Genomic DNA, 72089 nt, shown 5'->3' with positions numbered 1-72089 from the left:
CCACATTCTACCACAAGACCTTAGATTCCATGGAGTTTGGAATTTTATCTAATGTTTTAATTAATTCAGGCTTCCTTTCTATAAAGGGTCCTTTCTGTTGGCTGAAGATAGTTTCATTGAAATTAGGCACCATAATAATGCTTTAAGGTGCAAATTTCACGTGTTTCACTGCTGTCAATGTTCTGCAAGTCCAGATAACCATTGCCTTTACTTTTGATAGCACTGTGTAAATTCTAGAAACCAAGATGGATCCAAGTGGATTGTATTTCTAGATGACCAGATATAAATTTATTCTGCAAGTATCAGTGTCACACAGGTCACTACACTTACCATAGAATTTTCTCCTGATCACATCTCTCAGCTCCCAGTTCCTACTCATGTGAAGTGTGAGCAATTTGAAGGATTTTGCTATTGTCTCCAGTTGTCGATTAGGCCGGGTATTCTTCATACACTTCTTGTGACACTTAGGACATCGAAATCTGGACTTTGAAGTCTTCATCATAAGTGCATGGATACATCCTGCACAAAAATTGTGACCACATTCTATAGATGTGGGGCATGTGAAGAAATCTAGGCAGATGGGGCACTTCAGCTCTTCCCAAAGGTTTGAAATGAGATATGAGGCCATGACTTTCCCCCCCCCAAAAAAGGAAAAGAATCAGTCATTTCATAATATTAACTTAATACAATAATCATACTGTCTAGGGAAATCCATTCTATGAGTATAGGTGAGGATTACAAGCCCAAGATTTTTCTCAGCAAATCTGACTATAATCTTTTAGAAGGAAAATGGAAATTTAATGAAATAGAGGACTTCCATGCATTCCTGATGAAAAGACCAGAGCTGAATAAGCATAGCATCTAAATCATTGATGGAAAAGCAAGAAAGGAAAAGGAATTATAAATCATACTTCAAAACTGGGAAAACTGATGACAAATCAAAAAAGAAATCTTAGGGTTGAGGGAAAGAGAAAGTGTGGGAAAAAGTTGGCCCCAGTCTTTCTCTCTCTCTCTCTCTCTTTCTCTCTCTTTCTCTCTCTTTCTCTCTGTCTCTCTCTGTCTCTCTCTCTCTCTCTCTGTGTCTCTCTCTCTCTCTCTCTCTGTCTGTCTGTCTGTCTGTCTCTCTCTCTCTCTGTCTCTCTCTCTCTCTCTCTAACTTTGTTTCTGTTTCTGTTTCTCTCTTCCCTTCTTTCCCACAATAGATCTCATTCACTCTGTTATATTGTCTCATACATTCTCACATTTTTTGCTCTCTTATTTCTGTTTCCTTTTGCTTTAAACTAATGAGTTTATGCAATGCTTCCTATGTATGTATGTTTATTATGTCCCTGGTATTTGGTGGGAAAAGCATCAATCCTTAGATATATGGTTTGGGGCATTCTTTCCTTAAGGGATAGAATTAGAAACTTAGCTTGAATTTAAAATTTATTTTCACCAGACGAACAATATATAATGGCACAGAAGCATAATTCTGTTTTGGTTACTTTTCTTTGTAAAGAGCAGAATGTCCAGCTTTTGGCAATAACCTTCTACCTCTCCTACTGGTAGTAATCATATATCTCTAGGAAAAGATTGAGCAAAGAGAGTTTGCAATATTTATTTTCATCTTCCTCAAAACCACATTTACAGACATCCTTGTTGGCACATATCTTTGTGGGTAACACACAGTCCATACAACATCTTCTTGTTATGTAGAGGAGGATCAGGGATGCCCATTAGGGCCCTATTCAAATTTTCTTATGGAAGATACCTACAGGCAAACTCACTAATAAGAAAATCTACTCCGACATACTCATGAAGAGCTCATTGGTCCTTTTCTAGAGAAGAAAACTGTGAGCAACACTCACTATTTGGAAGAACAAAAGACCTGGACTTTGTCCTCTGGATTTCATCCACAGTAATTCAGATAACTCAGGTCAATAGAAAGGTTACCTTTGTTTTAAATTAGGTTGTGAATTGTTATTTCTTTTTTCCTCAATAGTATTTTGTCATTTCAAATATATGTAAAGACAGTCTTCATCTTTGTGAGAACCTGTGTTCCAAGTTTTTCTCCTTGACTTCCTTACCCTTCCACCAGAGACATCAGTGAGGACATATTCACAGAGTATGAACTGACTGTAGAGATTATTGATGAGATTAAAGGTTATTGAGGTTGTACTGATTCCCAGACCTCAGTACAATGTCTGATATTTATAAAGTGTTTGATAAATACTTATTAGTTAATTGGTTCACTTTGAATCCTAGTTCACTTACACAGTAAGTTCCAGGGGTTCTCAATTACCTTTAGTATCAATTACAAATTTCTCTTTTTGCTATTTAAAGCCCTTTATAACATGTTTCTTAATAGCCCTTTGTGGGTTATTTCCCACCCAGTACCACATGGTCCAAACAAAAAGATCTTCTTTTTTCAATTCATCTATCCTATAATCCATTTCTCTCTCATCTTTTAAAATGACTAATTTTTAGTCATTTATTCTGGAGAATAATTTGAAACTACATCCAAAGGGCTATAAAACTGTATATACCCTTGAACCAACAATACTACTATTAGGTCTGTATCTCAAAGGGATCAAAGAGAAGAGAAAAGGACCTATATGTACAAAAATATTTATAGCAGGGGTTGTTTTTTGGGGGTTGTTTTTTTTTTTTTTTGGTGGTGGTAAGAAATTGGAAATTGAGGGGATGCCCATCAATTAGGGAATGGCTAAATAAGTTGTGATATATGATTGTGATAGAATACTATCATGTTTTAAGAAATGACAAGGGGGATGGTTTCACAAAATCCTGGGAAGCCTTACATGAGTTGATGCAAAATGAAGTTAGCAGAACCAGAAAAGCATTGTAAAACAATACTGTAATAATGATCAACTATGAGATTTAGCTGCTGTGATAAAGAAAATGATCCCAAACCATTCTAAAGCACCTATGATAAAAATACTATTCATCTCCAGAGAGATATCTGATGAACTTTGAGTAGAGATTAAAGAATATTTTTCCTTCTTTTTTTCAAGAATAATATATTTTGGAAGACTTCATTTGTGTAATGGGTACATATTGCTTGCCTTCTTAGTAGGCGAAGAAGAAATAAGAGGGAAAGAATTGAAGCTCAGTTTAAAAAAATTGAGTGTTAAAAATAAAATATTATTACTTGTTAATCATTATGTTATTTATCACTTTGTTTTCAAAACTCTTCTAAAAGATCAGTCTCTTTATGATGGCTTTACTGATTTTCACCAACTGTCACTTTCCTATTCACCTCTAGTGGCTCCTTAATCCTGTCAAGATAAACTAGCAGTACAAAACCCTTCAGAGTATACACACACACACACACACACACACACACACACACACACACACACACACACACAGAGCCATAACCACCCATTTCCAGTTGTTCTACATGTTATAATTTATACCATCCTCCCACATGCAAGCTCTTTGATTCAATGGAACCCTCTTCCTCACACTGGAACCTCAATCTTCTGATTCCAGAAGACTATTCTTTAACTCTGTAAGGATCTCCCACCCTGTTATCTCCTAGGTTCCCTAAATTCCTTCCCATGGTAGTTAAATATCATCTTCTGTAGGAAGCCTTTTCCTATCTCATTTAATGCTAATGCCTTGCCTCAATTGGTTATCTCCCATTTATCTTACATAGACTTCCATTATATGTAGTTGTTAGATTGGGAGGTCCTTGAGAGCAGGTACCCTTTTTCCTTTTTTTGTAATGCTAGTTCTTAGCATGGTACTTAGTAGTAGCTTCTTAGTAAACACTAGGTAACTGACTACCTGTCCAGACAAAATTATCTTGTATTTTTCTTTTTCTTTTTGATTTAGACAAATACTTTAATAATGGTAATAACCATTACATGGGTTTATTTTTTATTTGTTTTCTTTTTGTCTCCTAAGGAATACTTTTAATAAGAATGTGATTCAAAGTTTTTCAAATGTTACTTTTCTTAATGTGTCTCAGCTTACATTCATAAATCTTGTGTTGTTTTCTTATTGAAATTTTTATACTTGGGGCAGCTAGGTGGCGCAGTGGATAGAGCACCAGCCTTGAATTCAGGAGGACCCAAGTTCAAATGTGATCTCAGACACTTAACACTTCCTAGCTGTGTGACCCTGGGCAAGTCACTTAACCCCAGCCTCAGGGGAAAAAAAAAAAAAAAAAAGAAATGTTTAAATGTGAAAGCATTGATTCCCCTAAAAAAGAGTAAGTTCCTTGAGAACAGGGACTATTTTATTTGTCTTTGTATTATCATTGCCTAGACTACTTTATCATATATTTGAAATTTAATGTTACTGAAAGATTGATGATTATTGGATTCACCTGCTGGAGGGGGGAAGCTAGAGAAAGGGGTAAAGCAAAGGTGGTTGTGCTTGGTGAAGAGATCCCCATGTTCAGAGACTTGATTGAAAGATAATGGGGGATGTCAAGAAGCTTTAAGATGTAAAATAAGAGAGAAAATGAAGCTCATATAAGGGCCTGTGTTTCATGAGTAAAATATGAAGTAAGGTTCTCTGAACAGGGAGAGAGTGAAGGACAGCTTGTAAACAAGAGAAGCTTAGGGACAGTCTAGGTGGAAAGTGAAAAGAAAGATTACCTTGTTGGTCCAAGGAGATAGTATTTTTAACCAAACTTTTGATTTCATCAAAATAGGGAGGTCTTGGTAAAGGACTTCTACAAATTAATCTTTTCAATAATTTAATCTGAGAGCTGGCTAAGTGTCAGGGAGGTTCAGGGTTTTGCCCAGGATCTGTCAGTGCAAGGAACAGTTAGGACAGAGAGTTCTAGACTCAAAGGAGTACCCCTCTATCCACTCATTCACATTAATTCCATGTTTTTTCATATTATCCCAATTACTTTCTTTGGATTGTCATCATCTCAGTTGGATTATAAATTCTTTGAAGCCAAGGTTAAGACAGTAAACCAGTTTGGTCTGCTACCTCGTGGATCCCTTCATGATAAGATAACAGATTTGTAGTGGGCCTGGGCAACTGGGTTGCACAACTTCCTCCAGAAACAAATATATGAATAGGATCAGAGGAAGTAGGTAGGAGAAGTGTCCTGGGGTTGGAATCTGTCAGGGCACTCTTTTAGAGTGCAAGTCCCTTTCAGGATTTAGCCTGCTAACTAAGGGTATACCCCAAACTCTGAGGGGTGCTCCCTTTCTACAGGGTAATGATGACTTCACTAAGGAACTTGTCTTTCATGTGCTCCCACAGCTCTATTCCATGTTTACCATTTCTGGTGCCTTATGTGTCCCTTTATTTTGTCTGTAACCTATTCCCCTAAATAAATCTACCTTTTGCCAAAGAGAATGGCCATTGAGAATCTTTCATCTGACTGAACCCTACTTTTTGGTGCCTACCATCATCTGGTGTCTACATCACTTACATCACAATGTTCCAAGACCCAGAAAGAAAACTATGCAAGCTGAATGCAGAGTATTTTCACCTTTTATTCTGTTTTTTTTTTTTTTTTCCCCTGTGGTTTTCACCTTTTTGGTTTTAATTTTCTTGTACAGCATGTACATATTAGGAAAGGGTATGGTAAGGGAGGGAGAGAGAAAAAACTTGCAACTCAAAATCTTACAAAAATGAATGTTGAAAACTATCTTTACATATATTTGCAAAAATAAAATACTAGTGAGAAAGAAAAGAAATGGCACTGATAACTTGTGCCATTCAGGATTGCCCCAAATCTTCATTTTTTTCAAAAACAAACAAAAAACAATCCACAATATCTAGGAAGCACAATAAAAAGAGGGCAATAAAATGAGGTTTGCCTGTATAGTATAGTGGAGAGAGTGCTGGACTTGGAGTCAGAAAAGCCACTTATCCACTCTAAGTCTCAGTTTCCTTACTTATGAAATAAGGGGGTTGAATTTGGTGACATCTAAGGTCCTTTCTAGCTATAAATCTAGGATCCAATGAACTAGCCTGATGATTGACTGGACTGGAAGTCCCAAACAGAAAGACTGAGGCTTGAATAAAAATTTTATTGTTCTTAATTAAAAGGAGTCTTTTCTCATTTTAAAAGATGACCTCATAATATTTTCTTACCCCCATATTATCACAGAATATCTCCTTGGATTCCCAAGTCCCTGCCTGACAGAAGGGACATGACAATAATAATGCTTCCATGTAGCACCTTAAGAATCACAAAATAATCTAGGTATTTTAATCCAACAAGAAGCCAGGATTTCTAGAAGTAACTCTTACCTTCTGCTCATTCTGGTTTTCTTCCTCTGGAGATTCAGGTCAATTTCTAAGAAGAGAGATTCTGCCCTGGTTTTTATCCAAGGTCTTGAGTAGCTCCACCCTACTCAGTTAAGACTGTATTAACAGTCTTAACTATGTGTTAACACTATCAAAAAAACAGATTGCCCTTTTTCATCCTTCTTGATTACATCTGTAATGTAAGTAGTGGCCCTTGACTCTGGCAAACTGGGGAAGTCCCATTAGACAGTTTCCTTGGAGACTTTGAGACAATGAAACCTATTTCTTTCTTTCTTTCTTTCTTTCTTTCTTTCTTTCTTTCTTTCTTTCTTTCTTTCTCTTTCTTTCTTTCTTTCTTTCTTTCTTTCTTTCTTTCTTTCTTTCTTTCTTTCTTTCTTTCTTTCTTTCTTTCTTTCTTTCTTTCTTTCTTTCTTTCTTTCTTTCTTTCTTTCTTTCTTTCTTTCTTTCTTTCTTTCTTTCTTTCTTTCTTTCTTTCTTTCTTTCTTTCTTTCTTTCTTTCTTTCTTTCTTTCTTTCTTTCTTTCTTTCTTCCTTTCTTCCTTTCTTTCTTCCTTCCTTCCTTTCTTCCTTCCTTCCTTCCTTCCTTCCTTCCTTCCTTCCTTCCTTCCTTCCTTCCTTCCTTCCTTCCTTCCTTCCTTCCTTCCTTCCTTCCTTCCTTCCTTCCTTCCTTCCTTCCTTCCTTCCTTTCTTTCTTTCTTTCTTTCTTTCTTTCTTTCTTTCTTTCTTTCTTTCTTTCTTTCTTTCTTTCTTTCTTTCTTTCTTTCTTTCTTTTTTAATTACCCATTGTTTATTCACCATTCACCCTTGTGTGTTTACATGTTTTTACTTTGCCCTCATACTGAAGTTTTAGTATTTCTAAGAAGTGAGTCACAGATATGGGAAATAGTTAAGGAAACTTTTTTTTTTAATAGTTTTTTATTGACAGAACATATGCATGGGTAATTTTTCAACATTGATTCTTGCAATCATTTCTGTCCTAACTTTTCTCTCCTTCCCTCCCTCTTCCCCTAGATGACAGGCAGTCTCATACATGTTAAAGTATATCTTAAATACAATATATATATGTACATATTTATACACTTCGCCTGTTGCACACGAATAATTGAATTTAGAAAGCTAAAAATAATCTGGGAAGAAAAACTAAAATGCAAGCAAACAAAAACAGAAAGAGTATAAATGCTATGTTGTGGTCCACACTCATTTCCCAGTGTTCTTTCGCTGGGTATAGATGGTTCTTTTCATCACTGATCAATTGGAACTGAATTGGATCCTTCAATAAAACCCATTCCATACACAAATGGTACTTGGTACTGAGAATATTGGAGAGAAAAACCATAGTCTCTGCCCTTGGGGAGCTTATATTTCCCAGGAGCTACATACCATGAACACCTTTATTGTTGTTGTTAACACTTCTAGCCTAAAAATTTCCAGACTTTAAAACCCTTTCCTTGCCACATCTATATGACCTAGTGTTTATTCCTCTATCTGTATAAATCTCAACTTTAATGTCTCTGAAAACACAGAGTAGTTCACATTGTTCCTCCTTGCACTTAGCATAGTGCTTACCAGTCAGTAAGCATTTAATAAATGTTTGTCAGTCATTCAAAAAAAAAGTCTCAGGTAGGAATTCACACCTGCAATGGAAGTTGAAGAAAGCTGTTGTTCCTCCTTCGTTTTTGAAGACCAATGACATGCTGGTGTAAGATCTTGACTTCCATGAGAACTGGATTTAAGTGAGACAAAGTTGCATAAAATCATCAGTCTTATTCTTTCTTCCAGAATCACTGAAGTCCAGGAGAAAGTAAAAAATCAGGACTATTGATGGTCCTTATGTAATGGACAATCTCAATGATTTCAGTGTCTGACCAAACTCTTAGCACCTGCTTCAGCTGCCTTTACAATCATTGAAACAAATTGTTTTTATCTTCCCATTCTGCCAAGATGTTTGGGGTAGATATCCCTCTAATTCACCCACAGTTTTGAGACCTATTGATTATCCTCATCCTAGTTTAATCTGTGTGATGAAATCGTTTTACCAAAGTGTAGTTACTGCATTGCTACAGCTTCTTGGGGCCAAATGTGAGCTTAAGGAAGCCAGACATTTAACAAATGGGCATTTGTTATGGACAATTTAAATGAATGGACAAATAAGGTCAAGGGAGGATTCAGTGTATGTGAGGATTAGTTGAAAGGGAGGGGGGAGATACCACTTTAACCTCCCTTAATCAGAAATGACTGAGGAAAGATCAATTATAAATATATTAAGCAATGCATACCAATTATCTCAAAAATAAGGACCAAAACTTCTTAAATATGTCTCAAAACCTTGTATGGGGTCATGTAACTGAAAATGGGGTCAAGAAAAATTTGGTAACAATAAAAGTTATTAAATATTCTGCCAAGATTAATTTTCTGCGTAAAAACAAATATACATCTTATTAATATGCAAATTTGCTTTTGTCTCTAATAAATGGTATAAGCATATACATATCAAAGAATTGTCCTAAAATAAATTTCTTTATGATTTATTATCATCCACAAGTGAACAAAAAATAGATACACATTACATTTAACTTACTTCAATGTTAATTCAGTGATGTTACATGAATATTTCTCAACATCCTCCTATCATTATTTTTAAAAATTAAGAGAATTCAGTTTTCTCACTTTTATCCTCACTGCACTGGAGAAAGTTTTTATTGTAACAAATATGCATAATAAATTACTACATGCAATGGCTGAATTTTTAAAAAGTATGTCTAATTCAATATTCTGAACTTTTCATAGATGCATAACATGTTTTACCATCAGTCATTTAGGATCCCAGATAGTCAGTTTATTGATCAGAGTTCATTTGGCTATCAAAATTACTATCTCCCCACCCCCCCACCTCCAGTGTTTTATTGTATAAATTCTTTCCCTAGTTACAGTCATTTCATTTTAAATCACTTTATAAGAAATTTCAAAATTATTTATTTATATAATGTTGATGAAAGGGAATAAACTTTTTTTTTCTGATTCTGCTTATTTTTCTCTACATTAATTTAAAAAAACTCTTTCCTTTTAAACAATAACAATTTTTATTGATTCTTTCTGTTTCTTACATGACCCTAATTTCCCATATATGGTATGCCCCCCTCCCAAATCTCCTCCAGAGTCATTTAAGAGTGATTTGTTTGGCTTTTAGAGAGGGGGGAAATCAGCATAACTGATCAATAGATTGAGAAAGTCCCAAAACATATGCAGCATAAAACATCTATGGATCTCCCACTGCCACCAAGTTGTAGATTGGAAATGTTTTCTTGTATGTTTTCACTTGAGTCTTGTTTGATCTTTATAATTTTGTTATGTTTACTTTTGATTATTTGGTGGGTCCTTTACATCTGTCTTTTGGAAATAAACTTCCTCATTCTTGAATTTTCTAAACTCACATAGTTTATGGAGTAAATTCTGTCTCTCATGTATGGACCTTCAATCTATCTTATGCTGACCTCCCTCTTGTATACAGTTCATTGCACAAATATTACAAAATAAGAAAACTTGTCCCTGCTCCCAAAATGAAGTTCAGAACAATACAGGTGGGGAAAAGTCATGTTATGTTGGTCACAGGCTGGGTTCTTCTCTGAAGGAAGTTTCCAGGCAAGTGTCATCATACTCATCCTCTAGGGTTTCTTCAGCCTCATCTGATACTGGGTCTATAGACCATATTTTCATTCAATATTTTCATTCTTGGAGCTGAGGCCAATAGAAAATATAGGAATGAGAGGCTCTAAAAAGGAGCTGGTGAATGTATAGATATGACATTTTCTGTCTACATCATAAAACACTTTATCTCCCATTTCATAGTCCAGAAAGATCCCCACTTTGCAGTTTCCCTGTTAGGGGAATTTTGGTCCTAGGTATGGTACAGACTAGATAATCACTTTGTCTCAGACTCAAAAGCCAGTATCCAGTAGAAGAACATGGTGGAACTATTCCCTTTCTTTTTACAGACTTCTCACAAAGACCAACATCCCAAGCAGAACTGTTTCCCACTGTCACCTCCCAATAATGTCTCCCAGATTTGAAGCTCTGAGTTGCTAGAACAGAACTACATTGATCAGATTGTTCCACATCACAATGCAACTTCTTCCATACATCGCTTCCTCTCATTGTTTTCCTATCTGTGGATAAGATGATTCCAGGATGTGCAGTTTTAGGATCCAGAGTGATTTCCTCTAAAGAAAGAGAAATAAACAGTGTTAAGGAGTTATTACATAACAGTCATCAAGCAGGGATCATTAAAAAGAGAATGACTCAGATCTTGATGGATACTAAGAAGGCAATTAATAGAAGAAACCCAACATCTCAGATGGCTTTAGGAACTCAGGGGCTCATTATCCATTCACAGCAATATTTAGGAGAGTCACTACAAGCCCAAGTGTCCGTGAGAAGGTGCAGAGATCCACCAAGTAGATGAAGGTAGGTCCATATTCTATCCACAAGAACTTAATTTAATTCCATGTAGTTTGGAGTTTATCTAATTTTTCAGGGCATTCAGGCTTCATCTCCATGAAGGGTTCTTTCTATTGGCTAAAGATTTCTCACTGAGATTTAGACAGCACTGAGATGCAAATTTTATGTGTTTCATTATAGTCAGTAAATGTTCTCAGAATCCAAACAGCCGCTGCTTGCACTTTTGCTAGCACTGTCTGGATTCCAAAACCAAAGAATTGGAAGGGAGTGGGGGAAGAGTCTGGGACTACACTAAAAGAGGTACCCCACTCACCCCTCACCTCACTGGAGAGAATGATAAATCAAATTTACATCTCTAAATTTCAGACTACTCATCACATGTCACTGAGCAATAGAAAACTTCAGCCACCTTCTTCTGGTATTTTGCTCAGATGCTTCTGTTCTTACATACTCCACGCACTAAAGATCCACTGGCCTATTCCAACCAACATACCTTTAATCATACTATATCTAGTCTTACCTTCACTTTTGTGGAATTGAAAATCAATATTCCACTCTGTATTATTGTCAATTTATTATATATTAATGATCAAACTGCTATGTATTAGTTGGTTCCCTCATTATGTAATCAAAGTTCCTCTTAGCCTGTAACTTCAGTTGTCTCTTGTGAAATATAAAAATGGATATTTCGTGATTAATAATAGATTGAGAATTGTTTCTAATCAGAATCAACATTTCTGAATCAAATTCAAACTTGATTGTATTGGCTCTATTAGTCAAATCCGGAAGAGTTTAATTTTCCTCTTCTTAGGAACTAAAATCCAGCCACAAAAATTCTAACCTGTGAGTCTTTGCTGACCCCAGACAGGATAGGACTCAATATGGTGGTAGGATGTTTGTCTACCACAGGACTTTTGAAAGGATGTTAGGGGTCCTTCTGACATAAGCAGCACCAGTTAATCAGATATTAAATACATCTCTATAGTCATTGGGTAAATAGTATGAAAGAGTTGTTCTGTCGGATTCCTTCTTAACTACTGAAGAGTATGGGATCCAATTTAATGGTATTTGTTAATTGTGCTAATAAATTAATCATGGTCAGAATTTTGTGCCTTAGTTTCCCTTAGTCACAATACTCTTTCTTATGATAAGCTCCACCTCAGTGTTCCCCTCCCCACCAAGGAACTCTGATTTTTTCAGTGTTAAAAAATCCCATTCCATTCTATTTCCTTCAGCAGATTTTCCCCCCTCTATCATTCTCATTCTCATGGCAATCTTCAGTTTCTCAGTCTATGGACTGATTTCTTGATTCGTACAATCATGCCTTCCTCATCCACAAAATCCCTTGGTTTTCCATCTTTGCTAGATTTCATTCTACATTTCTCTTCCCTTTTATGGCTAAACTACTTTTGCAGTCTAGCTACAATCAGCACCTTCACTTCCTTTCCTTTCATTCTCTTCTCAATTCTTTGCAGTGTAGTTTCTGACCTCATTATTCAACAGGAACTGATTTCTCCAAAGTTAACAATGATTTTTTAATTGTCAGATCAAAAGATTCTCTCTCCCCCATTTTCATCTTCCCTGACTTTCTTAGATACTGGTGTCTACCTTCTTCTGGATATTCTTTAATCTCCACGTTTCTGTAATATTTTCACTCTATTTCTACTTGCCTAGCCACTCTCTCCATCTTTCTCAGGGCCTCTTTTATCCTTCCTTACAGTTATCTGCACTATTTCACCCAACAGAAGGTGAGTTCCATGAGAGTAAGTACTGTTGTTGTTATTGTTGCCTTTATATCACCAGTGCTTCACATAGTTAGATCCATAAAAGGTGTTTTTTAGAAATGGCTTTCTACTTGACTTGACTTGCGTAGGGAAGCTCAGAACTTCAAAAAGAAGATAATGTCTCCTGCACAAGAAGCAGGAAAAAAAAGTTCTGGAAGGGATTTTGAGGCAGTTCCTGAAAATACCATTTCATTGGAATAGCTTGGGCTACCTGGGGGAAAGGGACAATTAATGGATCATATTTAATGGATCATATTTCCAAATAACAAGACAGAAAACCCATTCATTCACCAAGTTATCAGATCAGTACATTTAACCACAGAATTTTGTCTTCATAAGTTGTATCTGATTAAGGCTTCTTCTCAAAGGGGGTTGGACCAGCTTGAAGGACTGTGCTGCTTTGCACAGTTGTTGATCAGGCCAGAGAGTTTTCAACTCAGAAACTGTCCGACACTGAGGACATGGGAAACTATTCCTACTAGACATTTGAATGTGCTTGAGGATACAGTCTTGGCAGAAATTGTGACCACTGGCTATTGACATGGGATTTGTGAGCAACTCTAGGCAGATAGAGCAGTTGAGCTCTTCTGAAATACTTGAGATAAGACATGAGGCCATGATTCTTAAAAAAGAAAGAGAACAATTGGTTATTTCACAACAGTAAGTTAAGTCTTTACTGAGCAAGACAAATTCATTCCATTGATACAAGGCAGAGCAGCAAATTCAAGACTTTTCTCAGAGCAATTGAAAATTCAAGGAAAGAAGCTGCCCCTGAATTTGTATCATAGGCAGCAGCCGAACCAGAGAAAACAATTTATTTAATAGAGTATGAGACATGTAGACAAAAAGATCTGGATCAAATTCTGTCTCAGATACTTATTAGCTGTGTGTGTCTGGAAAAGTCACAATGTCTCTAAGACTAAAATTCCCTCATCTGTTTAAAAAAAAAAAAAAAAAAAAAAAAAAAAAAAAAGGGCTGTTACCACTGTATGCCCATTTCACCAGGCTGTTGTAAAGATAAAATTAGATGATATATTAATGTATTTTGCATACTTAAAAAAAATGGATGCATAACTTTCATTTTTGGCACAGAATTGGTTAAAAATATACAATAATAGTAAAAATAATACATAATGAAGCAGCTCCTATTCAATTCTACTGCTCTCCCTCAAAGACTCTCTTAGTCAGTAGATATCCCCAAGGAATACATAAATAGCTAAGTAATGCAACAGATAAGGTACTGTACCTAGGTAACCTTTTTTATTTTATTACTTTGTTTTTATTTATATATTATTCTTTTATTTTATTTTTTAGTTATTCAAATCTGGCCTCAGATATTTTATTTTCCCCCATATTTTTAATCACATGTAAACACACATTTTGACCTTCAATTAAAAAATTTTTTTTTGCATTTCCAATTCCCCCTTCCTTACCTCCCCTTTTCTTCCCATTCCAAAAGTCAGTAATTTCATATATTATATATGTAATATAATATATACAAAAGATTATATATTAAATACATATTTGATATATATTATACATGTACAATCATGATGTATATTATATATGTATAATCATGTAAAACATATACCCATTAGTCTTATTGTGAAAGAAAATACAAAAATGAGCTGGAAATAGGAAATGGCAAACCTTTTCAGTGTCTTTGTCAAGAAACCCCAAATGGGCTCATAAAGAGTGAGACTTGAATGAAATGACTCAAAAACAACACCTCCATGATATCACAGCACATGTCTTCGGAATCCCTAAATCTTTGCCTGACAAAAGTGATATGACAATGATACTACTTTCCTGTAGCACATTAAAGTTTGCAAAATACATAAAATAATCCAGTTATTTTGATTTACTGAAAAGCCAACATTTTCAGAAATAGCACTAACCTTTCTGATGCCTCTGATTTGAGTCTCCCAAAGTCTGGAGCTCCTCCTCAGTTTCCCAATTTCCAAGACTAAAGAGTCTATGATGATTCTTATTTAAGATCTTATCCATCCTATTCAATTGTCTGTCCCCCCCCCCCCCCTTAAGTAGCTGCTAAGTTATTCTCAAAGAATTTCTTGATTACATCTCTAAGCCATGGAAGGTGTCTCTTCACTGATTCTAGCAAACCTGAAGTCCACAAGACCGTTTTTCTTTGAATTTTTAATGAAACCTATTTCATACAAGGTACTTAGCACTGAGTACCTGAGGAAAAAAATCAAAGTCCTTGCCCTCAGAACTTATATTCTCCTGGAGACAAATAGGATATCTGTAAGCGAACACAAATTTATGCAGAGAGAAATATCAAGCACTACCAACTCATAATGATAAGCTTCCTCTTCAACTGGTCATTTTCCACCTCTTAGCCCAGCTCTCAGTGCACCTCTCTGATCCACAGCTTGCTGCCAGTCCACTTTCCAATCCAGTTCCAACCCAACTCTAAATACTAAGCTAAGGAGCTGAGCTCATCTGATCAAGAAGCCTCCTCTATACTCTATACCAAGTACCCTCTCCTCTCCTCTCAATTTGGTAGTTTTGTTTCATTCCCTCCCTCCAGCTCCACTACTTAACGATTCTTAGTTTTTCTTTCTTGTTGCATTCTCCCTTCAAATGTCAATTTTACTATAGATTCCAATGCCATTTAACCAATAATGTCGTAAGAGGGACAAGAAGTAAGAGCTTTTTAATTTTGGGGATAGTTCAAATGGTAGAGCGCTCGCTTAGTATGCGAGAGGTAACGGGATCGATGCCCACATCCTCCATGCTAGTTTTGTCCTCTGACTTGCAGGCTATGCGGGACTGAAGCGGGAACATCACTAACTGTGTCTGGGACAAAATAAGTCAGGTCTTCATGTCACCTTCTGTACCTGAAGTTCACAGATTGGTCCCTGGCTGTTAATGAAACCAAGGCTTCCTGATTTTCTTTACCAGCCAGTGTCAGATGAAGCTGTGCATTATTCACCTACAAGTGTCCAAGTTCGGACTTCGGGAGCCCCGGAATCTCTGATAGAGTCCAACGAGGCAGGGCCAAAGGACACTAAGACCGGACAGCTAATTCCCGGCTTGGAAACTTTTTCTAGGTGTCTAGCTCTCCCGACGCCAGATACAGTCAGAGGAATCCTCCTCTTGGACTGTGCAGTGATCCAGGAAGGCCTCGGGCGGCCCGCTACACAGCACTCCCTTCTCCACTTCTTCATTTAGAAAAACCCAAGTTCTCTCCCCAGCAACATAGCTCCAGGTTCGAAAGAGAGGAAACGCTGACCGCGACCGAATGCGAGTCTCTCCCGCTATCCAGAGTTGGGTGTTCCTTCAGTTCCTTCAGCACTTTGCTCTTGTGCCAGTGGAAGGAGATTTCACGTCGGGGACCCACACAAAAGCACCTTGTCCTCTGGCCCAGAACTGGCCTCCCTCTCAGAAGGAGGGTTCTAGAACAGGACTTCTCCTCAGTCCTCCAGTGTGAGAGCCCCAGGGGAGAGAAGGGGCATGGCGGGAATGGGGTGAAGGTGGAAACCTTTGCTGAGTGCAGTGAGGAAGGAAGTTCAGCTGTGGGAGTTTGGCTCAGAGCTGTCCTTCTGGGGAGTAAGAAGGGAAGGCTCAGGTAGAGGAGATAGAGAGGCTGAGATCATACAGACTGAAGAGTAAGATAATAGGTCTAATCTATAGGGAAAAGAGAGAGTGCAACGAGGAACACTCATTTATTATTTCCATTATTATTCTAGGCACATATTTTAGAGGCAATTCAACAAGCATTCATCGAGAATCCTCCATTGGCAAGGCTGGGGATAATATGAGTAAGGAAGACTTTGCCTTGGATGTGATGGGGAAATGAAACAGAGAACAGTACTCTCGGAGTATTTGGGGAGGAATAGGATAATCTCCCCTCCTGTTTTCGGGGAAGGAAAAAAACGGGACTACTGGAACCTGAGCTAAGCTTTTCAGAGAAAAGCTGTAGGAGCCTGAAAGCAGAGTGTATATGGACATTTGTAAGAAGGCCCTGAGGAGACTCTTTGCAGATACATGCAACAGGTATTTGGATAAAGGTGAGTGGGAAGGGAGAGGCTTCTCACCTAAACTATCTCTTTTGGAGCGGGGTGCCCCGAGACTTTGCTCTTCATCTACCCCCTGCCTTCCCATAACACTGAACAGAGAGGACTGGGAGGTAGTCTGCAAAAAACTATCAAAGATGCTGGTCTCCATGTGTAGGTTGCATCAATTGTTTGTCCTTTTAGCAGAAGATCCTAGATTCCTCATTGCAGGACCAAGTCTGCCTTTCTTCTTGTTCCATCTCTTCTACTATAGGATCCCAAGATACTAACAGTCAAATTTGAGCACCCTCTCTATTCAGTGGCTATAGACCAACCTTCCTGACTCCAGTTTTTATGTAAATTGATTGGGAGAATTGATTGGCATGGGGTAGGGGAGACCTAAAATTTTATTTTTGATGGTTCTGGGAATTAAGAATTGTAGAGAGCCCAAACTCTGGAGAAGCACACTTGAAACAAGGGTTAACTCTGAGGAATTGATAAGACAATAGTCATCTAGTTTAGCTTGTGAGTTCTCTAGTTCTGTATGAATGAGGTGTTAACTCAGTGGAATTAAAATAAGCTTTCTCTAATTTACATGTACTTAATACTATTTAGTATAGTTCTACAAGCTTGACACCTATGATGGTGTAATTATAATAGAGTATATAAGAGCTAACAAGGACTGGAAGAGAATCATTCCATCTCCCATGACTGTGATGGCTGGCCTGTCCTCTTTCACTTCTCCATTGAGACAAGAGACATTCCATCTTTGATCAAACTCCTGGTGGTTCTCCTTCATCTCTCCAGTGAAACCAAGCCCCTCTGAAGGCCCTTCAGAAAACTAGCTAGTCCCTAAGTGAAGGAGACAGACAGTGAAGGAGATAATAAAGAATTTGGACTTAATCTCTGGCTATTCTCATGGTAACTACTCAACTGAAAGGAAGGCTGGTCCAAAGACCTCCAGAAAGCTAACCAGAACACTACAAAGAATGACAGAACATCCATTAAGTAGCAGATTGGGAGCATGAGATACATTGTTCAATTAGCTTCTTTATCCTTTTAAATCAATATAATCCCATTTCCATATTGCTCCAATAATTAGGACACTGGGGACAAAGCAGGGAGGGACATTACTTAAACACATTTCTGTGATTAGATTCTGGGTTGGGCAGAAACCAGGAACTGAAATTCTATACCTAAAGAAGTACCCCTTTTGAGGGGCAGGGCTGTCTTTGATTCTAATTTGTCTTCCTATTCCTTAGCACAATATCCAACACATCAGAAACCCTTAACTAAATACTTGTTAACTTGGGGAGAAAAAGAAAGAATTATTGACCCTTCTACTTACCTCTTGTTTGATCTTGAACAAGATCCTTTCATTCTCTGAGCCTCAGATTCCTTATCCATGAAATGAAATAATCTCCCATTTTTAAAATTCATAGATTATCTATAGTCCTATTGATTACAGATTAACTATAAAATATTCTATATTACATAGTACATATTTGAAGGGAGAGGCAAAACAAAGTGCGGTGTGAAGTCTTAGCAAATTGAAGAGATCAAGGCTGGCTTACTAGAGAAGATGGCAACTTTAGAGTTGTGTTGTAAGGGTCAGAGAGAAATCCAACTAACCTATAGTGAAAAAGATATTATAAACATAGAGAAAACTATATGAGAAGCTACTAACCCCACATCTCCTACCATTCCTCTCTTCCTTTCTGCTTTATTTCTTCTGCTCTTTCCTCCTGACTGTCTTCCTTTTTTACTCCATCCCTCCTAAATAATCCTACAGCAATTTTCAAAACCTTTCTCAGAGCCATTCTATATGGAATTAAAATATTAGAGAAGTCCAGTTTTCAAAGTGTCCATTTTCCATTTTTAGGAAATGTTTTGTTGTTGCACTCTTTTCCCCATCCCACCCCATCATTGTCACTTTTCAAAGATTTCTCACACACACACATAGAACCCTCCCTTGTAATAAAATGAGCAAAACACATCAATTCTCTGGCCATGTCTGGAAACTTTTGCTTCCTTATATTCATTTTCTCTGCTGAAAGATACAATAGATGTGCCTCACCTTCAAGTCATTCATTTTCACTGCATTGGTCAGAGTTCTGAATTGTTGCATTGTTGTTTTTTATTACATTGTCACAGTGACAGATAAATTATCCCACTGAATTTCTTCCTTCTCCATTAGTCCATACAAGTTTTCCTGAAGTTTGCCTCAATTCTTCATAATTGCTTCCTGTGGATCATTAACAATCTATCATCATCATATCATAATGTGTCTCCACTCTAACCCTTAGACCCAGAATTTTCTTTCAGTTTTTCCTGTCTTATAGCACAGTAAAATTACTAGACATCAGCTTTGTTTCTGGTTCTTTACTATCATAAAAACTGTTGCTGTACATAAGTTGGGTTTATATGAAGCTTTTCTTTTTGTTGATGACCTCCTTTCTCTGTCTTTTTTTTTTTTGAAGAATTGGAGAGTTGTATATATTAGAAGATTACATATCAGACTTGATTGACATGTTAAACAGCTTCCTCCCCTTCCACCTACTCCCACCAAACATACTTTGTTTTTTATTCTTCCTTACAAAAATGGAAAGGCTAATTCTCCAGTTGATAAATGGTCAAAGGATATGAACAGACCGTTTTCAGATGAAGAAATTAAAAGTATTTCTAATCACATGAAAAGGCACTCTAAATGACTATTGATCAGAGAAATTCAAATTAAGACAACTCTATGGTACTACTATACTCCTCTCAAATTGGCTAAGATGAGAGGAAAAGACAAGGACGGATGTTGGAGGAGATGCAGGAAAAGTGGAATTGTGAATGGATCCAGCCATTCTGGGAAGCAATTTGGAACTATTCAAAAAGTTATCATACTGTATGTGCATACCCTTTGACCCAGCAGTGTTTCTCTTGGGCCTATATCCCAAAGAGATCTTAAAGAAAGAAAAAGGACCCACATGTGCAAAAATGTTTGTGGCAGCCCTTTTCCTTGTGGCAAAAAATTGGAAACTGAGTGGATGCCCATCAGTTGGAGAATGGCTGAATAAGTTATGGTATATGAATGTTATGGAATATTATTGTTCTGTAAGAAATGATCAGGAGGATGATTTTAGAGAAGCCTGGAGAGACTTACATGAACTGAGGCTGAGTGAAATGAGCAGAACCAGGAGATCGTTGTACATGGCAACATCAATATCATAGAATAGATGGTCAATTCTGATGAATGTGACTGCTTCCAATAATAAGATTAATGCCAGTTCCAATGATCATGAGAGGAAGAGCGCCCTCTAGACCCAGAGAGAGGACTGTGGCAACTGAATATGGATCACAACATAACATTCTCACTCTTTTTTGTTGTTCATTTACATTTTGTTTTCTTACTCATGTACTTTCTTTTTTAAATCTGATTTTTCTTGAGCAGTAAGAGAATTGTATAAATATGTTTATACATATTGGATTTAACCTATATTTTAACATGTTTAACATAAATTGGATTGCTTGCCATCTAGGAGAGTGGGTGGAGGAGAGGAGGATTAAATTTAAACACTAGGCTATACAAGGTCAATGTTGTCAAATTATACATGCATATGTTTTAAAAATAAAAAGATTTACAAAAAAGAAAGAAAGAAGGAAAACAGAAAGGCTATATTGGAAAAATGATGGTAATGTGAAAATAAAGCATATCAATCAAAAGTTTTTAATAGTTCTTCTATAAACATATTGGAAACAAAATTTTTATTTTATTTTATTTTATTTTTATTTGACTTCTTTGATGTATGGCTAGCACTGGTTGCAATGGTATCAATTCAATATTGACTCAATTGGCAATCACTAAAACGCAGGCTATCTTATGCTTCAACTTCTGGTTCTATGTACCCTAGTCTATAGTTGTGCAGATTTTTTTTTTTTTTTTTTTTTTTTTTACCCCTAATGTAGGAATTTAAATTTAAATTATGGAAGTTTGTCTTATTAGACCCAAAAATCAGCTGGTGGAAATATTTGGAGATCCGAATCAATTGCCAATTCAGTATCCTTGACAGAATCCTCTTGTTGTAATTTTTACAAATATATGGTAAATATATAGTTTCTTTCAATTAATTGTGGGGGGGATGTTTATCAAGACAAGGTCAAAAAGAATCCATTATTTCACACCTAAGTGATCTTGTTCAAGAAATTCATATTCTTTAGAAATGAGTATCTGAACCAGTCCCAAAATCAGCCATAGTCGGGTCCAACCTTTTGCTCCACCTCGCTGAGGTCAGAGAGAAGACATGGGATTACTCCGGCACTACAACCTTCCCAAATCGAGAAAAATGCCCTTTTCTCCCTCTTTGCAGAGGTGTGGGATTGAACCTCTTCTCCCAAGTCTTTCTTTCTTTCTTTTTTTTTTTTACTTGTTATCTGGACATGATTAGCCGTATTCGCAATTGAAACGAGTAAAAAAAAAAAAGCATAGCATTTTCCTTCCCAGAAATTGTATGCCAGATGCCTATGTTTCCTGTTCACGATAAATCGCCTTATTAAAAAAGTTATGAATTTTCCTAGATGAATAATATCGTTTGAGCCTTTACAACAAACTAAGTCCCAGAATTCCCTTAACTCAGAAAATAAACCCTCATTCAGAAATTCTTCAAATCTAGAATAGAGGACACATGCTTGAAAAAAGGCATGGAACAGGTGCCGAAATAGCTCAGTTGGGAGAGCGTTAGACTGAAGATCTAAAGGTCCCTGGTTCGATCCCGGGTTTCGGCAGGAGTTGATGTTCGGGTCCTTTTTCTGTTTTCATCTCCTTTCATCCTCCTATGCAAGCCTCTGGTATTCAAGTGTTTCGGAGAGGCTGGAGAACTCTTAGTGCCCTTGCTCCCAAAGTGGGTATGTAGACTAGATCGGGTTTGGGGGCAGACGCACTAATAGAAACCGAAGTGCCACTTTCACCTCAGACAGGTAGAACAGAAACTTAGGTTCTTATCTTTTCGATGTCACATGGTTGTATTTGAGACCAAGAGCACTTGTTTCCTGAGCTTGCCTCTCTTGAACGCCATTACACCAGCCAACACCATCTTTCTCCTTTCTCCACATATGCTCCAGAACTGCCGGAAATTTGGGAATTCATATTTGCCTCCCTCCGAACTTTGGTATAATTATACACTTATTAATGTATGTTTGTAACACCAATGTCAAGCACTGTACTAAGCGCTAAGAATACAAACAGTACAAGAGACAGTCAAAGAACTTACAGTCCTACAGGGAGATAACATGAGAATAAGTATATAACAAGCAAGCTATGTACAGGATAAATAGAAATAATGAAAAGAGGAAGTCACTGGAATTAAGAGGGGTTGGGAAAAACTTCCTGTAGGGTTTAAATTGGGATTTAAAGGTCAACAATAGGAGGAGAGGAGAGAAAAGAACGTTTGGGGATTGTAGACTGTCAGGAAGAATGCCTGCAGTAAATAGAGTGCCTTGTTCATGGAACAGCCAGGAGGCCAGTGTTACTTGATCGAAGTTCATGTTGAACAGTAAGGCATAAGAAGCCTGGAAACTTCACTCAGCAGTGCCATTACTGGGTCTGTATCCCAAGAAAATCATAAAGGAGGGGAAAGGGCCCACATGTGCAAAAATGTTTGTGGTAGTAAAGAATTGGAAAATGAGTAGATGCCCATCAATTGGGGAATGGCTGAACAAGTTGTGGAATATGAAGATAAAAGAATATTATTGTTCTATTAAAAAGGATGAACAATCTGATTTTAGAAAGGCCTGGAATGATTTACATGAACTGATATTGAGTGAAACAAGCAGGACCAGGAATACGTTGTACACAGTAACAGCAAGAATGTGCATGATCAATTATGAAAAACTTGGTTCTTCTCAGTGGTTCAGTGATCCAAGGAGAACCCAATGAACTTTAGATAGAAAACACCCTCTGCATCCAGAAAAAGAACCATGGAGATTGAATGTAAATCAACACATGCTATGTTGACTTTTTTCTCTGATTTTTTTTTTCTTTCTCTCTCTCCTGTGATTTTTCCCTTTTGTTCTGATTTTTCTCTCCCAACATGACTCATAAAGCAATGTGTATCAAAAAAAAAATTAATTTTTTTTTAAAAAGAAGAAGAAGCCTGGAAAGATAGGATAGAGCTAAGTAATGAAGGGCTTTGAATGATACAGTATTTTGTATTTGATCCAGAAGGCAACAAAAAGTTATTGTAATTTATGAGATGAGTTGTGTGTGGGGAGGAAATATGTGACAAGGAAATATTTGAGCTTCAAAAAGATCAAGTTGGAAGATGGATTGAATGAGGAGAGATATGAGGCCGGCAGACTCATTAGAAGATTACTGCTGTAATCAGAGATAAAGTAATGACAAATGCATCCATATGAAAGGAGAGAAGGGGGCAAAAACGAGAGGTTTTGTAGAGGTGAAATCCACAGACCTTGGCAGCAGACAACAGATGAGGAATCAGGGATGACTGAGAGGGGTAATGAGAGTCTGTCAGCTGTATAACAGAGAAAGGTTTACATTTGAGAGATGTCTTGAAGATTAAAGACAAGAAGACTTAACAACTGATTGAATATATGGGATGAGTGAGAAGCTGAGAAAGAAGCAAATGTTGCAAACCTGACTGACTGGAAGGATGGTGGAACCCTTTGAAGCTTTCAGCTAAGGAAAATATGAAATTCTGGGATTGATTCAGATAATTTTCCTCCCAGTTTCTCTGGAGTCCTGAAGGTTGAGATAGCAGCTTTCCTTCTTTCTCCTGGCCTCTAGCCTAATCTGAGTTTATTAAGAATTCCATAGTTCAGAAAGTCTTCATGCCCAAACCATGGATCCTTCCAAGTACTGAGGGCTATTCTGAACCATGATACCCTTATTCAGAGACTATACAGTCACTAGGAAGCCAGAGGACTAGGTCCCACAAACCCAGTGTGCCTCAGGGCAAAGCCTATATTTCCAACCTTCAGTCTGGAAGTCCAATCTCTTATTGTTGTTTCTCTGCCCAGATGGGAAAAAAATCTGAGACCTCTAAGTTAAATTGAATTTAGAGAAATGAAATGAAATGAAAGTCACTTTGAGTTTACACATCATACTCATTAGATTGATTGGTAAAGGCAATAAAACCAGAAAATGACAGTTGTTAGAGGACTTCAGGGAAACAGAAACATTAATGTACTGTTGATTGAATTGTGAATTGGTTCATCCATTCTGGAAATCAACTTGGAACCATGCACTTCAAATTATAAAACTACACATATTCATTTTCAGTCCAGATACTAGGTCTATAGTTCCAAAGAAATAAAACAATGAGGAAAATTATTAATATGTACCAAAATATTAAGAGCAACTCCTTTTTTTTGTGGTGCAAAGAACTAGAAAGTTAAAAGGTCTCTCTACTTTGGAATGATTAAGCAAATAATGATATGTAGAAAAATACTGGAGAAGGTAATCATTTCCTTTTCTGGCTCATTTTACATATAAGGAAACTGAGGCAAGCAAGGTTGAGTGACTTGCCCAGGGTCTTACAGTTTGTAAGTGTGTGAAGCCTGATTCCAGCTAAAGGCTCTATAAATGTTTACATGGAATATTAAACAATCAGTTGTCTCTCTAGGCCATTTGAGCTGACTGGCTCAAATAAAAAAACACAGGGAGAAACTTAGAAAACTTCTAAGTTGAACCAGAAAACTCTAATCAATATATTAAACCAACCACTGATTCTAGGACCAGTGAGAACTAACCACATACATCTTTGGACACAATCAATATTGGAATTAATTTGGCTTGATTATACATATTTGTTATAAGTATGTTTTTTTTTTCCCTTTTTCTTTTTCAACTGGGAAGAGAGAAAAGAAATGTTTATTAATTGTAAAAACAAAATAAGAGTTAAAATGAAATTTAAAATTAAAAAAAATCTCACAGGCAACATGGAAATTTGTTCTGCTTAATTATGTGTATTTGTTACAAGAACTTTTTATTTGGGGAGGATATGGATAGAGAATATAGGAAGGGATATGTAGCAAGGAAAAGAAAAATAAGAAGAGAAAAAAAGGAAAGAAAAATGTATCATTGAAACATCTTTTTTTAATTGAGATGAAAGAACAAAAGGAAAGTTGGTGGGGAGAGGGGAAGCCCAGACAATCAGAAGAGCTTTGGACTTCAAAAAAGTAAGTTATATGTAATAGTATTTTTTTATGTATAATCTTTTTTGTTCTAAAACATGTAAATGCTCATTCTATGTGGTTTTTAATTCAGAATGATTTTGTTTTTAATAAAAAAACTCTTTTTTTTCCTGTTCTCTATGTAGATATTTAAATTAGTCATTCATGGGAGAGTCCACACGGGAGAGCCAGAAGGAGGGCAGCCTTAATGTGAGAATAGATCAGGATTAAAATCCCAACTCTGATAAAACTGACTGTGACAATGATGGAGTTTCTAGATAAATTCTGCTAAGTTCTCTCACTAATAGATATTAATACAGACCCTGCAATGATCTACTATTTGAAGTAATGAATCTTTTGATCTTTGAAATCAGTAAGGAGATTGACCAAGGGAATCCTGCTCAATTGAGTACCACTTGATGAAATTATAGTATGTAAATAGGTCGGCTAAAGAGACAATGAGGTGGCTGAAGTTTTGCCTCTTTGAAATAGCCCTAATCTGCATCTTGGTATAGGTATAGAACATTTTCACAGTTTGTAAAGGGAGTGCAATGAAGTGTTTATACTTATTTTTACCTTTAAGAGTAAAGAAATACTCAAAGTTGATGAAATTATGAGATAGTTAGCCATGACTCTTCTAAAAGATTAGCCATGCCTCTGGTGACTTTTGAAAAGCCAGCTAGTTAGCTCTTCAAGGTAGTAGAGAAAAAACACATTCCTGATAATCAAGGGAGTCTGCTTTTGATGAAGTCCTGAATGGCCCTGAGAGAAACTAAAGAATTGATCCTCAAGACAGGCAGGAAGAAAGCACTGACAGAGATCAATTTAACTCTGTGGTCCACTCTCTGGGGAGATCTTCCTGTCTGAAATCCAAGTTATGTCAACCCCCCCTCTGTAAAGGAATTGAGCAGTATCACCTTGCCACACCTTGTTAGAAATCCTAGTCACATTCCTAAAATTAAATTTTTCCTAAAAAATTTACCTAGAGATAATCCCATGGCTGCTGCCCTCCTTTGGGTCAGTTCTTCACATCACTCTGCTTCTCCTTACCCCACCCTACCCCCATGCCCCATGGTATCTCCTCTAACTCCACTCTGCTTCCCAACCCCACTTCTCCTCCTTACAGCTAACTCTTTTAGGGTGTTAAGTCCCTTTCAGGATTTAGTCTGACAGCTAAGGGCATGCCCCAAACTTGTGGGGTGCTCCTTTTCTACTGGATAATTGTGAAGTCTACTGAGGAACTTACATATGCTCTCCCAACTCTTTCATATTTATTATTCTTGTGTCTATTTGTATCTCTTCATTTTATTTGTAACCTCCTCTCTAAGTAAATCTACCTTTTGCCAAAGAGAATGGCCATTGTGAATACTTCATAAGACCAAACCCCAACTTTTGGTGCCTACCATCATCTGGTGTCTACAGCACTCACATCATGTTGGCCCTCAAACCACATCACTTTGATAGTGAAAAAACTATGGAGGGAGCAAATAGTCCTTGTGAGGAAATGGTTCTTTGCCTTTTCTTTGAAGCAAAAATGACTTGCAGAACAACAGCTTGCTGGGGAAGAGATGTTTCACTCAGGACAGAATAGATCTAGAGAGAGAATCCAACAGTCTCAGCTGCAGAGAGAAGCAGGACTAGGAAGCCCAAATAAGTGTTATGACCTACCTTGCAGAGACTCTCTCTCTACCTTTCCTTCCTTCTTCCCATCTCCCATCTCACCCTTAATCACACTAACAAAAAGAAAAGAGGAAGGAAAAGTTTTTGCAGTAATGGAGATTTGCTGTGTACTCCAAGTGTGTGCTTGCCCTTTCCATTGATATTCTGTGTTTTGTGGGAAAAATACACTTCAAGTGTATGGATGGATGTTCATGCTATACCAGATGAATAAATCACTTTGGTTGAGAAAATTGTGTCAATTAATTATTGAAGTTAAATTAAGTTCTTGAAGCTCTGAGGTTTGTGAGCTAGGATTTTGGAAGAACAAACTCTCAGAGTATCACCCTGAAATCTTCTGTGAACTCAAATTCATGAATTTGAATTTCAGAATATTCTGGAGGAAGTGTTTTCTATGAAAAAAGTAGCATAATCTATGGATTATGGGTTGGGAAGACTCTAGCTCAAATTCTGTCTCCAACATTTTTTAGTTGTGTGACACTGAATAAGAGTGAACCTCTTAGTGTCTGAATTTCTTCAAATGTAAAATTAAAAGGTTAGATCTGATGGTACCTTAAGTCCTTTCTATCTCTGAATCAATGACTCAAAAAAACAAAACAAAACAAAATTAAAAAAAAAACAACTGCAAAATCAGCTTCTGGTGTGGTAGGAAAGTAGTGATAAAGACAGAGGATGTTAAAAAACAAAGCTTTTAAAAGCATCTACAAATATTAGCTTAAATTGTGCTCCAAGTGAAATCTTTGTACTATAGCATAATTTAGCATACTACTAGAATAACTAGATCATAACATCATTTACAATCTATCAATAAAATGAGATGTATTCAACAAGCATTTATTAAACACCATTATGTCAACTACTCTGCTGGATGCTGGAAATGCAATGACAAAAAGAAATGATCCTGCCCTGAAAAGCTCATATACTATTGGGATTTTATTGGGAAAAAAACAAAAGATACACATCAAATGAGAAATGCATAATAATAAGGGAGAAGATTAATATCTAGAGAAGTATGATATGGTGATATGGTTCCTGTTTGGATGTGATCTGTCAATGAAGAATTTTCTTTTTTCAATTTTTTTGCAAAGCAATTGGGGTTAAGTAACTCACCAGGACAGGTGATCTATCCACTGAGCCATTTATCAAATTCTATAAATTGGAAATATGAGCTAGATAAAATGATAACTCACAGATTTTCTTTTAAGAGAAGCAAATTTTAAAAATGGTCTTATCCTATGAACAGACAATTCTCAGATGATGAAATTGAAACTATATCCCATTCATATGAAAGAGTGTTCCAAATCACTACTGACCAGAGAAATGCAAATTAAGACAACTCTGAGATACCACTACACACCTGTCAGATTGGCTAAGATGACAGGAACAAATAATGATGAATGTTGGAGGGGATGTGGGGAAACTGGGACACTAATACATTGCTGGTGGAGTTGTGAAAGAACCCAGCCATTCTGGAGAGCAATTTGGAACTATGCCCAAACAGTTATCAAACTGTGCATACCCTTTGACCCAGTAGTACTACTACTGGGCTTATATCCCAAAGAAATACTAAAGAGCGGAAAGAGACCTGTATGTGCCAAAATGTTTGTGGCAGCCCTTTTTGTTGTAGCTAGAAACTGGAAGATGAATGGATGTCCATTAGTTAGAGAATGGTTGGGTAAATTGTGGTATATGAAGGTTATGGAATATTATTGCTCTGTAAGAAATGACCAACAGGATGAATACAGAGAGGCTTGGAGAGACTTAAATCAACTGATGCTGAGTGAAATGAACAGAACCAGAAGATCACTGTCCACTTCATTGTTGTATGAAGAAGTATTCTGATAGAAGTGGATATCTTCAACATAAAGAAGATCCAACTCACTTCCAGTTGATCAATGATGGACAGAGGTAGCTACACCCAGAGAAGGAACACTGGGAAGTGAATGTAAATTGTTAGCACTAATATCTGTCTGCCCAGGTTACATGTACCTTCGGAATCTAATGATTATTGTGCAACAAGCAAATGGTATTTACACACATGTATTGTATCTAGGTTATATTGTAACACATGTAAAATGTATGGGATTGCCTGTCATCGGGGGGAGGGAGGAGGGAGGGGAGGGATAATTTGGAAAAATGAATACAAGGGATAATATTATAAAAAAATATATAATAAAAAATAATTTTAAAAAAATGGTCTTATCCTGTGTTCCAAGAACAAGAAACATGTTTTCTGGAATATTTATCATTTTGCCTTTCAGAATATATGACAAATCAATATTTGTTATATATTCAATCTGTACTATTAAAACATGTTGCAGCAGAATAAGAAAAAAAGATAAAAATCTATTAAGAACCTGATAAGACTTCCTAAATTAAGTAAAAATCTATTTTTCTCTATTAAAGCTTTTTATTTTTTTAACATATGCATGGATAATTCTTCAACATTAACCTCTGCAATACCTTGTGTTCCATTTCCCTCCCTCTTCTCATATTCCCCCCCCAGTAGCAAAAAATCAATTATATGTTAAACATTGTAGAAATATATGTTAAATCCAATGTATGCATACATATTTATATAATGATCTTGCTGTTCGAGAAAAATCACATCAAACCCGGAAAAAAAAATGAAGAAAATAAAATGCAAGCAAACAACAACAAAAAGAATGAAAATGCTATGTTGTGAACTGTTAGGATTACAAGGTGATAACTCAGGTTGTCTCTATAGCGAACCACACTCAGTTCCCACAGTCCTCTCTCTGGGTGCAGATGACTCTCTTCATCACAAGACCATTGGAACTGGTTTGAATCATCTCATTGTTGAAGAGAGCCATGTTCATCAGAATTGATCATCTTGTTGCCGTGTACAATGATCTCCTGGTTCTGCTCATTTCACTTAGTATTAGTTCATGTAAGTTTCTCCAAGCCTCTCAAATCATCCTGGTTATTTTTTCTTACAGAACAATAATATTCCATAACATTCATATACCATAACTTATTCAATTATTCTTCAACTGTTGGGCATACATTCAGTTTTAATCTACAAATCATTATGCAGAAAATGTTTATATTTTCCCAATTATATATAAAAACAATTTTAACACTTGACTTTTAAAATTTTCAGTTCCAAATTATCTGCTTCTTTCCCTCCTTTTCCTCTTCCTTGAGGAGACAAGCAATAGATTATACATGTAGTCATGCATAACACATTTCTAGATTAGCCATGCTATATGAGAAAACACAAACCCTCCACAAACTCTCCCCACTAAAAAACCAAAACTAAACTAAACAAAAAACAAAACCAAGAAAAACAAAGTTAAAAAAAAACAACAAAAGTTCAATCTGTAGAAGGCCATACATATTGGGGAACTCTGGAGAAGTATACTTGAAACAAGTGGAATTGATGAGTATACATATACTTAGTACTTAGCTTGATCTAATGGTTCTCTAGTTCACACATACTCAATATACTTTAATGATGTAATTGTAATAGGGACAAAGTCAGACTCAGAGGGAGACTGGTTGAAACTGGCAGACTGCTGACGGAGACTGGGTCAGACTATGACAGACACAGACTGTGTAAGGGACAATAAAGACTTTGGACTCTATTCTTGTCCATTCTCGTGGTGTCTATCCAATATTGCTGTTATTGTATACAGTGTTCTTCTGATTCTGCTCTTTTCACTTTGCATCAGTTCATATAAAACTTCTTAGGTTTTTCTGAAACTATCCCTTTTGTCATTTCTTATAGCATAATAGTATTCTATCACAATCATATTTCACAACTTGTTCAGCCATTCCCTAATTGATAGATATTCTCTCAATTCCAATTCTTTCTCACTACAAAAAGAGTTGCTATAAATATTTTTGCACATATATATCCTTTTCCTTTTAAAAATCTCTTTGATTTAGGAATCTATCTGCCAAGGAAAATCAGAAACTATATGAGCAAAACTACAAAACACTTTCCACATAAATTAAGTCTTATCTAACCAACTGGAAAACTATTAAATGCTCTTGGATGAGCTAAATATTGATAACATTGAATAGTGATAAATGTCATCATTTCAGGTTAAGTAAATATATCTAAAGTTTAAGTAAATATTGGCTAACATAACATACTTATGCAGGTCACAGACACATAGAAATAATGAATAGTAAAATACAGAAAAATAATTTAAACATTCTTGTAAGTTCTTCACCTCATCTCTCCATTCCCCACACTTCTGACTCAGTTTCCCAGTGGTCTTCTTTTGAATAAGAACCTACCTGATTACTACGTGATTAATTGAAAACTGGGATAGTTACCTGAAGTAAAACTGAGTTAAGGATGCTTTATCCTGTATTATGTATGTGCTCTCAGGTCAAAGCCTGAAGGAACTGTTTTGCTGCTATAATATCCTTGCTTTTCTTCTCTTATGGCAATTTTTATAATCAGAGCAAATGATCAGCAAAAACCATGAACACAATTCAAAAAAAAAAAATGTGGTCTTTATATGTAAAGTCCAGACTAGCTCTCTGAAGGACTTCAGGATCAGCCAGGATCATTGGTCTTAGTGGAAGAATGAAGGAGGCAGGAGGGCCATGTGGCTGATCAAAGATGGAGTCTGGTATCTCCTCTTGTGTCTGTGGCCGGAGAGCTATATCTGAAAGCTGTGGTCAAGAAAGCTGCTGCTGAGAAAGAGTTCTGAGTCTGACACTCCCGTTAAATATTCCAGTAGGGTTACATCATCTCACACTGAGCATGAGCAACCACACTGAACATGCACCACTGTAGCACATTGCATCACCATATTACCCTAAGTATATGCCAACTAGATTGATTACATCATTAAGTATGTGCTTAGAGAACCATTCTCACATTGAGTAGGTACTTAGCTATAAATATCCTCCTGTCCTAGATTTAAGTACACCTTTTCAGAGTTCTTGCCCTCTACAATTATATACTAAAGTAGACAAGTATTGACCTAATCATCTATGTTGTTAGCTGCATGTATTTGTCTATTTATTTTAACTTCTCAGTTGTTGCTGACTTTTGTGATATTTGTGTAAGGTTACCTACTCCAATTATAGGGGACATAACTGGTGGGGATGATAGGTGGCCCTCCTACCTGACCCAAGAGGAAAATTCCAATCAATAAGGAGATGTCTGTGCAAGATTATCCTCATAGCACTATTCCCAATCTGTATTATCCAATATGATTAGAATAAAGGGCAAGGAAAGGAGGAAACTGGGAATTTCATACTTAATATCCCCATGAGAAAAAAAGTATGTTTCCAGGAGAAAATATTGACTACTGCCTTGGTAAAAGATAAAATCAAAGACATCAGAAAATTAGCACATGTTCTAATTCAAACTTGGAGCTCACCTTTTAACACCTTTTGGTCTTGGTTTGGAGGAGCTTGTTGGAGACAGGTTTTATGGTTTTTCCTGATAGCCCTCAGTGGAGTTATGTCCCCTCTGTATGATGCAACTTATTACCAATGAGGTTCAGAAAACTGCAAAATCATTACCATAGAAGGTACAGACATGGGATTAGCACAATTGATGGTGCTCAAGAGACCGAGGATGGGAATCTGAGCCTGGGAAAATATGTCAGACCCCAAAAATGAAGTCAACCAGGAAGTTGAAGAAATGTATAAACTTTGGTGTGAGAAGCTTTCAACTGATGAAAGAGAGGAGGGAAATTGAATGAAGTGAACTGATAAAGATGTCTCACAAGATGGAAACAGTATTGTAAAAATTGAGTGAAGGTTGGTTGTGTCCGAGGGCCAGATTTCTTTCTCCAGAAATCACTTGGTTTACAAGATTGGGACCTCTTCGTGAGATTAAATTGGGGCCACCTTGGCTTTGAAACCCCCCATATAAGGTAATATAGTAATCCCGAATATGTGATCGAGTTAGAACTTTTTTTCATTTATGACTAAAAATGTGAGGTAATTTGTCCTGACTAAAAAGGGCAAGATCCAGCCTTTAGAGTGTTATCCCATGTCCCTTATAATTCTGGTCTTTTTACTGGAACTCTCCTCTCTGCCTAAATGCTTGTGGGGTGAGAGATGCCTTTTCTCCTAAGATTATAATAAAATTCCTTTCTGCTTTTACTTTGAGAAATCTCCTTAATGTATTTGATTTATTTGAGCCAGTTGTCTTTATCCCACAAACCCAAAGAATTCTCATTTTATTCTTTATACATTTTATATATTCTTTATACATAAAACAAGATGTATTGATGTAGGTGGTAGCACAGTTGGGTTGATTTAAAATTGGTTGAAGGACCATACTTAAAGGGTATCAATACAAGTCAACACCAGCCATGAGGGAGTTCTTTAGTGGTTACAATTTTTACTAATAATTTAGATTAAAATGGCATTTTGCTAGCATTCTTTGCATTTTCCACTCTTCGACTAAACATGGTAACTAAAGTCCAAAAAATGGATGCTTTCCCTCCATTCTCTGGTCTGTAATTGTATCTGATGAATGATGGAGGACTGAAAATACTTTGGGGGCATGGATGCTATTAATTGGAGACTGATGACAAATTATGCCTCACTGCAGAGATTCTCACCTGGAAATATAAGGGGAAGGGGGGCAGGGAGGGAGAGGTAAAAGAATAAGCATTTCTCAAGGACCTTCTAAATGATAGGCCTGAACAGCACCAAGCACTTTACAAAAATAATCTCATTTGTTTATTAGCCCTTGAAGTTGGTTCTATTATGTACCTCATTTTAGCATCCAAGAACCTGAAATCAAGTGATTTAAACAATGTCTGAAATCAAATTAGAACTCGGGTGAAGAAAATCCTAAGGCGGGCAGGAAGGGTTGGTCTTTACTGAGGGAAAAACAAAACAAAACAAAAAAACAACTGAACAGCTGTTTCTGACTTTAGGGCAAGCATTGTACCCATTCTCCACCTCGATATCTCTGGCACCAGGGGCCAGAAGCAAAAAGATACGAAGAAATGATGTGGATTAAATCTCCCTGTACCTTAACGTGATGTCCAGGAAGAGAAAAGCCACCTTTCCTTCAACGTCCTAGTTAGTTCTTGTCTCACCCATACATAGGTGTTTGTGCTTCGTTTATTCATGAAAGACAATTATGTCACAGATTTAAAGCAGTTTTATATCAGGAGCATATGGATACTTGCTGTATCTGTCAGTACACTTTTGGCTTACAAAGAAACCCATTTCTCCAGTGAAACCCATTTACCCAATGATCCTATCCACAAGATGAGTCCTAGACCCTCAAGAAGACTGTTAACAAAAAAAGGCGAAGTTTTACAGGAGCAAACTTCAGTTTGGAGAATAGACAGCCCACAATGATGCGGATTGAGAGAAGTATCTTTGGAGGGAACTTTGCACCAAACTGATTGCGGGTGGAGGAGATTTTTCCAGGGTGCAAGTCTCAGAGTAGAAATCCTGTAGGGATCTATCTTTCTTTGTCGCTGTGCTCAGTTTGTATTTTACCATTCTCCATGTGGTCTTACCTACTTTCCCTCCGTTTTGGTAGTTTTGTTTCATTCCCTCCCTACAGCTCTACTACTTAATAATGCTTAGTTTTTGTTTCTTGTTGCATTTTCCTTCAAATTTCAATTTCACCATAGACTCCAACGCTATTTAACCAATAAGGTCATAAGAGGAACAAGAAGCAAGAGTTTTGTGACCTCGGGGGCTAGTTCACGGATAAAACACTCACTTAGCATGCCAGAGGTAGCGGGATCGGTGCTTGTATCCTCCATGGCAGTTTTGCCCTTTGGGCTGCAAGCTATTCGGGACTTAAATGGGAATATCTCTAAATATGTCTGGGAAAAAGTAAGTCAGGTCTTCATATCACCTTCAATACCTGAAATTCACAGATTGGCCCCTAGCTTTCTGATTCTGCTTATTTCTCTCTGCATTAATTTAAGAAACTCTTTCCTTTTAAACAATAATTTTTATTGATTCTTTTTGTTTCTTACATGACCATAGTGTCCCATGAATGGTATCCCCCCCCCCACTCTCCTCCAGAGTCATTCCATAAAACAAATAATGGTTTATTTGGCTTTTAGAGGGGGGCAAATCAGCATAAAAGCCCCAAAATATGTGCAGCATAAAACATCTGTGGATCTCCCACTGCCACCAAGTTGTAGATTGGAAATCTTTTCTCAAATGTTTTCACTTGAGTCTTGCTTGATCTTTATAATTTTGTTATATTTACTTTTGATTCTTTGGTGGGTTCTTTCCATCTGTCTTTTGGAAATAAACTTCCTCATTCTTGAATTTTCTAAACACATAGTTTATGGAGCAAATTCTGTCTCTCATGTATGGACCTTCAATCTATCTTATGCTGTTCATTGCACAAATATTACAAAATAAGAAAACTTGTCCCTGCTCCCAAAATGAAGTTCATCACAATACAGGAGGGGAAAAGTCATGTTATGGTGGTCACAGGCTGGGTTCTTCTCTGAAGGAAGTTTCCAGGCAAGTGTCATCATACTCATCCTCTAGGGTTTCTTCAGCCTCATCTGATACTGGGTCTATAGACAAAATATTTTCATTCTTGGAGCTGAGGCCAATAGAAAATATAGGAATGAGAGGCTCTAAAAAGGAGCTGGTGAATGTATAGATATGGCATTTTCTGTCTACATCATAAAACACTATATCTCCCATTTCATAGTCCAGAAAGATCCCCACTTTGCAGAGTTTCCCTGTTAAGGGAATTTTGGTCCTAGGTATGGTACAGACTAGATAATCACTTTGTCTCAGACTCAAAAGCCAGTATCCAGTAGAAGAACATGGTGGAACTATTCCCTTTCTTTTTACAGACTTTTCACAAAGACCAACATCCCAAGCAGAACTGTTTCCCACTGTCACCTCCCAATAATGTCTCCCAGATTTGAAGCTCTGAGTTGCTAGAACAGGACTACATTGATCAGATTGTTCCACATCACAGTGCAACTTCTTCCATACATCGCTTCCTCTCATTGTTTTCCTATCTGTGGATAAGATGATTCCAGGATGTGCAGTTTTAGGATCCAGAGTGATTTCCTCTAAAGAAAGAGAAATAAACAGTGTTAAGGAGTTATTACATAACAGTCATCAAGCAGGGATCATTAAAAAGAGAATTTCTCAGATCTTGATGGATACTAAGAAGGCAATTAATAGAAGAAACCCAACATCTCAGATGGCTTTAGGAACTCAGGGGCTTATTGTCCATTCACAGCAATATTTAGGAGAGTCACTACAAGCCCAAGTGTCCCTGAGAAGGTGCAGAGATCCACCAAATAGATGAAGGTAGGTCCATATTCTACCACAAGAACTTAATTTAATTCCATGTAGTTTGGAGTTTATCTAATTTTTCAGGGCATTCAGGCTTCATCTCCATGAAGAGTTCTTTCTATTGGCTAAAGATTTCTCACTGAGATTTAGACAGCATTGAGATGCAAATTTCATGTATTTCATTATAGTCAGTAAATGTTCTCAAAATCCAAACAAACAGCCACTGCTTGCACTTTTGCTAGCACTGTCTGGATTCCAAAAACCAAAGACTTGGAAGGGAGTGGGGGAAGACTCTAGGACCACACCTCACTGGAGAGAGTGATAAAGAAATCAAATTTACATCAGTAAATTTCAGGTTATTCATCACATGTCCCTTTGAGCAATAGAAACTTCAGCCACCTTCTTCTGGTCTTTTGCTCAGATGCTTCTGTTCTTATACACTCTAGAGCACTAAAGATCCACTGGCTTATTCCAACCAACATACCTTTAATCATATAATATCTATTCTTACCTTCACTTTTTGTGGAATTGAAAATAGATATTCCACTCTATTTTGTATTATTTTCAATTTATTATATATTAATGATCAAACTGCTATGTATTAGTTGGTTCCCTCATTATGTGATCAAAGTTCCTCTTAGCCTGTAACTTTGGTTGCCTCTTGTGAAATTTGAAAATGGATATTTCATGATTAATAATAGATTGAGAATTGTTTCTAATCAGAATCAACATTTCTGAATCAAATTCAAACTTGATTGTATTGGTTCTATTAGTCAAATCTCGAAGAGTTTAATTTTCCTCTTCTTAGGAACTAAAATCCAGCCACAAAAATTCTAACCTGTGAGTCTTTGCTGACCCCAGACAGGATAGGACTCAATATGGTGGTAGGATGTTTGTCTACCACAGGACTTTTGAAAGGATGTTAGGGGTCCTTCTGACATAAGCAGCACCAGTTAATCAGATATTAAATACATCTCTATAGTCACTGGGTAAATAGTATGAAAGAGTTGTTCTGTCAGATTCCTCCTTAACTACTGAAGAGTATGGGATCCAATTTAATGGTATTTGTCAATTGTGCTAATAAATTAATCATGGTCAGAATTTTGTGCCTTAGTTTCCCTTAGTCACAATACTCTTCCTTATGATAAACTCCACCTCAGTGTTCCCCTCCCCACCAAGGAACTCTGATTTTTTCAGTGTTAAAAAATCCCATTCCATTCTATTTCCTTCAGCAGATTTTCCCCCCTCTATCATTCTCATTCTCATGGCAATCTTCAGTTTCTCAGTCTATGGACTGATTTCTTGATTCGTACAATCATGCCTTCCTCATCCACAAAATCCCTTGGTTTTCCATCTTTGCTAGATTTCATTCTACATTTCTCTTCCCTTTTATGGCTAAACTACTTTTGCAGTCTAGCTACAATCAGCACCTTCACTTCCTTTCCTTTCATTCTCTTCTCAATTCTTTGCAGTGTAGTTTCTGACCTCATTATTCAACAGGAACTGATTTCTCCAAAGTTAACAATGATTTTTTAATTGTCAGATCAAAAGATTCTCCCTCCCCCGTTTTCATCTTCCCTGACTTTCTTAGATACTGGTGTCTACCTTCTTCTGGATATTCTTTAATCTCCACATTTCTGTAATATTTTCACTCTATTTCTACTTGCCTAGCCACTCTCTCCATCTTTCCCAGGGCCTCTTCTATCCTTCCTTACAGTTATCTGCACTATTTCACCCAACAGATGGTAAGTTCCATGAGAGTAAGTACTGTTGTTGTTGTTATTGTTGCCTTTATATCACCAGTGCTTCACATAGTTAGATCCATAAAAGGTGTTTTTTAGAAATGGCTTTCTACTTGACTTGACTTGCAAAGGGAAGCTCAGAACTACAAAAAGAAGATAATGTCTCTTGCATAAAAGGAGTCTCAATATAGAAGCAGAAAAAAAAGTTCTGGAAAGGATTTTGAGGCAGTTCCTGAAAATACCATTTCATTGGAATAGCTTGGGCTACCTGGGGGAAAGGGACAAATAACGAGACAGAAAACCCATTCATTCATGAAATCATCAGATCAGTACACTTACCATAGAATTTGGTTTTCATCAGTTTTCTCTGATTCAGGCTTCTTCTCAAAGGGAGTTGGACCAGCTTGAAGGACTGTGCTACTTTGCACAGTTGTTGATCAAGCCAGAGAGTTTTCAACTCAGAAACTGTCCGACACTGAGGACATGGGAAGCTATTCCCACTAGACATTTGAATGTGCTTGAGGATACAGTCTTGGCAGAAATTGTGACCACAGGCTATTGACATGGGATTTGTGAGCAACTCTAGGCAGATAGAGCAGTTGAGCTCTTCTGAAATACTTGAAATAAGACATGAGGCCATGATTCTTAAAAAAGAAAGAGAACAATTGGTTATTTCACAACAGTAAGTTAAGTCTTTACTGAGCAAGACAAATTCATTCCATTGATACAAGGCAGAGCAGCAAACTCAAGACTTTTCTCAGAGCAATTGAAAATTCAAGGAAAGAAGCTACCCCTGAATTTGTATCATAGGCAGCAGCCGACCCAGAGAAAACAATTTATTTAATAGAGTATTAGACATGTAGACAAAAAGATCTGGATCAAATTCTGTCTCAGATACTTATTAGCTGTGTGTGTCTGAAAAAAATCACAATCTCTTTAAGACTAAAATTCCCTCATCTGTTAAAAAAAAAAAAAAAAAAAAAAAAAGGGCTGTTACCACTGTATGCCCATTTTACCAGCCTGTTGTGAAGATAAAATTAGATATTTTAATGAATTTTGTATACTTTTTAAAAAAGGATGCATAACTTTCATTTTTGGCACAGAATTGGTTAAAAATATACAATAATAGTAAAAATAACACATGATGAAGCAGCTCCTATTCAATTTTACTGCTCTTCCTCAAAGTCTCTCTTAGTCAATAGATATACCCAAGGAATACATAAACAGCTAAGCAGTGCAACTGATATGGTACTGGACCTAGGTAATCTTTTTTATTTTATTACTTTATTTGTTATTATTTATTTAAGTATCATTATTAACTATTTTATTTTTTAGTTATTCAAATCTGGCCTCAGATATTTTGTTTTCCCCCATATTTTTAATTATGTGTAAACACAAATTTTAACCTTCAATTAAAAATTTTTTTTTGCATTCCCAATTCCCCCTTCCTTACCTCCCTTTTTCCTCCCATTCCAAAAGTCAGTAATTTCCTATATTATATATGTTAGATAATATATACAAAAGAATATTATATATTAAATACATATGTGATATATATATTATACATGTACAATCATGATGTATATTATATATGTATAATCATGTAAAATATTTTCATTAGTCTTATAGTGAAAGAAAATGCAAAAATGAGGTGGAAAAAGGAAATGGCAAACTTTTTCAGGATCTTTGTCAAGAAAACCCCAAATGGGGTCATGAAGAGTCAGACTTGAATGAAATGACTCAAAAACAACACCTCCATGATATCACAGCACAATGTCTTCAGAATCTCTAAATCCTTGCCTGACAAAAGTGATATAACAATGATAACACTTTCCTGTAGCACATTAAAGTTTGCAAGATATACAAAATAATCCAGTTATTTTGATTTACTGAAAAGCCAACATTTTCAGAAATAGCGCTAACCTCTGATTTGAGTCTTTCCCAAAGTCTGGAGCTCCAACTCAGTTTCCCAATTTCCAAGACTAAAGAGTCTTTGATGATTCTTATTTTCACATCTTATGTAGCTCCACCCTATTCATTTATCCCCACCCCCCCTTAAGTAGATGCTAAATTATTCTCAAAGAATTTCTTGATTACATCTCTAAGCCATGGGAGGTGTCTCTTCATTGATTCTAGCAAATCTGAAGTCCACCAGGCAGTTTTCTTTGAATTTTTAATGAAACCTATTTCATACAAGGTGCTTAGCACTGAGTATGCTGAGGAGAAAAACCAAAGTCCTTGCCCTAAGAACTTATATTCTCCTGGAGACAAATAGGATATCTGTAATGAACGCAAATTTATGATAAGCTGCCTCTTCAACTGGTCATTCTCTACCTCCTAGCCCAGGTCTCAGTGTACCTCTCTGGTCCACAGCTTGCTGCCACTCCACTTTCCATTCCAATTCCAACCCAACTCTAAATACCATGCTAAGGAGTTGAGATCATCTAAACTTAGCATTCCTGGGGATCAAGAAGCTTCCTCTTCACTCTCCACCAAGTACCCTCTCCTCTCCTCTTCAGTTTTCCACCTCTAGAGGAGAGAAGGGCCATTACATCAAGAGCTCTATTCCCACTAGAAAGGGCTTGTCAGAGAATGAACTCACTTCTTAAAGGGCTTCTTAAACTTTTCCCATTCCAGAAGCCTTTTTACCAGAGAAATTTTGCTCTATCTGATCTCAAATCTGAGCAGAGGTGCTTCTGGTAGCATTCAATGCAACATATATAACATTCTATTCTCATAGAACCCCCTCTTTCCTTTTTTTTCTTTCTCCCCTTCCTCAATGGTATTTTAACTTTGCAAATATAAGGAGAGTTTTTGACATTCACCTTTGTAAGATTTCTTCTCCCTCTTCTCTTCCTTCCTCCCTCCCCAAGAAAGAAGCAGGCTAAACATGTACAATTATTTTAAACATATTTCCATATTTGCCATGTGGTGCAAGAAAAATCAGACCAAAAGGGAAAAGGCAAAAGCAAACAAAGAAACAAAAAAGGTGAAAATATAGTGATATGATCCACATCCAGCCTCCATACTTCTCTCCCTGGATGCCAATGACACATTCCATCTCTAGTTTATTGGAATTGTTCTGAATCACTGCATTGCTGAGAAGAGACAACCCCTCACAACCCACCATCACACCACTCTCCTGATTCTGCTCTATAATGTTCTCCTGAGAATGCCAACTTTTCCAAGAAAGGAAAGAGATGTAGCCATTTCCTTTTCATAAAGTATCACTAGATTGTAGGTGAATGTTACAGACATGGGGTATCTCAATTTCAAGAAAACACCCAAATAATTCTCATTTTATTCTTGTAAACAACATATATTGATGTAGGTGGCAGTGCAGTTGGGTTAATTTAAAATTGTTTGAAGGACCAGTCTAAAGGGTACCAGTGTAAATCAACACCAGCCATGAAGGAGTTCTTTAGAGGTGAGGTGCAGGGATCTGAACTTGATCCTATGTTGATAACAATTTTTGCTAATAACTTAACGATAGATGCCATTTGACCAGCATTCTTTACATTTTCCACCCTTCCAATAAACTTCCTAAGCAAAGTCCAAAACAAAGAACGCTTTTCTCTCATTCTCTAGTCTGTGATTGTATGTGAAGAATGATGGAGGATTGAAAATACTTTTGGGGCATGGATGCTATTAATTAGAGAATAATAATAAATTATGCCTCTGTTTGGTTAAGGTTTATGAATTTGCTCCTATACAATGACTTACTCCCACATCTGGTGGGACCTAAGATACATGAAAATGTTTACTAACAATTAATAATAACAATAAATGATAAAAAAGGAAAACAAGAATTGTAAGTGCAGTTCTTATAACAAACGCACTTAATGCAACCTATGACTCATATAACTAGTACAATACAAAGAGATATATAGACTAGAAGGGAAGAGAAGAAAGAATAACTCAGGAATTGGGGAAGCAGAAACATTGCAAACTTCTGGCTGGGGAATCCTGGATTATAGCCCTGCAAGTCCCAACCAGGAGAGTCCCAGGCAGAGCATCCTTTCCATAGGTGAAATTCCAATTTGGGTATTGATCTATGAAGACTTAAATAGACCAGGGAACAAAGGTGGCTAAATGGCAGCAATACTGACTTCACTTTCTTGAGTGAATCCAGAAGGGGACCCAGTCCTGCCAGTCTGTCAAGAGTTAAGCTTCACTCCTGGAGTGGCTAATTCCAGTATATAGTATATAGTATATAGTATATAGTACATTCACCCAGAAAGGTGTTCTTTTAACTATATTTGTTCCCAGGGTTATGCAGCAGCTGCAAAATAGGGGTGAATAATAGTTCATTGTACTGCAATTACGCCATGGACATGGAGGGAAACTGAGAGCCGAGGCCTACAGAATCTTATTCTAATACCTATATCTTTCAGCCTCACTGCAGAGATTCTCCCCCGGGGAATTCAAGGGGAAGGAGAGCAGGGAGGAAGAAAATAAGCCTTACTCAAGGACCTCCTATATGATAGGCTTAAACAGCACTAAGCACCTTACAAAAATGACCTCATTTGCTTCCCAGCCCTCAATGTTGATGCTATTATTTACCCCATTCTAGAATCTAAGAACTTGAAATCGAAAGTGAGTTACCAAGATCTAAGATCAAATTGGAACTCAGGTGAAGAAAACCCCAAAGGGATCAGAAGGGTTGGTCTTGACTGAGGAAAAAAAAAAAAAAAAACTAAACTAAACAGCTATTTCTGACTTTAGGTCAAGCATTGTACCCATTCTCCACCTAGATATCTCTGGCACTGGGGGTCAGAAGCAAAAAGATACAAAGAGATGATGTGGATTAAATCTCCCTGGTACTTTAACATGATGTCCAGGAGGAGAAATTCAAGCTTTCCTTCAAGGACCTAGTTAGACCTAGTCTCACACATACAAAGGGAAACACTAGGGCTTGAGCAAAAATCTTCTTGTTCTTAATTAAAAGGAATCATTTCTCATTATTGAAAATGCCCTCATAATCTTTTCTTATCCCCATATTGTCACAGAATATCTCCTGGGATTCCCAAGTCCCTGCCTGACAGAAGGGACATGACAGTAATAATGCTTCCATGTAGCACCTCAAGAATCACAAAATAATCTAGGTATTTTGATTCAGTAAGAAGCCAACATTTCTAGAAGTAACACTTACCTTCTGCTCTCTCTAGTCTTCCTCCTCTGGAGCTCCAGGTCACTTTCTAAGAAGACTGATTCTGCCCGGGTTCTTATCCAAAGTCTTAAGTAGCTCCACCCTACTTAGTTAACACTATTTTTACTATGTGTTAACACTCTCAAAAGAATAGATTGCCTTTTTTCATCCTTGCTTACATCTGTAATGCTGTAAGAAATGGCCCTTGATTCTGGCAAACTGGGGAAATCCCATTAGACAGTTGTCCCTTTGAGACAATAAAACCTATTTCATACAAGAATGGTACTTGGAACTGAGAATACTAAAGAGCAAAACCATAGTGTCTACCCTCAAGGAGCTTATATTCCCCTGGAGCTATATACCATGAACACCTTTGTTGTTATTGTTGACACTTCTAGCCTAAAAATGCCCAGATTTTAAACCCTTTCCTTGCCACTTCTATATTAGGTCATTTCTCTATGAGTATGGATCTCAACTTTAAGGCCCCTGAAAACGAAGACTAGTTCACACTGTTCCCCCTTGCACTTAGCACAGTGCTTACTAGTTAGTAAGCACTTAATAAATGTTTGTCACATTCAATAAAAAGGTCTGAGGTAGGAATTCACACCTGAAATGGAAATTGAAGAAAGCTGTTGGTGTTCCGCCTTCATTTTTGAAGAAGACCAACTGTACTGTTCTCCCTCAAAGTCTCTTTTAGTCACTAGATATCCCCAAGAAACACATAAACAGCTAAGTAGTGCAAAGGATGAAGTACTGTTCCTAGGTAACCTTTTTTGTTTTATGACTTTATTTGTTATTATTTATTTATATGTTATTATTTTAATTATTTTATTTTTTAGTTATTCAAATCTGACCTTAGATACTTTATTTCTCCCCCATATTTTTAATCACATGTAAAGATAAATTTTGACCTTCAATTAAAAAAGCATGTTCCCAATTTCCTGCTTTCCTTACCTCCCCTTTCCCTCTCCTTCCAAAAGTCAGTAATTTGATATATATTATATATGTACAATCATGTAAAACATATTTCCATTAGTCTTATTGTGAAAGAAAATGCAAAAAGGAGCTGGAAAAGAAAATGGCAAACTTTTCAGTATCTTTGTCAAAAAAAACCCAAATGGGCTCATGAAGAATCAGACTTGAATGATATGACTCAAAAACAACAGCCCCATGATATCATAGAGTATCTCTTTGAAATCCCTAAATCCTTACCTGACAAAAGTGATAGTGACAAAAATTATAACACTTTCCTATAATATTTTGAAGAGTTCAATGATCTGTGTCCAAGTTACAATCAAACCTTGGTTTTTTATGAGTTTAACTCTATTGCTACTAGAAAGGGCTTGCCGGGAGTGAACTGCTCAGTTGTTTTACTCTGATATTCCAAGTCAGGGCTTCTTAAGCTTTTTCCACTCCAGACCCTTTTCTACCAGAGAAATTTTTGCTCCACCTGATCTCAAATCCGAGCAGAAATGCTTCTGGCAGCATTCAGTGAAGCATATGTAATACTCCATTCTTATAGAACTCTCCTCTTTTCTTTTCTTTTCTTTTTTTTTTTTCTTCTTCCCATTCCTCAATACTATTTTAACTTTGCACATACATACAAAGAGAGTTTTCAACATTCACATTTGTAAGATTTCATCTCCCTCTTCTCTTCCTTCCTCCTTCCCCAAGAAAGCAAGCAGGTTAAACATGTGCAATCATTTTAAACATATTTCCATATTTGCCATGTGGTACAAGAAAAATCAGACCAAAAGGGAAAAGGCAAAAGCAAACAAAGAAACAAAAAAGGTGAAAATATAGTGATAGGATCCACATCCAGCCTCCATACTTCTCTCCCTGGATGCCAATGACACATTCCATCTCTAGTTTATTGGAATCGTTCTGAATCACTGCACTGCTGAGAAGAGATAACCCCTCACAACCCACCATCACACCACTCTCCTGATTCTGCTCTATAATGTTCTCCTGAGAAAGCCAACTTTTCCAAGAAAGGAAAGAGATGTAGCCATTTCCTTTTCATAAAGTATCACTAGACTGTAGGTGAATGTTACAGACATAGGGTTTCACTTTCTTGAGTGAATCCAGAAAGGGGGCCAGTACTGCCAGTCTGTCAAGAGTTAAGCTTTACTCCTGGAGTGGCTGGTTCCAATATATAGATAATGGTGGATTTGGCCAGAATCCACCCAGAAAGGCCTGAACAGCACTAAGCACTTTACAAAAATAATCTCATTTGTTTCCCAGCCCTCGAGTTTGGTGCTATTATTTACCCCATTTTAGAATGCAAGAACCTGAAATCGAAAGTGAGTTTCCAAGATCTAAGATCAAATTGGAACTCGAGTGAAGAAAACCCCAAGGGGGACAGGAAGGGTTGGTCTTGACTGAGGGAGGAAAAAAAAACAAAACACTGAACAGCTGTTTCTGACTTTAGGGCAAGCACTGAACCCATTCTCCACCTAGATATCTCTGGCACCAGGGGCCAGAAGCAAAAAGATACAAAGGGATGATGTGGATTAAATCTCTCTGTTACCTTAACATGATGTCCAGGAGGAGAAATGGTTCCTTTCCTTCAATGACCTATTTAGGTCCTGTCTTACACATACATAGGTGTTGTGCTTGGGTTATTTATGAAAGACAATCGATGCCAGTTTTGTCCTCTGGCCTGCAGGCTATGCAAGAATTAAATGGGAATATCTCTAAATGTGTCTGGGAAAAAGTAAGTCAGGTCTTCATATTACCTTCAGTATCTGAAGTTCACAGATTGGCCACGAGACCAATCCAGTGTCAGATGAAGCTGTGCATTATTCACCTCCAAGTGTCCAAGTTCGGACTTCGGGAGCCCCGGAATCTCTGATAGAGTCCAACGAGGCAGGGCCAAAGGACACTAAGACAGGACAGCTAATTCCCGGCTTGGAAACTTCTTCTAGGTGTCTAGCTCTCCCGACGCCAGATACAGTCAGAGAATCCTCCTCTTGGACTGTGCAGTGATCCTGGAAGGCCTCCCTTCTCCACTTCTTCATTTAGAAAAACCCAAGTTCTCTCCCCAGCAACATAGCTCCAGGTTCGAAAGAGAGGAAACTCTGACCGCGACCGAATGCGAGTCTCTCCCGCTATCCAGAGTTGGATGTTCCTTCAGGGAGGAGCACTTTGCCCTTGTGCCAGTGGAAGGAGATTTCACATCGGGGACCCACACAAAAGCACCTTGTCCTCTGGCCCAGAACTGGCCTCCCTCTCAGAAGGAGGGTTCTAGAACAGGACTTCTCCTCAGTCCTCCAGTGTGAGAGCCCCAGGGGAGAGAAGGGGCATGGCGGGAATGGGGTGAAGGTGGAAACCTTTGCTGAGTGCAGTGAGGAAGGAAGTTCAGCTGTGGGAGTTTGGCTCAGAGCTGTCCTTCTAGGGAGTAAGAAGGGAAGGCTCAGGTAGAGGAGATAGAGAGGCTGAGATCACACAGACTGAAGAGTAAGATAATAGGTCTAATCTATAGGGAAAAGAGAGAGTGCAACGAGGAACACTCATTTATTATTTTCATTATTATTCTAGGCACATATTTTAGAGGCAATTCAACAAGCATTTATCGAGAATTCTCCATTGGCAAGGCTGGTGATAATATGAGTAAGGAAGATGAAACAGAGAAAAGTACTCCCGGAGTATTTGGGGAGGAATAGGATAATCTCCCCTCCTGTCTTCAGGGAAGGAAAAACGGGACTATTTTTCAGAGAAAAGCTGTAGGAGCCTGAAAGCAGAGTGTATATGGACATTTGTAAGAAGGCCCTGAGGAGACTCTTTGCAGATACCTGCAACAGGTATTTGGAGAAAAGTGAATTGGAAGGGAGAGGCTTCTCACCTAAACTATCTCTTTGTGGAGCTGGGTGCCCCGAGCCTTTGCTCTTCATCTACCCCCTTCCCCCCATCCCACCCTTCCCATAAGACTGTCCGGAGAGAACTGCAGAGAAATGCAAAAAGCTATCAAAGATGCTGGTCTCTATGTGTAGGTTGCTTCAATTGTTTGTCCTTTTAGCAGAAGATCATAGACACATCATTGAAGGACAAAGTGTGCCTTTCTTGTTCCATCTCTTCTTCTACTATAGGATCCTATGATACTAACAGCCAAACTTGAGAGTCCTTTTTATTCAGTGGCTATAGATCAATCCTTCTGACCCCAGATTTATTGGGAGAATTGATTGGAATGGGGTCGGGAAGATCTAAAATTTTATTTTTTATTGTTCTGGGAATTAAGCATGACAGAACATCCATTAACTAGCAGTTTGGGAGCATGAGATACAATATTTAGTTGGCTTTTTTTTTTTTTTTTAACACTTTCTACTCAATACAATCCCATTTCCATACTGCTCCAATAATTCCTTGATAATAGGACATGGGGAACAAGAAGGGGAGGGATACCATATAAACACATTCTGCAGTTACATTTTGGATTCTGCAGAAACCAGGGCCTGGAATTCTGTCTGTGAAGAAGTAAGTTTTTGAGGGAAAGGGCTGTTTTTAACTCTTCTTTGTCTCCCTATTCCTTAGCACAGTATCCAACACATCAGAAACCCTTCATTAAATACTTGTTAAAGTAGGGAGGAAAAGAAAGAAATACTGACCCTGCTACTTGCCTCCTATTTGATCTTGAATAAGATCCTTTCATTATTTGGGCCTCAGATTCTTTATCCATGAAATGAAATAATCTCCCATCTTTAAAACTAAAATTGATAGATTACTTATAGTCCTATTGATTACAGATTCACAACAAAATATTCTATATTACATGATACATATTTGAAGGGAGGGGCAAAACAAAGTGCTGTGGGAGGTCTCAAGGCTGGCTTCCAGGAGAAGGTGGCAACTTTAGAGTTGTGTTGTAAAGGTCAGAGAGAAATCCAACTAACCAATAGTGAAAAAGAAGATTTTATAAACAAAGGGTATGCACAGTTTTATAGCCTTTTGGGCCTAGTTCCAAATTGCTCTCCAGAATAGTTGGATCACTTCACAACTCCACCAAAAATGTATTAGTGTCCCAGTTTTCCTACATCTCCTCCAACATTCATCATTACTTTTTTCCTTTGACTGTGCATATTTACCACAAGGATTTTTCTTTTTCTTTTTTTTTCTTTTTGTTTTCCAGTGATTAGAATAAAGGATATCAATAAGATCAGACATAGATAGAAACTATCATTTTTAGGTTACATTCCTGACTCTTCATAAACTTTTCTTTGCCACAGAGCCTCTTTATTCCAGCAGCTTTTCTATTGCTATATTTCATACTTTGGGAGTATCCTTGACTCCTATAGAGTTTTCCTCTGGCTCCTAGAATCTTCCTTTTAAGGAGAAAATTCAGGCCAACCATGTATTTATACCTCTTCAGCCTGTACTTCTAACACTCCAGACTTTCTTTGTGATACCCAATCCTTTCATATCTTCCTTCTTCTCCCCAACTATTTAGATTCCTTTTATAAGTTAGAATAGAATATAAACTCCTTGAGAAAAGGGACTATCTTTCTATTTGTATTTCTAATTCCAGCATTAATCAGAGTGTGTGGCACCTAGTGAGTTCCTAAGAAGTGCTTGTGTGTTTCATCATTGAAGAATTTTAAAAATACAAATAAGGGAATAGCAGGAAAGCCAGAAACATAAAAAAGACAGTTATAAAGTCAATTGTTGAATTTAAAAAGAAAATCAAGTTATGATTAATAAATATTTGAAATTTTATGAAAAATCCTTTTTTTTTTTTTTTTTTTTTTTTTTTACTGTTTTATTTTCTATAAAGAATTGTCCATTTGTGTGTGGGGAATCAACCTGGATGACCAATGGAGAAATTGAGACAGAGCTCCAAGCCAAAATCACTCTTTATTAGAAGAGTCTGGCTCCCCTCCAACCAAGTGGGCTCCAAACTTTCTTCTCCATCCAAGGTATTATGTAGAGGGCTGAAACTTCAAAAAGATATGCTTGAATCAGACAACCAAGCACTTAAAACTTTTACATACTCCATGTGAGATAATGGCTCTATATACATATTTAGATGAGATGATGATGTGATGGCTTTCAGCATTGGTGCTTGCTGAATGTTTGGTTTTGAGATAATCTTAGGCAAGAATTGGAAGGCTGGGGGAGAGAAGCTAGGGTCACTTGGCAGCAAGACAAAGAGGAGAGAATCTGGAGACTCTGGACTCCAGAATCCAGGATACATCTTTGGCAAGCAGAGTGGCAGCTTGCCTGTCTCTTTCACTTCTCTCCCCCTAAAGACTAAGGACTTTGATTTATCCTGACTCTGGCTCACCCTGAGACCCTTCAGGGTGCTGGCCCATACTTTACAATATCATCTTCTTTCTGGATTCTATTTTTATAAGATTACAAATGTGCTAAAAATAGGACAACATTTGACTGATTACCATGTAATCAATATAAGTAAGCTAAATATATAAGTATCAACAGGGTCGCAGATGTACAACATGGACAATGCAGGAAATATTTCTGACTAGATGGTCATAAGATGGATGATTTGCCCTTTGAGCTGAATATGCAGTGATGGAGCATTGTGCTGAGCATGTGATGGACAAACCATCCCTTAGATTGGAAAAGTGGACAGTGCATCCCCAAGAAAACTTCAGTGGCAAGGAAAATTGTTTTATTGGTTTCCATCACTACAATACAGTTTGTGAGTATACAGTGTGGTTCCCAAAGATTGAAATTTTATTCTGGAAAAACAAAAAAGATTTTTTTTTTCCCTTTGAACTTTTATGACTGATTTTGGCTCCCCTGAATCATCTCAAAAGAGTTACACAAATAGCACAAATTTTAAAAAGGGAACAATTATCAAAAAGAGTCATATGGAATGGGAAATAGACAGAAATCAAAGAAGCAGGAATTCTGTCATAGAAACCTAGATTAAGAGGTAAAAGAATTCACCTAGTTCAATCCTATTTTCAGATGAGATTTCTGAAGTGATGCAGAGCAATAAAATAAAACCAAAGGAAAAATATAAATAACATTCTTTTGAAATTTACTGTTCCAGTTCCTCATACAATGGCAGGGAGAGTCCCTAGAAAAATGATTAGGACAACTTTCTAAGTTCTCAAGAGTACCCCTGAAGAGGTATGCTCTTTGCGTTTCCAGTATGCTTCCCAATAAGATTCAGACAATAGACTCAGCTCATACAAATGGAATTACTCAAATAGATGGTGAGAAAAATAACAAATCATTCTCTAGGTATGTTCACCCCAAACCTACAGTAAGCTTTTTTTTTTTTACAAATACAGAAAGTGCATGAGGATAGAGGATAGAAGGGGCACAGATTTAAAACAACAGTGGTAGGGAGAACATCACCAAAGCAGTTCACATCTAGAATTTCAGGATAAATTCAATTTAGAGCATGGTGTCAATGATTGATGAGTAATTTTAGCATTTAAAGTTGGGATAACTCTTTGCAGTGACAATCATAGAATTTAATTGAGATGCCTTTTTTTTTTTTTTTTAACAAGAGAGGAAACTGAGGGCAATGGAAATTAAGAGAGTCATTGTTCTTATTGTTACATGGACAGATTCTAGTTTCTACACCTTTTAAAATCCATTGTTTTTTGGAGTGTTGCTATTGTTCATCGGGTTATGCTCATGAGATTTTAAATCAGATTAAAATCTACACATTTGTTTATGTTATGACATTGATATTGTGGCATAAATTAGTTTTTTGATTGTCCCTACTTAGCTATACATTTGTTTATATATCTCATTTTTAAAAAATCAGTTTCCTGAAAAATGATGATAAATGTTTGAGTAATTGTGGTTAAACTGGGACACTAATACTTTTTTGGTGGAATTGTGAACTCATCAAACCATTCTGTAGAACAATTTGTAACTTGGTGTGGAAGGCTATAAAACTGTGCATAATACCCTTTGATACAGCAGTGTCTTTACTGGATCTCAATACCAAAGAGATCATAAAAAGGGGAAAAGGACACACATGTGCAAAAATGTTTGTAGTAGCCTTTTTCCTGGTGGCAAGGTACTGGAAACTTAGTGGATGCCCATCAGTTGGGGAATGGCTGGATAAATTATGGTATATTTAGGAAATTCAGGATTATTGGAAATTCAGCGGGATGATTTCAGGAAGGTTTGGAGAGGTTTATATGAACTGATGCTAAGTGAAGGGAGTAAGCACCAAGAGAAAATTGTACACAGCAATGAGATTATGTAATGATCAACTCTGATGGACTTGGCTATTTTCAATAATGAGGTGAAACTGCAATAGACTTCTGATGGAGAGTCATCTGCATCCAGAGAGAGGACTATGGTGTCTGAATGTGCATTATAACATAATATTTTCACCTTTGTTGTTATTGTTGTTTGGTTGCTTGTTTTTTTTCTCTCCTTTTTTCCCTTTTTCATCTGATTTTTCTTGTACAGTATGATAAATGTGGAAATATGTTTGAAAGAATTGCACATTTAACCTATATTGGATTAATGCAGTCTAGGAGAGGGTGAAGGTGGGGAAAGAGGGAAAGAGGGTTTTGCAAGGGTGGATGATGAAAATTAGCTGTGCATGTATTTTGAAAAAATAAAGCTATTATTAAAAATCAATATCCTCATTTTTGTTCACCAAAATACAGTTTGATCATATAGTTTATTAAACAGCATTGGACCAATCCCTCTAATTTTGTCCGCCTGCATTTTTTATTTCCTTCACAGGCTAAATGTACACTATTTCAAAATCCGATTCTTTTTGTTCAGCAAAATAACTGTTTGGTCATGTATACATATATTGTATTTAATTTATACTCTAACATATTTAGCATGTATTAGTTGACCTGCCATCTGGGAGGGGGGAAGGAGGGGAAAAATTGGAACTAAAGGTTTGGCAATTGTCAACGTTGTAAAATTATCCATGCAAATATCTGGTAAATCAAAATTATTAATAAAAAACAAACAAAAAAAAAACTAGGAAAAAAAATCAACATTGGATCATTAACACTTCTTTGGTTGACTTCCCCATCATGTGCAATACACTGCCTGAATATTTCAAAATAAGACAAATTTCTCCCTGCTCCCAAAGTGAGATAAAAAGTACCAAAAAATGATCTTATATTTGAGTCAGGGACTGAGTTCCTTTCTAAAAGAAATCTCCAAGCAAGTGTTATGGTCATGGTTATGTGTGTTCTGAGGTTTTTGCAGCCTCATCTGGTATTGGGTCTATGGTCAGAACATTTTTATTCTTGAAGCCGAGGCCGACAGAAAATATAGGCAAGAGAGGCTCTGAAAACGAGCTGGTGAATGTATAGATGAGGCACCTATTGTCTACATCATAAAACATTATGTCTCCTGCCTCATAATCCAAAAAGATCCCCACTTTGTAGAGCTTCCTTGGTATGGGAATGCTCATCCTAGGCATGGTAGAGACAATGTATGTTTCTTGTCTTAGGCTCAAAAGCCAATGTCCAGTAGAAGGAGATGGTGATAGTTGTCCCTTCCTTTGTATAGACTTCTTACAAAGACCAACATCCCAAGCAGAACTGTTTCCCACTGTCACTTCCCAATAATGTCTCCCAGACATGAAGCTCTGAGTTGCTAGAATAGCACCGCATTGATTAGATCTCTTCCAAAACAAACTTCTTCCATTTATCTTTTCTTCTTATTGTTTTCCTATCTGTGGACACAACGATTTCAGGACAGGCAGTTTCAGGGATCCAGAAAGATTTCCTCTAGAGAAACAGAAATATCAGCTGTTATAGGGAATTAGAGTATAAAATCCCAAACTAGAACAAGCCAGTTCAATACAAAGAGAGTGGTTAAGATTTTTACGCATATTGAGAAAGCAATGAGTGAAAGAAACCCAACACCTCATATCAATTTAAAAACACAGGGAGCCATTGTCCATGCACAGCATTGTTTAGGAAAGTCACTGTAAAGCTCAGATGTCCTGAAGGTTCAGAGGTCCATCAAGTAGATGGAACTAGTCCACATTCTACCACAAGACCTTAGATTCCATGGAGTTTGGAATTTTATCTAATGTTTTAATGAATTCAGGCTTCCTTTCTATAAAGGGTCCTTTCTGTTGGCTGAAGATAGTTTCATTGAAATTAGGCACCATAATAATGCTTTAAGGTGCAAATTTCACGTGTTTCACTGCTGTCGATGTTCTGCAAGTCCAGATAACCATTGCCTTTACTTTTGATAGCACTGTGTAAATTCTAGAAACCAAGAAATTTGAGCTGGGGAGGGGAGGAAGTACCAAGTGGATTGTATTTCTAGATGACAGATATAAATTTATTCTGCAAGTCACACAGGTCACTACACTTACCATAGAATTTTCTCCTGATCACATCTCTCAGCTCCCAGTTCCTAGTCATGTGAAATGTGAGCAATTTGAAGGATTTTGCTATCGTCCTCAGTTGTCGATTAGGCCGGGTATTCTTCATACACTTCTTGTGACACTTAGGACATCGAAATCTGGACTTTGAAGTCTTCATCATAAGTGCATGGATACATCCTGCACAAAAATTGTGACCACATTCTATAGATGTGGGGCATGTGAAGAAATCTAGGCAGATGGGGCACTTCAGCTCTTCCCAAAGGTTTGAAATGAGATATGAGGCCATGACTTTCCCCCCCTCAAAAAAAGGAAAAGAAGAATCAGTCATTTCATAATATTAACTTAATACAATAATCATACTGTCTAGGGAAATCCATTCTATGAGTATAGGTGAGGATTACAAGCCCAAGATTTTTCTCAGCAAATCTGACTATAATCTTTTAGAAGGAAAATGGAAATTTAATGAAATAGAGGACTTCCATGCATTCCTGATGAAAAGACCAGAGCTGAATAGCATAGCATCTAAATTATAAGTCAAACTTCAAAACTGGGGAAACTGATGTTAAGCAGAAAAAACAAAACAAAACAAACTTAAGGTTGAGGGAAAGAGAGTGTGGGAAAAGTTTGGCCCTAAAGTAATCTCTCTCTCTCTCTCTCTCTCTCTCTCTCTCACTTTGTTTCTCTCTTCCCTTCTTTCCCACAATAGAAGATCTCATTCACTCTGTTATGTTGTCTCATACACTCTCACATCTGTTGCTCTCCTATTTCTATTTCCTTTTGCTTTAAACTAATGAGTTTATGCGATGCTTCCTATGCATATGTTTATTATGTCCCTGGTATTTGGTGGGAAAAGCATCAATCCTTAGATATATGGTTTGGGGCATTCTGTCCTTATTAAGGGATAGAATTAGAAACTTAGCTTGAATTTAAAATTTATTTCCACCAGATTAACAATACATAATGGCACAGAAGCATAATTCTATTTTGGTAACTTTTCTCTATAAAGAGCAGAATGGACAGTTTTTGGCAGTAAACTTCTACCTTTTCTAAAGGTAAAAATCATATATCTCTAGGAAAAGATTGAGCAAAGAGAGTTTGCAATATTTATTTACATCTTCCTCAAAGCCAACATGGAAGGAGCCAACAGCCCTGATCTGCAGCTGCAGCAACTTCCACCCACAAGCATGACTGTCACGGTTAATGAAATTTCTTTCTCTTATAAGGAAAACTTAGAGAGATCCCTGTGCAAACATATCTTTGTGGGTAACACATACAGTCCATACCACCTTTTTTTGTTATGTAGAAGAGGGTCAGGGGGACCCTTTAGGGCCCTATTCAAATTTTCTTATGGAAGATACCTACTGGCACACTCACTACTAAGAAAATCTACTCCGACATACTCATGAAGAGCTCATTGGTTCTTCTCTAGAGAAGAAAACTATGAGCAACACTCACAGTTTGGGAGAACAAAAGACCTGGACTTTGTCCTCTGGACTTCATACTCAGTTATTCAGATGACTGAGGTCAATAGGAATGTTACCTTTGTTTTAAATTACCTTGTGCATTGTTATTTTTTTTCCTCAATAATATTTTGTCACTCCAAATATATGTAAAGACAGTCTTGTATTCACCTTTGTGAGACTGTGTTCCAAGTTTTTCTCCCTAACTTCCTTACCCTTCCACCTGATACATCAATGAAGACATATTCACAGAGATTAGAGGTTATTGAAGTTGTACTGATTCCCAGACCTTTGTACAATATCTGATATTTATAAAGTTTTTAATAAATACTTATTGGTTAATTGATTCACTTTGAATCCTAAATTACTTACACAGTAAGTTCCAGGGGTTCTCAAATATCTCTAGTATCAATTACAAATTTCTCTTTTTGCTATTGAAAGCCCCTTTACAACATTATGTTCCCGATATCCCTTTGTGGGTTAATTCCCACCCAGGACCACATAGTTCAAAACCAAAGGATCTTCTTTTTCAATTCCCCTATCTTGTAATTAATTTATTTCTTACCTCTTAAAATGACTAATTTTTAGTCATCTACTTTGGAAAATAATTTGGAACTAAAGCCAAAGGGCTATGAAACTGTATATACACTTGAACCAGCACTACCACTACTAGGTCTGAATCTCAAAGGGATCAAAGAGAAGAGAAAGGACCTATATGTACAAAAATATTTATAGCAGTTTTTTTGTTGTTGTTGGTGGTGGTGGTGGTGGTAGTAATGCACTGGAAATTGAGGAGATTCCCATAAGTTGGGGAATGGCTAAACAAGTTGTGGTATATGAATACTATCATGCTTTAGGAAATGACAAGGGGGTTGGTTTCACAAAAACCTGGGAAGCCTTACATAAGCTGAAGGAAAATGAAGTGAGAAGAACCAGAAAAGCATTGTACAACAATACTGTAATAACAGATCAACTATGAGAGTTAACTACTGTGATAAAAAAAAAAAGATCCAAAACCATTCCAAAGTACCTATGATAAAAATGCTATTCATCTCCAGAGAGATATCTGATGAACTCTGAGTAGAGATTAAAGCATATTTTTCCTTCTTTTTTTCAAGAATATTATATTTTGGAAGACTTTTAAGTGTATAATGGGGACATATTACTTACCTTCTTAGTGGGTGATAGAAGAACAAGAGGGAAATAATTTGAAGCTCAGTTTTTTAAAAAATGTTAAAAATAAAGTTTTATTACTTGGCTATCATTATATTATTTATCACTTTGTTTTCAAAGCTCTTCTAAAAGACCAATCTCTTCATGATGGGTGTGCTGATTTTCACCAACTACCATCTCCCTATTCCATAAACTCTTGTGACTCCTTAACCTTTTCAAGATAAATTAGGAATTGCTTTGTTAGCTATACTTCACAATCTACACACACACACACACACACACACACACACACACACACACACACACACACACCCATAGAAATAAACACCCATTTCCAATCTTTTTACACTTTAAACCATCCCTACACACACATGCTCTTTGATTCAATGGCACCCTCTTCCTCACACTAGACACTCCATCTTCTGATTCCTGAAGACTGTCCTCTAAACCTGTAAGGATCTTCCACCCTGTCATCTCCTAGGTTCCCTAACTTCCTTCTGGTGCCAGCTAAATAGCATCTTCTATAGGAAGCCTTTTCATATCTCATTTAATGCTAATGCTTTGCCTCAATCGGTTATCTCCCATTCATTTTACATAGAGGTCCTTGAGAGCAGGTAGCAGGTACCCTTTTTCCTTTCTTTGTAATTCTAGTTCTTAGCATGGTACTTAGTAGTAGCCACTTAGTAAACACTAGGTAACTGACCACCTCTCCACACAAAATTAAATTGTATTTGTTTTTCTTCTTTTTGATTTAGACAGAAATACTATAATATTCTTAATAATAACCATTAAATGGGTTAATTTTTTGTTTGTTTTCTTTTTGTCTCCTAAGGAATATTTTTAACAAGAATGTGATTCAAAGTTTTCCAAATGTAACTTTTGTAATGTGTCTCAGCTTGCACTGATAGACCTTGTGTTTATTTTATTGATATTTTATATACTTAAATGTGAAACCATTGGTTTCCCGAAAAAAGAGTAAATTCCTTGAGAACAGGGACTATTTTATTTGTCTTTGTATTATCATTGCCTAGCCTAATTTAATGTAGATTTGAAACTTACTATTATTGAAAGATTGATGATTGTTGGATTCACCTGCTGGAGGAGAGGGGGAAAAGATAGAAAAAGGGTAAAGCAAAGGTATTGTGCTTGGTGAGCAGATCCCCATCTTCAGAGACTGTAGTGAAAGATAATGGGGGATAGCAAGAATAAGATGTAAAATAAGAGAGAAGATGAAGCTCATATAAGGGCCTGTGTTTCATGAGTAAAATATGAAGTAAGGTTCTCTGTAGAGGGAAAGAGTGAAGGAAAGCTTGTGTAAACAAGAGAAGCTTAGGGACAGTCTAGGTGGAAAGTGAAAAGAAAGAGTACCTTGTTGGTCCCAGGAGATAGTAGTTTTAATCAAACTTTTGATTTCATCAAAATAGGGAAGTCTTGGTGAGGGACTTCTACAAATTAATCTTTCCAATAATTTAATCTGAGAGCTGGCTAAGGGATAGGGAGCTTAAGGGTTTTGCCCAGGATCAAACAAGGAAAAGTTAGGACCTTGATCCCAGAGTTCTAGATTGAAAGGAGAATCCTTCTATCCACTCATTCAAAATTTTCTCATATTATCCCAATTATTTTCTTTGGGCTATAATCTCAGATTATAAATTCTTTGGAAGCCAAGGTTAAGATCCTAAACTAGTTTTGTCTGCTACCTCACCGATCTTTTCATGATAAGATAACAGATGCCCAGGCAACAGGGTTGCACAACTTCCTCCATAAGCAAACATATGAGTAGAAACAGAGGAAGTAGATAGGTTGGGTTGGAGTCTGTCAGGGCACTCTTTTAAAGTGCAAGTCCCTTTCAGGATTTAGCCTGTTAACTAAGGATATGCCCAAAACTCCGAGGGGTGCTCCCTTTCTACTGGGTAATCCTGAGTTTCACTGAAGAATTTGTCTTTCATGCTTTCTCAACTCTATTCCATATTTACCATTTCTGGTGTCTTATGTATACCTTCATTTTGTCTGTAACCTATTCCCCTAAATAAATCTACCTTTTGCCAAAGAGAATGGCCATTGGGAATTTTTCACCTGACTGAACCCTATTTTTTGGTATCATCATCTGGTGGCTATATCACTCACATCACAGTGATCCAAGACAATTGGACTTGGGATAGAAAATACTATCCCCACCCAGAGAGAAAACTATGCAAGCTGAATGCAGACAGAAGCACAGTATTTTCACCTTTTTCTTGTTGGGTTTTTTTTCCCTGTTGTTTTCCCCCTTTTGGTTTTAATTTTCCTGCACAATATGCACATATTGGGAAAGGGGATGGTAAGGGAGGGAGAGAGAAAAAACTTGCAACTCAAAATCTTACAAAAATGAATGTTGAAAACTATCTTTACATATATTTGCAAAAATAAAATACTAGTGAGAAAGAAAAGAAATGGCACCGATAACTTGCTCCATCCAGGATTGCCCAACCTTCATTTAAAAAAAAAAAAAACAACAAACAAGCAAGCAAACAAAAAACAATCCACAATATCTAGGAAGCACAATAAAGAGAGGGCAATAAAATGAAGTTTGCCTGTATAGTATAGTGGAGAGAGTGCTGGACTTGGGGTCAGGAAGGCCACTTATCCACTCTAAGTCTCAGTTTCCTTACTTATGAAATAAGGGGGTTGAATTTGGTGACATCTAAGGTCCTTTCTAGCTATAAATCTAGGATCCAATGAACTAGCCTGATGATTGACTGGAATGGAAGTCCCAAACAGAAAGACTGAGGCTTGAATAAAAATCTTCTTCTTAATTAAAAGGAGTCTTTTCTCATTTTTGAAGATGCCCTCATAATATTTTCTTACCTTCCTCCCATATTATCACAGATTTATCTCCTGGCATTCCCAAGTCCCTGCCTGACAGAAGGGCCATGACAATAATAATGCTTCCATGTAGCACCTTAAGAATCACAAAATAATCTAGGTGTTTTGATCTACTAAGAAGCCAACATTTCTAGAAGTAACACTTACCTTCTGCTCTTTCTGGTCTTCTTCCTCTGGAGCTCTAAGTCAATTTCTAAGAAGAGAGATTCTGCCCTGGTTTTTATCCAAGGTCTTGAGTAGCTCCACCCTACTCAGTTAAGACAGTGTTAACAGTCTTAACTATGTGTTAACACTCTCAAAAGAATAGCTTGCCCTTTTTCATCCTTCTTGATTACATCTGTAATGCTATAAGAAATGGCCCTTGACTCCGGCAAACTGGGGAAGTCCCATTAGGCAGTTTCCTTTGAGACTTTGAGACAATAAAACCTATTTCATACAAGAATGATACTTGGCACTGAGAATACTGGAGAAAAAAACCAGTGTCTGCTCTCAGGGTGCTTATATTCCCTTGGAGCTATATAACATGAACACCTTTGTTGTTGTTGTTGACACTTGTAGCCTAAAATTTCCCAGTCTTTAAAGCTCTTTTCTTGCCAGCTCTATACTAGGTCATTCCTCTATCTGTATGGATCTCAATTTTAATTTCCCTGAAAACACAGAGTAGTTCTCATTGTTCCCCCTTGTACTTAGCACAGTGCTTACTAGTCAGTAAGCACTTAATAAATGTTTGTCAATCATTCAATAAAAAGGTCTCAGGTAGGAATTCACACCTGAAATGAAAGTTGAAGAAAGCTGTTGTTGTTCCTTCTTCATTTTTGAAGAAGAAATGCTGTGGTCCTATGAGATCTTGACTTCCATGGGAACTGGATTTAAGTAAGGCAAAGTTGCCCAAAATCATCAGCCTTATTCTTTCTTCCAGAATCATTGAAGTTCAGTAGAAAGTTAAAAATCAGGACTACTGATGGTCCTTATGTAGTGGACAATCTCAATGTTTTCAGTATCTGACCAAGCTCTTAGCACCTGCTTCAGCTGCCTTTACAATCATTGAAACAAATTGTTTACTATATGAGGATGTATTCTGATGGAAGTGGATATCTTCAACTTAGAGAAGATCTAATCCAATTCCAATTGATCAGTAATGGACAGAATCAGCTACACCCAGAGAAGGAACACTGGGAAATGAGTGTAAACTGTTTGCATTTTTTGTTTTTCTTCCCAGGTTATTTTTACCTTCCAAATCCAGTTCTTCCTTTGCAACAACAACAACAACAAAATTCAGTTCTGCACATATATATTGTACCTAGGATATACTATAAGATATTTAATATGTACGGGAATGCCTGCCATCTAGGGGAGGGGATGGAGGGAAGGAGGGGAAAAATTCGGAACAGAAGGGAGTACAAGGGATAATGTAAAAAATTACTTATGCATAGGTACTGTCAAAAATGTTATAATTATAAAAATTAATTTTAAAAAAGGAAAAAAAAAGAAATAAATTGTTTTTATCTTCCCATTCTGCCAGGATTGGAGTCTTCTAATTCACCAACATCTTTGAGACCTATTGATTATCCTTATCCTAATTTAATCTGTGTGATGAGATCGTTTTACCAGAGTGTAGCTACTTCATTGCTACAGCTTCTTGGGGCCACATGTGAGCTGAAAGAAGCCAGACATTTAACAAATGGGCATTTGTTATGGACAATTTAAATAAATGGACAAATAAGGTCAAGGGAGCATTCAGTGTATGTGAGGATTAGTTGAAAGGGAGGGGGGAGATACCACTTTAATCTCCTTTAATCAGAAACGACTGAGGAAAGATTAATTCTGAATATATTAACCAATGCATACCAATTGTCTCAAAAATAAGGACCAAAACTTCTTAAATGTGGCTCAAAACTTTGTATGGGGTCATATAAAATATGAAATGGATACATGAAATGTGTAATATATTTAATAATATTATGTAAAATATGTGTTTTTATCACTAAAAATGTAAGTTGAAGAACAAAGTAAACCCCTCATTGTTAGTCATGATGGCTGCCATAGTTTTGTTTAGTTTATTTGAAAAGTTCAGAGGATTTTAAGTTTTATTTTTATTTAATTTTCACATTACATTTAAATTATTTCTATTTATAACAAGAGAAAAACAGTGAAGTAAAATTAATGCATTGATGTTACATGAAAGGGGAATCAATATTTCTCAACATTCTCCTATCACTATTTTTAAAAGTTTTTTTTAAAAACTTTTAATTAACTTTATAATTATAACATTTTTTGACAGTACATATGCATAGGTAATTTTTTACATTATCCCTTGTACTCCCTTCTGTTCCGAATTTTTCCCCTCCTTCCCTCCACCCCCTCCCCTAGATGGCAGGCATTCCCATACATATTAAATATGTTATAGTATATCCTAGGTACAATATATATGTGCAGAACCGAATTTTGTTGTTGTTGTTGTTGTTGCAAAGGAAGAATTGGATTCAGAAGGTAAAAATAATCTGGGGAGAAAAACAAAAAATGCTAACAGTTTGCACTCATTTCCCAGTGTCCCTTTTCTGGTTGTAGCTGATCCATCATTGATCAATTGGAATTAGATTAGCTCTTCTCTATGTTGAAGATATCCACTTCCATCAGGATACATCCTCATATAGTATTGTTGTTGAAGTGTATAATGATCTCCTAGTTCTTCTCATTTCACTCAGCATCAGACTATTTTTTAAAATTAAGAGAAATCAGTTTTCTCACTCTTATCCTCACTGCATTGGACAAAAATTTTATTGTAACAAATATGCATAATAAATTAGTACTACATGCAATCGTTGAATTTTTAAAAAGTAAGTCTCATTCTATATTCTGAGGTTTTCTTAGATGGATAGAATGTTTTACTACCAGTCCTTTAGGATCACAGATAGTCACTTTATTGATCAGAGTTCACTTGGATTTCAAAGTTGCTGTTCTCCCCCTTTCCCAGTGTTTTATTGTATAAATTCTTTCCCTAATTATAGTCATTTAATTTTAAATCACTTTATAAGAATCTTCAAAATTGTTCATTTATATAATGTTGATGAAAAGGAATAAACTTTTTTCTTATTCTACTTATTTCTTTCTATATTAATTTAAGAAACTCTTTCCTTTTAAACAATAACAATTTTTATTGATTCTTTCTGTTTCTTACATGACCATAGTGGTATTCCCCCCCTCCCAACTCTCCTCCAGAGCCATTTCATAAAACACATTATGGCTTATTTTGGCTTTTAGAGGGGGAGAAATCAGCATAATTGATCAATAGATTGACAAAACCCCCAAAAATGTGCAGCATAAAACATCTGTGTATCTCCCACTGTCACCAAGTTGTAGATTGGAAATGTTTCCTCATAAGTCTTCAGTTGAGTCTTGCTTGATCTTTATCATTTTGTTATGTTTGCTTTTGATTATTTGGTGGGTTCTTTCCATCTGTCTTTTGGAAATAAACTTCCTCATTCTTGAATTTTCTAAACTCACATAGTTTATGGAACAAATTCTGTCTCTCATGTATGGACCTTCAATGTATCTTATGCCGACCCCCCCTTGTATACAGTCTATTGCACAAATATTACAAAATAAGAAAACTTCTCCCGGCTCCCAAAATGAAGTTCATCACAATACAGGAAGAGAAAAATCATATATTGGTGGTCATAGGCTGGGTTCTTCTCTGAAGGAAGTTTCCAGGCAAATGTAATATCATCCTCTAAGGTTTCTTCAGCCTCATCTGATACTGGGTCTATAGACAAAATATTTTCATTCTTGGAGTTCAGGTCTATAGAAAATATAGGGATGAGAGGCTCTAAAAAGGAGCTGGTGAATATATAGATGTGGCATCTCCTGTCTACATCATAAAACACTATATCTCCCATCTCATAATCCAGAAAGATCCCCACTTTGTAGAGTTTCTCTGTTAAGGGAATTCTGGTGCTAGGTATGGTACAGACTAGATAATTACTTTGTCTCAGACTCAAAAGCCAGTATCCAGTAGAATATAACATGGTGATATGAAAAAGTGTTCCAGATCACTACTGATCAGAGAAATGCAAATTAAGAAAAGTAAGATACCACTACACACCTGTCAGATTGGCTAAGATGACAAGAACTAATAATGATGAATGTTGGAGGGGCTATGGGAAAACTGGGACACTGATACATTGTTGGTGGAGCTGTGAAAGAATCCAGCCATTCTGGAGAGCAATCTGGAATTATGCCCAAAAAGTTATCAAACTGTGCATACCCTTTGATCCAGCAGTGCTACTAGTGAGTTTATATTCCAAAGAAATACTAAAGATGGGAAAGGGACCTGTGTGTGCCAAAATGTTTGTGGCAGCTCTTTTTGTAGTGGCTAGAAACTGGAAAATGAATGGATGTTCATCAATTGAAGAATGGTTGGGTAAATTATGGTATATGAAGGCTATGGAATATTATTGTTCTGTAAGAAATGACCAGCAGGATGAATACAGAGAGGATTGGAGAGACTTGCATGGACTTATACTGATTGAAATGAGCAGAACCAGGAGATCATTATCCACTTCAACAACAATATTGAATGAAGATATATTCTGATGGAAGTGAATATCTTCAACAAAGAGAAGGTCTAATTTAGCTCCAATTGATGGACAAAATCAGCTACACCCAGAGAAAGAACACTGGGAAATGTGTATAACCAGTTTGCATTTTTGTTTTTCTTCCCGGGTTATTTTTACCTTCTGAATCCAGTTCTTCCTGTGCAACAAGAAATTCAGTTCTGCACACATATATTGTTTCTAGGATATACTATAACATATTTAACATGTATGGAAGTGCCTGCCATCTAAGGGAGGGGATGGAGCGAAGGACGGAAAATTCAGAATAGAAGTAAGTGCAAGGGATAATATTGTAAAAAAAAAAAAAAAATTACCCATGTATATGCATTGTCAAAAAAGTTATAATTATAAAATTAATTTTAAAAAAAGAAGAACATGGTGAAACTAGTCCCCCCCCCCTTTTTTTTTTTTTTACAGAATTCTCACAAAGACCAACATCCCAAGCAGAGCTGTTTCCCACTATCACCTCCCAATAATGTCTCCCAGATTTGAAGCTCTGAGTTGCTAGAACAGGACTACATTGATCAGATTGTTCCAAATCACAATGCAACTTCTTCCATACATCGCTTCCTCTCATTGTTTTCCTATCTATGGATAAGATGATTCCAGGACCAGCAGTTTTAAGATCCAGAGTGATTTCGTCTAAAAAAACAGAAATATCAAAGTTTTAAGGAGTAATTACATAAAAGTTCCCAACCAGGGCTTATATGAATGGCTCAGATCTTGATGGATACTAAGAAGGCAATTAATAGAAGAAACCCAACATCTAAGATGGCTTTAGGGACTCAGGGGCTCATTGTCTATTCACAGCAATATTTAGGAGAGTTACTACAAGCCCAAGTGTCCCTGAGAAGGTTCAGAGATCCACCAAGTAAATGAAGGTAGGTCCATATTCTATCACAAGAACTTAATTTAATTCCATGTAGTTTGAAGTTTATCTAATGTTTTAGGGCATTCAGGCTTCATCTCCATGAAGAGTTCTTTCTGTTGGCTAAAAATTTCTCACTGAGATTTAGACAGCATTGAGATGCAAATTTTATGTGTTTCATTATAGTTAGTAAATGTTCTCAGAATCCAAACAGCCACTGCTTACACTTTTGCTAGCACTGTCTGGATTCCAAAAACCAAAGACTTAGAAGGGGGTGGGAGAAAGAGTCTGGGACTATACTAAAAGAGATACCCCACTCACCCCTTACCTCACTGGAGAGAGTGATAAAGAAATCAAATTTACATCTCTAAATTTCAGGCTACTCATCACATGTCACTTTGAGCAATCTGAAAACTTCAGCCACCTTCTTCTGGTCTTTTGCTCAGATGCTTCTGTTCTTATACACTCTAGAGCACTAAAGATCCACTGGCTTATTCCATCCAACATACCTTTAATCATATAATATCTATTCTTACCTTCACTTTTTGTGGAATTGAAAATAGATATTCCATTCTATTTTGTATTATTTTCAATTTATTATATATTAATGATCAAACTACTTTGTACTCGTTGGTTCCCTCATTATGTAATCAAAGTTCCTCTTAGCCTGTAACTTTGTTGCCTCTTATGAAATTTGAAAATGGATATTTCGTGATTAATAATAGATTGAGAATTGTTTCTAATCAGAATCAACATTTCTGAATCAAATTCAAACTTGATTGTATTGGTTCTATTAGTCAAATCTCGAAGAGTTTAATTTTCCTCTTCTTAGGAACTAAAATCTAGCCACAAAAATTCTAACCTGTGAGTCTTTGCTGACCCCAGACAGGATAGGACTCAATATGGTGGTGGGATGTTTGTCTACCACAGGACTTTTGAAAGGATGTTAGGGGTCCTTCTGACATAAGCAGCCCAGTTAATTAGATGTTAAATACATCTCTATAGTCACTGGGTAAATAGTATGAAAGAGTTGTTCTGTCAGATTCCTCTTTAACTACTGAAGAGTATTGGATCCAATTTAATGGTATTTATCAATTGTGCTAATAAATTAATCATGGTCAGAATTTTGTGCCTTAGTTTCCCTTAGTCACAATGCTCTTCCTTATGATAAGCTTCACCTCAGTGTTCTCCTCCCCACCAAGGAACTCGGATCTTTTAGTATAAACAAAACACCATTGCTTTACAAGAAAAAAGATCCCATTCCATTCTATTTCCTTCAGCAGATTTCCCCCTCTATCATTCTCACTTTCATGATAATCTTCAGTTTCTCTCAGTCTATGGACTGATTTCTTGATTCCTTCAATCATGCCTTCCTCATCCACAAAATCCCTTGGTTTTCCATCTTTGCTAGATTGCATTCTATATTTCTCTTCCCTTTTATGGCTAAACTACTTTTGAAGTCTAGCTACAATCAGCACCTTCACTTCCTTTCCTTTCATTCTCTTCTCAATTCTTTGCAGTGTAGTTTCTGACCTCATCATTTAATAGGAACTGATTTCTCCAAAGTTACCAATGATTTTTTAATTGTCAAACAAAAAGATTTCCCCGTTCCCCATTTTCATCTTTCCTGACTTTCTTAGACACTAGTGTCTACACTCCTTTTCTGGATATTCTTTAATCTCCAGGTTTTTGTAACATTTGCACTCTCTTCCTACCTGCCTAGCCACTCTCTCCATCTTTCCCAGGGCCTCTTCTATCCTTCCTCGAAGTTATTTGCACTGTTTCGCCCAACAGATGGTGAGTTCCATGAGACTAAGTACTGTTGTTGTTGTTATTGTTGCCTTTATATGACCAGTGCTTCACATAGTCAGATCCATAAAAGATGTTTTTTTAGAAATGGTTTTCCTACTTGACTTGCATAGAGAACGTCAGAACTTCAAAAAGAAGATAATGTCTCCTGCATAAAAGGAGTCTCAATATAGAAGCAGAAAAAAAAAAAATTCTGGGAGGGATTTTGAAGCAGTGCCTGAAAATACTATTTCATTAGAATAGCTTTGGCTACCTGGGGGAAAGGGACAATTAATGGATCATATTTCCAAATAACCAGACAGAAAACCCACTCATTCACCAAGTTATCAAATCAGTACACTTACCATAGAATTTTGTCTTAGTTTTCTCTGATTCAGGCTTCTTCTCAAAGGGGGTTGGACTAATTTGAAGGACTGTGCTATTTTGCTCAGTTGTTGATTAGGCCAGAGATTTTTCAACTCAGAAACTGTCTGACACTCAGGACATGGGAAGCTATTGCCACTAGACATTTGAATGTGCTTGAGTATACACTCTTGGTAGAAATTGTGACCACAGGCTATTGACATGGGATTTGTGAGCAACTCTAGGCAAATAGAGCAGTTGAGCTCTTCTGAAATACTTGAAATAAGACATGAGGCCATGATTCTTAAAAAAGAAAGAGAAGAGAACAATTGGTTATTTCACAGCAATAAGTTAAGTCTTTACTGAGCAAGACAAATTCATTCCATTGATACAAGGCAGAGCAGCAAATTCAAGACTTTTCTCAGAGCAATTGAAAATTCAAGGAAAGAAGCTACCCCTGCATTTGTATCATAGGCAGCAGCCAAACTAGAGAAAACAATTTATTTAATAGAGTATTAGACATATAGACAAAAAGATCTGGATCAAATTCTGTCTCAGATACTTATTAGCTGTGTATGTCTGGAAAAGTCACTTAATCTAAGACTAAAATTCCCTCATGTGTTAAAAAAAAAAAAAAGGGCTATTACCACTGTATGCCCATTTCACCAAGCTGTTGTGAAGATAAAATTACTTGATATTTTAATGAATTTTGTATACTTAAAAAAAAAAAAAAAAGGATACATAACTTTCATTTTTGGCACAGAAGTGGTTAAAAATATACAATAATAGTAAAACAATACATAATGAAGCAGTTACTACTCAGTTCTACTGCTCTCCCTCAAAGTCTCTCTCAGTCACTGAATATCACTAGATATCCCCAAGGAATACATAAACAGCTAAGTAATGCAATGCATATGGTACTGGACATAGGTAATCTTTTTTATTTTATGACTTTATTTGTTATTATTTATTTAAATATTATTATTTTAATTATTTTATTTTTTAGTTATTCAAATCTGGACTCAGATATTTTATTTTCCCCCATATTTTTAATCACATGTAAACACAAATTTTGATCTTCAATTAAAAAAAAAATTTTTGCATTCCCAATTCCCCTCTTCCTTACCTCCCCTTTTCCTCCCCTTCTAAAAGTCAGTAATTTCATATGTTTCATATGTAATATAATATATATAAAAGAATATTATATATTAAATGCATATTTGATAGTCAACTCCCAGAGTTCTTTCCCTGGGTGTAGCTGGTTCAGTTCATTACTGCTCTATTGTAACTGATTTGGTTCATCTCATTGTTGGAGAGGGCCACGTCCATCAGAATTATCACATAGTATTGTTATTGAAGTACAAATGATCTCCTCTTGACCTTCAATTTAAAAAAATTCTTTTTTGTGTTCCCAATTTTCCCCCTTCCTTACCTCACCTTTCCCTCCCCTTCCAAAACACAGTAATTTGATATATATTATATATGTACGATCATGTAAAACTTATTTCCCTTAATCTTATTGTGAAAGAAAATGCAAAAATGAGCTCGAAAAGGAAATGACAAACTTTTCAGTATCATTGTCAAGAAAACCCCAATAAGGCTCATGAAGAATCAGACTTGAATGAAATGACTCAAAAACAACAGCCCCATGATATCATAGAACATCTCTTCGGAATCCCTAAATCCTTGCCTGATAAAAGTGATATGGCAATAATTACACTTTCCTATAGCACATTAAAGATTTCAAAATACATAAAATAATCCAGTTATTTTAATTTACTGAAAAGCTAACATGCTAACCTTTCTGATGCCTCTGATTTGAGTCTTTCCCTATGCCTGGACCTTCTCAGTTTCACAATTTCCAACACTAAAGAGTCTAAGATGATTCTTATTTTAAGAATTTATGGAGCTCCACCCTATTCAATTACCCCCCTTAAGTAGCTGCTAAATTAATTCTCAAAGAATTTCTTGATTACATCTCTAAGCCGTGGGAGGTGTCTCTTTTCTGATTCTAGAAAACTTGAAGTCCATTAGGCAGTTTTCTTTGAATTTTTAATGAAACCTATTTCATACAAGGTGCTTAGCACTGAGTATGCTGAGGAGAAAAATCAAAGTCCTTGCCCTCAGAACTTATATTCTCCTGGAGACAAATAGGATATTTGTAAGCGAACACAAGTTTATGCACACAGAGAGAGCGAGAGATCAAGCACTACCAACTCATAATGATAAGCTTCCTCTTCAACTGGTCATTTTCCACCTCCTAGCCCAGCTCTCAGTGCACCTCTCTGATCCACAGCTTGCTGCCAGTCCACTTTCCAATCCAGTTCCAACCCAACTCTAAATACTAAGCTAAGGAGCTGAGCTCATCTAAACTTAGCGTTCCTGGGGATCAAGAAGTCTCCTCTTTACTCTGTACCAAGTACCCTCTCCTCTCCTCTCAGTTTGGTAGTTTTGTTTCATTCCCTCCCTCCAGCTCCACTACTTAACGATTCTTAGTTTTTCTTTCTTGTTGCATTCTCCCTTCAAATTTCAATTTCGCCATAGACTCCAATGATATTTAACCAATAATGTCGTAAGAGAAACAAGAAGCAAAAGCTTAACAGCTTTGGGGGATTAGCTCAAATGGTAGAGCGCTCGCTTAGCATGCGAGAGGTAGCGGGATCGATGCCCGCATCCTCCATGTCAGTTTTGTCTTCTGACTTACAGGCTATGCGGGACTTAAGCGGGAATATTTCTATGTCGGGGAAAAAGTCGCCTCTTCTTATAGTCCTTCTGTACTTGGCCCCCTGGCTGTTAATGAGACCAAGGCTTCCTGATTTTCTTTACCAGCCAATGTCAGATGAAGCTGTGCATTATTCACCTCCAAGTGTCCAAGTTCGGACTTCGGGAGCCCCGGAATCTCTGATAGAGTCCAACGAGGCAGGACCAAAGGACACTAAGACCGGACAGCTAATTCCCGGCTTGGAAACTTCTTCTAGGTGTCTAGCTCTCCCGACGCCAGATACAGTCAGAGAATCCTCCTCTTGGACTGTGCAGTGATCCTGGAAGGCCTCGGGCGGCCCGCTACACAGCACTCCCTTCTCCACTTCTTCATTTAGAAAAACCCAAGTTCTCTCCCCAGCAACATAGCTCCAGGTTCGAAAGAGTGGAAATGCTGACCGCGACCGAATGCGAGTCTCTCCCGCTATCCAGAGTTGGGTGTTCCTTCAGGGAGGAGCACTTTGCCCTTGTGCTAGTGGAAGGAGATTTCACGTCGGGGACCCACACAAAAGCACCTTGTCCTCTGGCCCAGAACTGGCCTCCCTCTCAGAAGGAGGGTTCTAGAACAGGACTTCTCCTCAGTCCTCCAGTGTGAGAGCCCCAGGGGAGAGAAGGGGCATGGCGGGAATGGGGTGAAGGTGGAAACCTTTGCTGAGTGCAGTGAGGAAGGAAGTTCAGCTGTGGGAGTTTGGCTCAGAGTTGTCCTTCTAGGGAGTAAGAAGGGAAGGCTCAGGCAGAGGAGATAGAGAGGCTGAGATCACACAGACTGAAGAGTAAGATAATAGGTCTAATCTATAGGGAAAAGAGGAGTGCAACGAGGAACACTCATTTATTATTTTCATTATTATTCTAGGCACATGTTTTAGAGGCAATTCAACAAGCATTCATCGAGAATCCTCCTTGGCAAGGCTGGGGATAATATGAGTAAGGAAGACCTTGCCTTGGATGTGATGGGGAAATGAAACAGAGAAAAGTACTCTCGGAGTATTTGGGGAGGAATAGGATAATCTCTGCTGGCTTCGGGGAAGGAAAAAACGGGACTAGTGGAACCTGAGCTAAGCTTTTCAGAGAAAAGCTGTAGGAGCCTGGAAGCAGAGTGTATATGGATATTTGTAAGAAGGCCCTGAGGAGACTCTTTGCAGATACCTGCAACAGGTATTTAGATAAAGGTAAGTGGGAAGGGAGAGGCTTCTCACCTAAATTATCTCTTTTGGAGCGGGGTGCCCCGAGATTTTGCTCTTCATCTACCCCCTGCCTTCCCATAACACTGAACAGAGAGGACTGGGAGGTAGTCTGCAAAAAGCTATCAAAGATGCTGGTCTCCATCTGCAGGTTGCATCAATTGTTTGTCCTTTTAGCAGAAGATCCTAGATTCCTCATTGCAGGACCAAGTCTGCCTTTCTTGTTCCATCTCTTCTACTATAGGATCCCAAGATACTAACAGTCAAATTTGAGCACCCTCTCTATTCAGTGGCTATAGACCAACCTTCCTGACTCCAGTTTTTATGTAAATTGATTGGGAGAATTGATTGGCATGGGGTAGCGGAGACCTAAAATTTTATTTTTGATGGTTCTGAGAATTAAAAATGACAGAACATCCATTAACTAGCAGGTTGGGAGTGTGATTTACATCGTTCAGTTGGCTTTTTTATTACTTTATACTCAATACAATCCCATTTCCATATTGCTCTAATAATTCCTTAATAGGACATTGGGGACAAAGTGGGGAGGGACACCACATACTACATAAACATATTTCTGTGATTAGATTCTGGGTTGGGCAGAAAGAAACCAGGGACGGAAATTCTATCTGTAAAGAAGTAAGCTTTTGAGGGGAAGGGCTGTCTGTGACCCTTCTTTGTCTCTCTATTCTGTAGCACAGTATCCAACATATCGGAAATCCTTAACTAAATACTTGTTGGTGAGGAAAAGAAAGAAATACTGACCCTGCTACTTACCTCCTGTTTGATCTTGAACAAGATCTTTTAATTCTCTGGGCCTCAGATTCCTTAGCCATGAAATGAAATAATCTCCCATCTTTAAATTGAGTATTTATAATCTTATTGATTACAGATTAACTATAAAATATCCTATATTACATGATAAATATTTGAAGGCAGGGGGCAAGCAACGGGCTGTGTGAGGTCCCAGCAAATTAGAGAGATCAAAGGCTGGCTTTCTGGAGAAGGTGGCAACTTTAGAGTTGAGTTGTAAAGGTCAGAGAGAAATTCAAATAGACAATAGTGAAACTGAAGATATTATAAACATAGAGAAAACTATGTGAGAAGCTAACAACCCCACATCTTCTACCTTACCTCTCTTCCTGTCTGCTTCATTTTTCCTGACATCTTTCTTTTTTGCTCCATCCCTCCTAAATAACTCTAAAACCCTACAGTTTTCCAAACCTTTCTCAAAGCTATTCTTTATGGAATTAAAATATTAGAGAAGTCCAGTTTTCAAAGTGTCCATTTTCCACTTTTAGAAAATGTTTTGTTTTTGCACTCTTTTCCCCATCCCACCCCATCATTGTCACTTCTCAAAGATTTCTCACACATACAAAGAACCCTTCTTTGTAATAAAATGAGTCAATCAAAACACATCAATTCTCTGGCCATGTCTGGAATGTGTGCTTCCTTATATTCATTTTCTCTGCTGAAAGATACAGTAGATGTGCTTCATCTTCAAGTCATTCATTCATTGTTACTTGTTTTCAATGCATTGGTCAGAGTTCTGAATTGTTACAATGTTGTTTTTTTTATTACATTGTCAATAGTGACAGATAAATTATCCTGCTGAATTTCTTCCTTCTCCATTAGTCCATACAAGTTTTCCTTAAGTTTGCCTCAATTCTTCATAATTGCTTCCTGTGGATCATTAATAATCTATTGTCATCATATCATAATGTGTCTCCACTTTAACCCTTAGACCCAGAATTTTCTTTCAGTTCTTTTTCTATAGCACAATAACATTAACAGACATAAACTTTGTTTCTGGTTCTTTACTTCCACAAAAACTGTTTGCTACACATACATTGGGTTTATTATGAAGCTTTTCTTTTTTTTTCAATGACCTTCTTTCTCCTTCCCTTTCTCAAACAATTGGAGAGTTGTGTGTATTAGAATATTATATATCAGTCTTGATTGACATGTTAGTTTCCTCCTCTTCACTCTACTCCCCACCACACATGCTTTCTTCTTTTATTCTTCCTTTACAAAAAATGGAAAGGCTATATTAGAAAATGATGGTAATGTGAAAATAAAATGTTATCAGTAAAAGTTCTTAAAAGTTCTTCTATTAATATATTGGAGCACAGAATTTTTATTTTTTCAGACTTCTTTGATGTATGGCTAGCGCTGGTTGCAATGGTATTGCTTCAGTATTGACTCAATTGGCCATCA

General features: G+C 37.0%; 3 protein-coding genes, 2 non-coding genes and 2 pseudogenes across 5 annotated transcripts in view; 2 read left to right on the top strand and 5 right to left on the bottom strand.

The window, feature by feature from the left end:
- Nucleotides 1-628, bottom strand: part of LOC141549910 (ret finger protein-like 4B) — a 1435-nt gene extending 807 nt beyond the window's left edge. The window contains exon 1 of the mRNA XM_074279963.1: nt 331-628. Within this exon, the coding sequence (XP_074136064.1) occupies nt 331-628 (298 nt within the window). The remainder of the gene's footprint in view (nt 1-330) is intronic.
- A 9220-nt stretch (nt 629-9848) lies between these two features.
- Nucleotides 9849-13102, bottom strand: LOC141550113 (ret finger protein-like 4A; annotated as a pseudogene).
- Nucleotides 13103-21200: 8098 nt separating this feature from the next.
- TRNAF-GAA (transfer RNA phenylalanine (anticodon GAA)) lies at nt 21201-21273 on the top strand. Its single transcript has one exon. It is a non-coding gene; the product is annotated as a tRNA-Phe (tRNA).
- A 13503-nt stretch (nt 21274-34776) lies between these two features.
- On the bottom strand, nt 34777-37992 carry LOC141550105 (ret finger protein-like 4B). The gene is made up of 2 exons (XM_074280369.1): nt 37692-37992; nt 34777-35381 (listed from the first exon to the last, which is right to left on the bottom strand). Exons 1-2 carry the CDS (start codon nt 37990-37992, stop codon nt 34777-34779), a joined length of 906 nt encoding a protein of 301 aa, XP_074136470.1.
- Nucleotides 37993-51640: 13648 nt separating this feature from the next.
- Nucleotides 51641-53090, bottom strand: LOC141550099 (ret finger protein-like 4B; annotated as a pseudogene).
- An 8884-nt stretch (nt 53091-61974) lies between these two features.
- LOC141549911 (ret finger protein-like 3) lies at nt 61975-69003 on the bottom strand. The gene is made up of 5 exons (XM_074279964.1): nt 68636-69003; nt 65930-66234; nt 63284-63554; nt 62041-62316; nt 61975-62008 (listed from the first exon to the last, which is right to left on the bottom strand). The coding sequence occupies exons 2-5, from the start codon at nt 66228-66230 to the stop codon at nt 61975-61977; spliced, it is 882 nt and encodes a 293-aa protein (XP_074136065.1). The 5' UTR covers nt 66231-66234; nt 68636-69003.
- TRNAA-AGC (transfer RNA alanine (anticodon AGC)) lies at nt 68539-68611 on the top strand. Its single transcript has one exon. It is a non-coding gene; the product is annotated as a tRNA-Ala (tRNA).
- Nucleotides 69004-72089: the final 3086 nt, after the last annotated feature.

Source organism: Sminthopsis crassicaudata, chromosome 1, assembly GCF_048593235.1.
Source record: "Sminthopsis crassicaudata isolate SCR6 chromosome 1, ASM4859323v1, whole genome shotgun sequence".
Taxonomy (NCBI): domain Eukaryota; kingdom Metazoa; phylum Chordata; class Mammalia; order Dasyuromorphia; family Dasyuridae; genus Sminthopsis; species Sminthopsis crassicaudata.
This window is presented reverse-complemented; position numbering and strand designations above follow the sequence as displayed.

Bases quoted from the DNA above. Each gene is read 5' to 3' on its own strand.
- LOC141549911 (XM_074279964.1), bottom strand. From the start codon at position 66,230: ATGGCCTCATGTCTTATTTCAAGTATTTCAGAAGAGCTCAACTGCTCT. The intron at 63,555-65,929 runs GTGTACTGATTT...CTGTTTTTTTAG, and splicing joins AAGACAAAATTCTATGGTAA to ACGAAATCACTCTGGATCTT. The intron at 62,009-62,040 runs AGAAACCTTAGA...TTACATTTGCCT, and splicing joins CCAGTATCAGATGAGGCTGA to GGAAACTTCCTTCAGAGAAG.
- LOC141550105 (XM_074280369.1), bottom strand. From the start codon at position 37,992: ATGGCCTCATGTCTTATTTCAAGTATTTCAGAAGAGCTCAACTGCTCT. The intron at 35,382-37,691 runs GTAAGTGTACTG...CTCTTTCTTTAG, and splicing joins GATGAAAACCAAATTCTATG to AGGAAATCACTCTGGATCCT.